Source organism: Lontra canadensis, unplaced genomic scaffold, assembly GCF_010015895.1.
Source record: "Lontra canadensis isolate GAN:19392208 unplaced genomic scaffold, GSC_riverotter_1.0 scaffold59, whole genome shotgun sequence".
NCBI classification, from domain to species: domain Eukaryota; kingdom Metazoa; phylum Chordata; class Mammalia; order Carnivora; family Mustelidae; genus Lontra; species Lontra canadensis.
In genome coordinates, this window is record NW_022631053.1 from 8,898,633 (window position 1) to 8,970,721 (window position 72,089).

At 39.2% G+C, this 72,089-nt stretch overlaps 1 protein-coding gene across 1 annotated transcript; it reads left to right on the forward strand.

The window, feature by feature from the left end:
• The first annotated feature begins 5,879 nt into the window (after nucleotides 1-5,879).
• On the forward strand, nucleotides 5,880-37,916 carry DBX2 (developing brain homeobox 2). Its single transcript, XM_032876976.1, has 4 exons — nucleotides 5,880-6,474; nucleotides 19,583-19,678; nucleotides 31,379-31,566; nucleotides 37,151-37,916. The coding sequence occupies exons 1-4, from the start codon at nucleotides 6,054-6,056 to the stop codon at nucleotides 37,478-37,480; spliced, it is 1,035 nt and encodes a 344-aa protein (XP_032732867.1). The 5' UTR covers nucleotides 5,880-6,053; the 3' UTR covers nucleotides 37,481-37,916.
• Nucleotides 37,917-72,089: the final 34,173 nt, after the last annotated feature.

Sequence of the window (72,089 nt, forward strand, 5' to 3'; positions counted from 1 at the left end):
CTGGGAAATATCTGTTTCTCCCTAAGTAACCCTGCACCAGCCAGATTTCCAGTGGTTACTGAAAAGGCTACAATGAGACTCTTGACTTTTCTTTCAGTTGAGAATAAAACTAATTCCTCATAACCACAACTTCTTTTCAAAGATATCTGATTGTTGGAGTGGGTGCTTAGAGGCTGCCCGTGAGGTCAACAATACAGAGTGCATCTTACCTGGGCTATGAGAAACTTCTCTCCTCGCCAAGCACAGAGACTCTCCTGGCCAAAGAGAGATTTCAGCTGATCACGGAGGAATTAGGGAAGCTTGTTTAGATTCCACTACAGAATTCTAATTCTTAGTGGAATTACTATAAGTATGTGTGTTTAAAATTAAAAAAAAAAAAAAGATTTACTTGTTTGTTGTATTTGCTTAATACTTACTGGGTTGGAGGAGAGGCACTAAAGGGATACATATATAATAACAGAGTCAGCAAATAAACATAAAAGATCTAAAGTGAACTGAGGCTGGAGATGAGAGAACTTCAGACTAAGAGAATTACTTCAATTAAACTCTAAAATGAGGGGCGCCTGGGTGGCTCAGTGGGTTAAGGCTCTGCCTTTGGCTCAGGTCATGGTCTCAGGGTCCTGGGATTGAGCCCGACATCAGGCTCTCTGCTCAGCGAGGAGCCTGCTTCCCTCTCTCTCTTCCCATCTACCTCTCTGCCTACTTGTGATCTCTCTCTCTCTGTGTCAAATAAATAAATAAAATCTTAAAAAAAAACAAAAAACAACAACTCTAAAATGAGCTCAACTTCTTGGCATTCAAAACATATTGGGAAACACAGTGGGTTATATAGTTCCCACAGTCTGGATAAAACCAAGCACACTGGTTCTTAGGAGAGAAAAGACTTCCTCAGACTTTAAATTCACAGATATCTTCTAGATAGATCTCATATTCTCCTACTTCTCCCCATGGTTACTGCCGCAAACCCAGTACAAAGTCCCAGGATTTCTTCTCTGAATTACCTGACACTAGTCAACACAGTCTCCAGATCCTAAATCCTAACACAGTCTCCATACCATAGGAGTGATCCTTTAAAATACAGATATGAAATCACATCTCATTGTTTTTTTAAAATTGAGATATAACTGACATATAATACTGGAGTTTTAGATGCACAACATAATGATTTTATATGTATAGCAAAATGATTACCACAGTAAGTTTAAGTTAACACCCATCACCATATATAGTAACAATTCCTTTTATTCTGGTGCACATCTCATTGCTTTAAGGACAAAGTACAAAATCCTGAGTACTGGGATGCCTGGGTGGCTCAGTGGGTTAAAGCCTTTGCCTTCAGCTCAGGTCATGGTCTTAGGGTCCTGGGATCGAGCCCCACATTGGGCTCTCTGCTCAGCAGGGAGCCTGCTTCTTCCTCTCTCTCTCTCTGCTTGCCTCTCTGCCTGCTTGTGATCTGTCAAATAAATATAATCTTAAAAAAAAAAATCCTGAGTATTGTATACAAGGCACAATCTGGGCCAAGCCTACTTCTCCAGATTAGTGACAAATAGGTCTAAGCATATGCTTTCCTTGGCAGTCTCTGACCACCCCACCCCCTACCCCCAGCTCTTTAATAACTAACTCACTCTCTATTATTTTATACATGGTTAACCCATAGGTGTCAAACCATCTGATCCTGAAGGCATTTGATTTTGCAGTGATGTTCTTTTTTTTGGAACAGATCTCACCATAGACCAATGTGGTTCTTTAAGGGATGAAAATGGCCTGAGCTTATGGGGCTTTCTCAATGATTAGGTTCTTTTTCACAAATACAAGCTTCAAATAGCTAATTAAGCAAATTAAGAGATTTAGAACCATTTCCATAAGCCCATGGCTAGGTGTGAAGGCAAATGTCAGATTGAATTCCACGACACATTCAAACATTTATGTGCAAACATATACAGAAACAGTCCTATAATATGTTTGTAAGCTCAATGATGTCCATCTCTCAGGCCTTTCAAGGTCACATCCTGTCAGAAAGATTCACTTGAGGAAATGTGACAGTTTTCTGGTCCCAGGATGCTGTTAAGATTATAGGTGGATTGAGGCAACCAGTTCCTTAAGTCAGTGACTGAACACAGGACTGGGTAAGAATTAAGCCTTGGGCTCCATTCTGGAGGGTAAAGGTTTTCAAGTAAAGGTGAGAATGCTTTCCTTCGAATCTTAAATACCACTTATTTATCAGGTGAAAAATAACTTAAAATGTCTATTGTGCTATCTAAAACACCCTCTAATATTAACTGAAGATAAAGATAACTGTTGAGAAAGTCTCCTGCATGTGGTCTTTCATGCTCACTTGGCTGCATGAGAACAGGCCTTGGACCCAGAACACTCCCTTACCAAAAGGGAAAGAGCTCTCACCGCCTGTGCTGGGCTTATCACTGCTCTTTGCTCTATCAAACACACTTTTACCTCCAGCCCCTTTCCTCTCACTCTATAAACAGTTTCATTTCTCTTTCTTTTCTTTTCTTCCTTCCCTTCTTTCTTTTTCTTTCTTTTTTTGGCCCTGTAACTCCCTTTACCTTCCCCCTGTGTTTCTTCAACTTTTACTCCCCTACTCTCTTACCTTCCATACATTTTCAATCATACACGAACTGGTATCTACTACCTTCCCTTCCTGACGAAAAGGTTCCTGCCCAAGTCACTAAGGATCAAATTAAATTTTTTAAAAATCTGAGGCATTTGCTGAGTCAGTATATTAATTAAGGTATGTGAGAATATTCTGTTGGAAACCAACTCCTCAATCTTAATGGCCTTACACAGTAAATACTTGTTTTTGTTTATGTCATGATCTACTTATGTAAATATTCATTTTTGTGTGCCTTCCATGTGGTGATTTGGGAACACAGGCTGCTTTCATCTTGTGGTTCTGCCATGCCCTGAGGACTTCTTCATCCTCTGGACCTCTGGATCTGGCAGCTGACTAGCAAAGGACTGTGTGGATTGTTACAGGACAGAACTGGAGGGGAAACAGATCACTTCTCCTCTTATTGCACTGGCCACACATAGCCTGCAGGGCAGGCTGGGAAATGCACTGTAGCTGCTTGGCCATTTGGAAAACAAACTGCTGAGCATAGAGCAGTTCTTTACTAAAGTCCTCCATTCCTCCTTTTTGAAACTTCCTTGCCTTTGACTTCCATGGCTCCATTCTCTCTTCTGTTTTCATCTTCAAATCCTGACTGCTTGTTTTCAGTCTTCTTCAAGGCTCCTCTTTCTTCTCTCCATCCCCCTAATATTGATATTCCCCAGCATTTGTTTCTTGGCTCATTTCTCTTCTCAACCCACCATTCTCCCTGGATGTTTTCACAAACAACCAGAACATCCATCTCCATCTTTCTGGTCATACTTCTATGTAAAACCTGCTCCTCATCTTATAAGTCCCCGCCCTGATTAAGTGGGCATCTACCCACTTATCAGACCAGAAAACCTGAAGTGATCCTACATTCTCTTACTCATCTTCTATAATAGAGGTTTCACCACCACCACCACACTATTGACATTTCAGGCTAGGTAATTCTTTGTTGGGGGAGCCTTCCTATTCATGGTAGGATGTTGAGCAACATCCTTGGCTTCTAGGTAGATAGTGGCTAACTACCCTATCCTCTTGTCGATTTGGGGCAACCAACAGTATCTCCAGACACTGCCAAATGTCTCTTGAGTAGGGAGGGACTCACCCCCAGTTGAGAACTGCATATTCCAGTCCTATAGATTCAATCCACTGTAATATTTATCTCCTCCATTCCATTTCCTTGCCATTAATTTTGTTAAATTCCACATCACTTTGTGTCTGGATTTCTCCAGTTGTCTCTTATCTGGCTGTAACAAGTTGGTTGACTTAACAGTTATTCTTGACTCAAGTTTTCATCGCCACCATCCACTACAGAACAACAAATAACTTGTGTCTTAGCCTCCCTTGCTTGGCCAGATGACATCATTTTGCATGCAAGTAGATTTGTGAAGAGACTGACAGGTGAACTTAAAGGTTCTAAGGCTTTGGAGTCACCCAGCTTAGATCGTATCTTAGCCTCATCACTCTGGGAGTTGTGTGGTTTCAGGAAAGTAACTTAAGTTTTCTGTGCCCCATCAGTGACACTGGGCCAACAGTGCAACCTTATAATATTATTATTAATATTATTATGAAGTTAAACAAGTTAATATGCACCAATTGTTTAGTTTATACCATCCCTGACCACTGTTCACTTTTTAAGATTCAGTTTAGGGGAATCTTACTCTGGAGGTTTTCTCACACTTTTCCTTCCAAATTACAGTCCTTTTTTTCAGACATTACTTGTTTTTCTCCCTCACTAAGCTTTGAACTTCTACAAAGCAAGGGCCAGACCTTTCTTTTCACCTTCTATACATTCTCAGGACCACCACAAATGCTCAATAAATATGAAATTCTCAGTAAGGATTTGTTGACTAAAACTGCAAGTGAATGAATGTTAATAACATACACCACCCTCTCAAATAACGTCCCTTCCATTTAGCAGCAGTAGAGTGAGTGGATTTCTAGAAAGCTTTTGACATACCTAGTGTAAATGAAACACAAATCAAGGAGGTGAATTTTTAAAGGAAATTTATCTCACTAGCCTGGCAACCCTGGCCAGCTTTTAAGTAAACTGAAGCTATTAGGATAAAAAGGAAAACCATATGCGCAACCCCAAACCTTTCAGACATCCTTTAAAATTTTTATTTTAAATAAATTCATCTAAATCTGCACAGGAGAGTAGCAATGGGAATTGTTAATTGACAGAGAAGTCACAGTTTTAAAATTCCATTGCTACAGTTTCTAAAACGAGGAGCTTTAAATTGCCTTGTGGTTAAAGGAACTTTTAACTACACACAGACTTTTGCCTGTCCAGTCTCTAGCAGGCTGTTAATAAATTGGAAACTGCCCAGATTTCTACGGGGGAGGGAGGGGAGAGCAGCTGTACTCCTAAATAATTCTCATCCTAGTCTGTGTAGAGGAAGATCCAAACAGTTTGGTTAGGAAAACTTGGTGGTGGCTTTCCTTCCTGGGTTTTGGATCCAACCATTTAGCCAACTCCAACTAAGATCCCTTTCTCTAGGTCAAAATTTATTAGAACATTTCTTCTGGAGTGATTCCTAAGTCAAATCTTATTAAAAAGTTACTAGAAACTACGAAATTTCTTTAAAGTCTTCAAGAAAAACTCATTTCCTTTGCCTTAAAGGGGGGGTGGAGGGCACATCTCATATGCAACCCACTTTTTAAACCTTCTCATCTGTAAGACCCCGGTGTCTCAGTAACACTTGGGACTTTCTCTGATGACTACAGCCCTTCAAGACACTAGTGACAACTATTCGTTTCCCTTGGACGCCCCTTCGTTCCTGAAGAAGTGACATCAACACTGGAGAGCCAGGAGTCTACCAACAGGTGGTACACGGAGCGCTCTCTAGAAGGGAGTGTCGCCCGCCCTCGGGGCACTTCCCCGCGGCCGCGCGCTCTCGCGCCCCGGGAGCTGCGTGGGCTCTAGAGCTCTAGAGCCAAGGCCCCGGCCGTGGGGACCCGGCGAGCGCGCCCGGGTCACGTCGCCTCCACGCCCACCTCCTCCCGCTCTGCGTCCCCTCCCTTTGCCAAAGCTCAGACTTTCCAGGCCGCCCTTATTGTTGGCCGCGTCTGTCACTTTGTGGGCCGGGTGACATGAATGGATGGGCTAGACACACCTTCCAGCCTTCCAGAGAAAAAAAAGAAAAGTCCGGATCTGCATAGGGAGCGGGAGGGACTCCTCCGGCGCCCCCAGAGCCTACGCCGCGGGCCAGAGACACGCACAGCTCCCCCCTCCCACACTCACTCCTCCCATCCTTTAAAAAAAAAAAAAAAAAAGCCCAACCCAAATAAATAATATCGTTCCAAGCCTGCCGGCGTCCTCGGTGCCCTCTCCTTCTTCCCGGGCTCAGCGCGCTCCAGTTCTGCGGGAGGCTGCGACCGGAGGCGGCGGCGCGGGCCCCGTGCGGGGCGCGGAGCGAGAAGCGGGCGCGCCCGCGGCCGCACTATGCTCCCCAGCGCCGTGGCGGCCCACGCCGGCGCGTACTGGGACGTGGTAGCGTCCTCCGCGCTCCTCAACTTCCCCACAGCGCCGGGCTTTGGCAACCTGGGCAAGAGTTTCCTGATCGAGAACTTGCTGCGGGCTGGGGGCGCCCCGCCGCACGGGCTGCAGCCACCCACGCACCACGGCCCCGCGTCAGCTCTAGTCGCCGCCGCCGCCGCCACAGCCGCCCGCGCGCAGGTCCGGCCCCTGCCGGCCAGCCCGGTTCCCCTCAAGCTGTGCCCTGCGGCTGAACAAGTCAGCGCCTCCGGCGCGCCGTACGGCACGCGTTGGGCTTTTCAAGTGCTCAGCCCCTCGGCGGACGGCCCCAGGCTGCCGGGCCGGGCCCCTGCGGACCGAGACTGTACCTTCCAGCCTTCAGCCCCAGGTGAGCTAGCTCTTCCCTCCCCAGCCGCGCCCGGCGCCTCCTGCACGGAAGGACCGGAATTCGGGCGCCCCGCGGTGCGCCCTGCGCCAAGGGAGTTCCGGCCCCAGCGCGCAGGAATCCGCTCTGGCCTGGGATCTTCTAGAGCGTCTCGAGCTTTAGCGGAGATGCCACTTCGGGGGTGAAGAAGGTACCACCACTGACTGCGACACCTCCCCCTCCCCCATCCCATGCCACCCCCTTCCTCTAGGTCTCCTTTCAACAAGTGGTAGGGCTACCTTAATTTTCAGGCCTTTCCGGAGAAACCCTGAATGCACCTCATTGGGTTAGCGGGAAAGGGCAGCCACAGTCCCCAAGATCTCTCGGCTCGCTGGACCAGTTTCACGGGGTTTCCCAAGTTGAGCTTTTCTGCCCTCGGTCTCCTGCCCTGGAGGCCGCGCGACAGTAGCTCCCCGGGAATTTTTTGGCAAGGAGAAGTTCTCGAGGCCCGCTTTGGGGGCTTTTCCTTCTCAAACTGTTGGCGATGTCCAGGAACGCTCGCAAAGATCTTTGGAAGGAGAGTTGCGCAAACTTTTGACTTTCTCCATTCTTAATATTTTGGATTACTAAGGCGCAAGGAAATCGAGGCTGACTTTTTCTTTGTGGTGAGCCGAAACAACTGAATTGGCACCTGGATAGGAAATTCACCAATAAATAGGAATTTTCTTACCCAGAGAAAGGCAGTTTTGGTTTGTTTTCATTTTCGGATAAAATCCAAGTGGTATGATTGGGAAGAGGATGCGGACGGCTTAGTCAGATATTAGCTAAAGCGAATGGAGTGGCAGTGAGAAAAGGAAAAGTCTCTTAGAAACTCAGAAGCTGAGATCCAATTGGATTAATTTTTTTTTTTTCGCTGCGTCCTTAGACGATCTTAACTCATTCTTTTAATCCCGATGGGTTTGTCCAGAATGACTAATAGACGCTTTTTTCAGCAGATTCCATTGTCCCAGCAAACTGCCGGATCAAATTTATTGCTAATGGCTTTATAGAATTTAACATGTTTAGAACCTGTCCTGGTCTTTCAGTTTGAAATGGTTACTAACAGAATGGAACAAATATAATTATATGAGCATCGGTCTTATTCATATAGTGCAAAACCTAAACTTTAGGAAGACTTTTTTCATCTTGGGAAATGAACAATATACAGTTAAAGGCAGGGTTTTTGTTCCTTGGAAATTTGGGCCACTCTGTTATTTCTGAAGTATTTGGAAAATTAGAAACGTATATACCCGGCTCACCTAAGCAAGAGTTAGTAAATAATGTTGTGTCATGAAAAATAACATTTTCAAAAAGATTGGTGATTTGCATAACTTTTAGTGGTTTGGCATTGAGTTCATTGAAGTTATTTTTAAAGATTTTTAAATTGGTCCTGATCATGATTGTCTACTCAACTGCTGAAATTTACTTAATTTTCACCTTTGTGCATTTTACAGATTAAATTTAAATAAACCAAATGCAAATCAAGCACAGATATTTCAATAACTGGAAAATTTTGTGTATCTGTTTCATTAGAAATATTGCAATTATTGGGTAAAGGTACTCCTAACTACATTTTAAAAAATTTTCAAGGATATAATCATTCTTGCACACTTATTAAAGAGTCAAAATGCAAAAATCCTTTTTAGGATAAGAGAACAAGGACTTATATTTCTTTTTTAGGTGTTCTAATAGAGTTTAAGCATATATTTTCCCAATATTTTACTTAGTTCTCATTGAAGATATGATATTCTCCTGGGTTTCATTTGAACAAATAACTGTTTATTTAAAAAAAAAAAAAGGAGTGCATTTAATTTTTGAATCTAGAGAAGTATCTTAAGAAAATTAAAGCTTTCTCTATTTGTTTCTACAAATATGCTGCTTAAAACCAGCATTTACATTCATTTATCTTTGTAATTTGACACAGAATGTAGTTTTCTGAACATTGCCCTAGTTTTATTTAAGTGACAGATTTTTGTCCTACCGAATGTTGTGGGAATTCTTTTCTACTGTAGAATTATGAAGTTATAATGAGTACTGACAAGGTTACTATCACCTGAAAATTAGCTGACTGATGACATAATGATTGATGTTCTGTAGAGAATATAGAGGAGAGAGAACTACCATTTTTGGAAAGATAACAGGATTTCTTTATATTTTTTTCTGAAATGTCAGCAAATGACCGCTTCTGATCCCTCAGAAACTTACTTTGGAGTGGACCAAAAAATGTGATCTTTAATCATTTCAGCATATTGACTACTCGCTTTTTTTTTTTTTTCAACCTTAATTCGTTGGGCGTATCAACCCAAATGTCGAATGAAAAAAGCCCAGAGTTCTTTTTATTGGTGTGTTGGTGAGCTACAGAACCATTTAACTAAAGGACTTCTGCCCCTGCGTGCAATTTCTGCTTCATTATCTTTGTTACCCATTTTAAATTATACCACATATTTCATTCATGCAGCAAATGCTTATCAACTATCTCCCATGTGTCTGGTTCGGTCCTAGGCCACTGGGACAGCCAGTGCACAAAACAGATGACTGTCTCTGCCCTTGTGGAGCTTATATTCCACGTTCATACTGCTCTGTGGCTTACCAAGTATTTTCATAATTGTTAGCTGCTTTAATCTTCCTAGTAGGCCAGTTTTTTTCCTACAGTGACTTACTTCACTTACCAATTTTGTTTTTGTCGGAAGTAACAGTGAAAACTTCTGTGGACTTGTGAAAAAGAAAAGAATTCCCCCATATCTTCGTATTCCTTATGTTAGTCTTTCATTGAATATCAGAAACTAGTGATAACCAATTACATGTTTTGCAATAATAAATCAATTGTGATTTTATGTCTGAGCCCAGAAGGAAAGAAATTGGCCTTCCCCGTTCATCTTGCTGAGGGTCTGCAAGGTGGAGACAGACAGTAACAGGGATTTACAGGTAATAAATGAGAGGATGGCTCTCAGTGCTTCATTCCGGAAAAGTGACAAGTATCTGAGTATTCCGAGTAGGAAAAAGACACTCTGTAGCTATATGTCATCAAGTGGTTTATATAGAGTAGTTTAAAAACCTTAAAAATCAAAGGGCATTCCTCAAGGCTCTAGACCGGCACATTTAGTGCAATAGAAGGTAGTAAATAGTTTACCTCCAGGGTTGAATCTTTGGATCTGTTACAGTTTATTAGGGGAAACCAGGAGGTTTTGCAAGTAAAATAGAATCATCAGACAGCCTTCCTCAAAAGTTCATGTATGTCATTATTTGGTGACTATTGTGCTAGATTAAAATATTAATGTTTTTGTATATAAAAGAGAACTTTGAAATGTCAAAAGCTGAAAAACTTAAATTTCTCTTGGTTATGTCATCAGTTTTATTCAAAAATAAGTGGAAGGGCACCTGGGTGACGCAGTCGGTTAAGCCTCTGCCTTCGGCTCCGGTCATGATCTCAGGGTCCTGGGATGGAGCCCCGCATCGGGCTTTCTGCTCAGCGGGGAGCCTGCTTCCCTCTCTCTCTCTCTGCCTGCCTCTCTGCCTACTTGTGATCTCTCTCTCTCTGTCAGATAAATAAATGGAATCTTTGAGGAAAAAAAAAAATAAGTGGAGATAGCCTTGCTTTTTAATGACATTTGTTATTTTAAACATTAAAAAAAATTGACATAAAGATAATTTCCTGAATGTTATTTATTATTAAATCTACTTCTTAAAAGGATTAGAAAGCAAATGTTTCTTCTGGGTAGGTGAGTCTTTTCTTTTTTTTTTTTTTTAATTTTGTCAAGGAAGTTTTACTATATACTATAGGAAAGGTACCAGATCCATGGCATTTTACTGACCCCTTGTTAGGATTCCTTCTTACCATTAATACTTAATGTGCACTCTAGTTTTCTTGTCCACCTCCCAATTCCTGTTACTATTTACCTGTTAATCCATAATGCTGTCTTAAATTAATTGCACTTAGTTTTGTCTATGCCCGCTTAAAGACTTTGTGATCTAATTTATTAAGACAGAGTTTTTCACTTATTTTTGCTACCACTGTGCTTTAGATTTGTTCTGGCAAATTAAAATCACAGCATCTTAAATGTTGTTGATGCTGACCCTGAACCAGGGTGGAGAATGGAGAATCCAGAGAAGGGTAAGGATGGACCCCTTTCCAGTGGTTCCTTGCTCAGACCATCACTCCAACCATCCTTTGGTGGAATCTGCAGATATTCTTACTTTGCCTATTCTTACTACATGTACATATTTTTTGTATCTTCTTAACATGTCTTTGGATTTATATTAACATATTAATAACTTAATACAGTTCATGAGAATCAGCTCTGAACAAACTGTTCTGTGTTCCCCAAGTTAATGAACTGCTTCAGATTCATGAAGAGATTTTTGCTGTGAAGAGAACCAACAGCACTATAGACAGTCCCTTCCCTTCTAGTAGTGATTCAGTAAGCCATCCTCTTTACAGAATAATTCCTGAGTTGGAGCTACAATGGCGTAGCAATTTATGTGCATTTAATTTGCCTCTGACTGTAGTACCTATCCCAATCCCAACCCCTAACGTATGCTTCTCTACCTTCTCTACTCCACTTTAACAACAAGGAATCTCAATCTGTTAACAGGTATTGAAGCTATTGAGGTTTAATAATAAAACAGGAGTAAATGAGCAGGCAAGTAAGAACATTTTAGAACTTTCCCCTAAACTCCTATTGACTTAAGAGATCTGAGGGTTATTTTAAGAGGCACGATGGTTTGAATGCCCAGAAAATTGTGTACACATTTATGCGTAAGTAAACATAGGATTCAGAGAGTTCAGAGTTATGTTCAGGAAGCCAAAGGATGCCATATGTTGTGGGCCATTTAAAAGGATTGTCAACAGTGATTTTATCCACATTTATTTGCCATAAATGGGCTTCAGATATTGGAACCGAAGCTGTGAATTAAACTCCATTGTATCACTTTTTGAGTGTGCCTCCTTCCTTCTGTTCTTGTGCCCACCAGAAAAAAGTCTCCTTTGCTTTAAGAAATCACTTTATGCTTAGGTTTGCTGCTGAATGATAGAAATGAGAGCAGCATGAAAGTAAGGGAAGCAACGCAAATAATAGATGTATTCATAAAATACTTCTAGATGTTTTGCTATGCAAGTTTTTACAGAAGTGAAATGTTCTTATCTTTAACATATTTAAACAAATATGTCTTTAGGTGTGTGGGGGCTGGTAAATATTTCATTTACACCTCACTCAGCCTGTTTTCACCACGGTATTTCTGTTGTTGATATGCTTTATACTTTAAAATACTGTCTTATCATATCTTTACTTTTCTTAAAGATTTTATTTATTAGGCAGAAAGAGAGAGAGCACAGGTACAGACAGGGGGAGAAGGAGAGGGAGAAGCAAGCTCCCCACTGAGCAGGGAGCCCAAAGCAGATTTCTACCCCACGACCCTGGGATCATGACCTGAGCCAAAGGCAGAAGCTTAACCGACTAAGCCACTAGGTGCCCCTTATTATATCTTTCAAGGGGACTTGATTTGTAGCTCTTAATACAATGTTTTTCTGCTTAGTCTTGGATTAATAGAGGTTTTTAATTTTTTTCCTAATTACAGTTTTTTTTTTTAATAGTGAAAGTACACAGTTTTTAAGCCAGTTAAGAAGTATAAGTTTTCATTTGAATATACCTGGAGTCTGTCAGGAATAAAAAGGCAAATTGGAAAAAGAAACAGTATGATTTTTATCTAGGAATGCTTGTTAGAATCCTTATTTAAGACTTCATTAGATCATGCTTTTCTATTTTACACTCTCTTAGTAAGAAATTGGATTTTTGCCTTAATGTATAATATGCTTACCAGACCCTTGTATATTTTATTCCAAAACATTTTATTTTACTTTCAGTAATGTTTCCACTTTTAATGAAATCTCTCCCTTTTATTCTTTTTAGCCTCCAGTCAGTACTTGATTTGGCAATGCTGAGTGATTCATCACTTTATAGAAAGTCACCATAACTAATCCTATTTTTAATAGCATTATTCATTTTGTCAACCAGCTATTAGTTGGGAATATTTCAGGGGCACATTTTTGTGAGTTATGTGAACAGTAAACTGAAGGCACTAAAATTCGCTCTGAAGTCAAAGATCAAAAAGCCTCTGAAGCTTTTAGACTTTTCTTTCAGAACAAAAGCATCTGGGGAAAGGAAAGAAAAAAAACTTCACATTTTTCTATATTACCTAATACTTAATTGACTGCTTGTTTATCAATATTCCAATGATGAATTGGGTTTTTCACTCTTCTTTCATGTTTAGTCACCTTGCCATAACAACCTTAATTTTATTAATTCAAAGTGGCTGTCAGAAATAAAATATGTGATATATGATACATTTTTACCAGTCCTTTTGGGAAGACTCAAAATTTCTTGTTCTTTAGAATGTTAAATTTCTGACAACTTTTAAAATTAAAATTTGTGGAGGAGCCTGGTTGGCTCAGTTGGTTAAGTGTCTCGCTCTTAATTTTGGTTCAGGTCATGGTCCCAGGAATGTGAGATAGAGCCTGCTTAGGATTCTGTCTTTTCCCCTCTGTTTGTCCCACCCCACTCTCACATGCACAGGTATACTCTCTCTACTCTGGAAAAAAAAAAAAATTAAAATATGAGAAGGTATTAGGTTATTCTTTGAAGAGATTTTTGTACATTAAAAGAGAATAAAAACCATGATTGGTGCCATATTTCTTAAAGAGACTATCCTAGGGCTGGATTGAGTTTAGGTATATTGAACCAATTCTCTAGTTACATTGGATCTGAAACCAAAAGACAGTACTTTTTAAAGCAGGAGAAGAATCAGTCCTGTTTGTTTACGTACTTTCTGTAGGTGCTTTTGCATCACACATTGAATAGTTGGAACAGAGACCTATGGCTGCAAAGCCTAAAGTATTTTTTAAAGTAAAATTTGCCAACAGTTCCTCCAAAGCAAAAATGGCAAGTTGAGTAAATTTAACAATACAGTTTTATGAGCTGATCTTAGCAGCATTTCCATAATTTTAAAGCCTAGATTCATGTCTAAGGTCTTTATATTATTGCTTATATAATCATAATTCACAGAAGCTCCTTGAGCCTCTGTTTCCCATTTCAAAATAAGAACAGAGATCAGAGTCAGCATCTGACTTTCAAACACATACTGCAAAAGCCCACGGACAACATACAGGGAAAGACGTGAAAGACTACTTCCCACCATTCCTCCACAGGCAAAATGTTGGGAAAAAAGGGGTATTGCTGTGTAAAAAGCCATCTCAAAGCTTAGAAGCTAAAAGGAACAATTTGTTATTTTCTCTCACAGTCCCATGGGTTGACTGGGCTCTGCTGGGTAGTTCTCACTTGGAATCTCATTACAGCTAGATGGCAGCCAGAGCTGTGGTCTTCTAAAGGCCCAGCTGGGCTGGATGTCCAAAATGGCCTCACACACGGCTGAAGCTGTCCCAGCGGTCCACACTTGGACTTTCCAAGTGTCTTGAGCTTCTGACAGCATAATGCTTGGGTTATGAAAGGGAGGGTTTTAAGAGCAAACACTCTAAAAACCCCAAGAGTGGCTGCAAGAATTCTTGTGGCCTAGGTGTTAAAGTTCTAGAATGACATCTCTTCCATAGCCTTCTGTGAAACAAGACAGCAAGATCATCCCAAATACAAAGCAAGGGGAAATCGAGATCTTACCTCTCAGGGGAAGGACTGCCAAATAATTTGTAGCCATTTAAAATCTGCTACAGGGTGAAATCAGGGTAACAATCAGATAAAACTCTGGCCAGGGCTGTCTCCTGTTGGAGTAGATCAGTGCAAGGATTAGTCACACAGAGTGATACAGCTTGGGGCTCAAGGAGCCTTCATTAAGGCTTCTAGAATTTGAGAGCTACCCATTCTATTCTGTTATGCTATTCTCTCCTGGGATGTTGACTTTATAATAAAAAGAGCAATGGTTTTCCTCAAATTTGTTAGCGCTGCTATGGAGACGCCTTGAAGGGAGAGGTAGCAGAGGTAATGATCATATTTGATGATTGCAATGAACTGAGCCCCCACAGCTTGAGGGGAAGCCAGACCTGCTCACCTGCTGGTGCAGTGAGGCCGGAAAAGATGCTGGTGGCAGTGTCCAAAGGGTTGCCATCACCTATTATTCCTGCAGTGGGACCCTTCCACGTAGCCTTACCGTGCTCCACCACATCGCACCCAGTACTGCCAGGTGAATTTTCCCAAAATAGAGCTCTGTCATATTGCCAAGCTACTCTGGGAAACCTTCTTTATCCCCATCTGATGGTCAAATCAAATAGAAATACTCTGTTCTCCAACACCTTCATTCCATCAGCAACATTTCGGTTCTCCAACTACATTCCTTACAGTTCAGTCTTTGGGCCAAGTGCCAGCAGTGGGGCTGGTCTTAACTTGCCCCACGTGCTCCTCCTCAACACCCCCTCCCACTGCCTTTTGTTCTTGCCACCTTTCCTTGTTGGAATGCCTTCTTTCTCTTCCTTTGCAGTTCTAGATACCTTCCAAATTAAGGTGTGGATTAAGATGTTCCTGATTAAAGCCTTCTCGGACAAAGCCTTCTTAACAATAATCTTTTCTATTTACTTCTCTATTTCAGTGGAAGTCTTGACCATGCTGCTTCTTTTCATTCGTTGTCACAGTTGATCTCAAATTGCATAATAATGGCAGGAGTAAAGGCTAACATGTATAGAGTGCCTGCTGTGTCAGACATTGTTTTGTTCTTTTCAGTGTTTCCATCCTGGCGATGCATTGTAATGACCTGTGCAGCCTTTGAAACAATGCTGTCCTAACGAGCCCACCCTTAGCCAGTGTGATTTAACCCCATTGGTGTGTGACCTGGGCATCTGTATCTTTGAAAAGCACTCCAGTTAATTCTAGTGTGTATTCAGTGTTGAGAACCAATGGTTAGGAAACGCACCATATGAATTTTTTCAAGTCTCTCTTTCTCAGGGAATGCCTCAGATTTTACATAACAAAATTGACTTTGGAGAACAGAAAAATTTGCATTTCATTTCTTTGACCTGCAGATATAAATCTGTAAGTAAAGAAACACTAAATAGAAATTCTTGTAGAGAAGGAAACTGTGTCTTTTTCATCTTTGTAATCCCAGTACATAATACACTGTGTGGCACTCGATAGAGATGCAATAAATATTATTTGCACAGAATTAAAAGGATAGAATCAAAAAAGTGGACACTACACTTGATTTATCTTCTCATAGCTGTACCAGAACATTAGACCTTTGTTTTTCTGTGTCAGAAATACTCATTGAGGAAAAAAATGTGGACTTCTGTTGTTTTCTGATGAGCAGGAAGATAAAGGATGAATTTACTTAACTTGCTTTCCCTTGTGACTGAAAGCAAATTTGCATGTGGATCACATAAATGAATTCCTTTCAGGTTGTGTGATAAAATAAATCACACCTCATTAGGTAAGTGATATTTCTTAGGTCTTACTACTCCGGGCATCTGGTTGCCATTCTTTGGAGTCTTGTTTTTGGGTCCACTCTATTCCAGCTGTGTATTGTTTTCAGGTCACAAGTTTAGATTTCTTTATTTCTGGTGCCCATGTACCAGGCACTTAAAGGTTATTTAAAACCATTTTTTTAAAAAAAATATTTAATTCCCTGTTATTTCCTAGAGGTATGTTTTGACCCTTTGGTTGCCTTATTATTAAGACATCTTGGAACCTTTTCTCATTTCTCCTCATCTTTAAAAGATGCTGCCAACTGGCATAGCACTGCAGTGGACTCAAAATTTATTTGAAAGTTTTATTAGTGGTCTTTAGTATTCTTTCTTTGAAACATCAACTCAAGTCAGTTTGTACCACAGTTTTGCATGGACAATAAAAAGAATGTGGTTTCACCCCTTTTTAAATACCCATTGTTCTTCTCCATCAGTAAAAGAAAAGTGAAAATAATAACAGAGAAGCAATTTAAAAATTATTGCTTGCTTTCTAGACAACAGAATTTTGAAGATAATTTCTCTGTAGTTAGGCTTGTAATTGTTCTTGGCTATGAGATGCTTGTATCACAGAACCATCTCGTTAAGTTTGGAAAGAAATCAGGACAGTTCACCGTTAAGTTGGCTCTAAGTTTCCACCTTAATTAAATATGCAAAAGAGTTAATAGATATTTTGATTCTGTGGCTTCAGTTAAGGCAGAACATCTGATTAAGAAGTGAAAAGTTCATGAGGTTTTCTGTAAGTGATTTTAGTCATTTGGATTCAGACAGTTCAGTTCCAAGAATTTTAAGTGATTTGTTTGTGACTTGTAGCAGATTCCTACAGAAACTGGAAGCTAGTTTTGTCAGTGGGATACAAAACTCTGAGGATCCTGAAACGTTGTGCTGACAGAACCTAACATGATGCTGTAGCACCTGACAGTGTGTGTTCCATTCCCCCCTCAACCCCTACACGAAAGGCCATTTGTTTTTCTTTTATGGAAAGCTTGGGAGATGAGTCCCTTTTCTGGGTTCCAGCTCTTAGGAATAATTGGCAGTCTCTGTGCATGAAATCCTTATCTTTCCTGGCTAATAACTAAACATGCTAACATATTTATGTTTCTCTTGTCCTTTTTAAAAAATTTGCTGAAAATAGTCCTCATCACATTCCAGACGCATGCCTGAATGGTAGAGGTTCTGAGGCTGAATGGTAATGAATGAATGGGATAGCGTGTGTTAAATTCATAGCTAGTCCAGTGCCCGGTGTATAGTAGACACTCCTTAGATATTATTGTCATAAATATTATTCAGTAAACCCGTGATGAATTGTTCCCAATATGATCAGTGATAAAGTGACTGCATTTAGATTGCACTGATGGGCTTTGAAATGAATATCATCCGGGATGAAATTGCCTTGTTTTCTGCCTTTTTTAGAGCATTTTCAGAGTAGTTCTTAATGGCTTACAAAAGTTTTAACAGGTCTGTTAACTTGTTGCTTTGTTTTTATCACAAATAAGTTTCTTTGTTCATTGCTTTAAAAAGCATGAGGTTTATAAAAATTTTAAAGTGTAATATATATTTTTAAATGCATTTCTTTATTTTATTATTATTGTTTTTTTGCATTTCATTGTTTTAAATGTTATTTCCTCGCACCATTCGACACCCCTGCAATCACATGGTTAGCTGGATTAACATTTGACTTATGTCAATTTGTAGGCACATGTTAAAAAAAAAATGGAGCACTTAATTGGAATTTCACAGCAATTTTCACATAAGCCAGTTTAAACAAGGTGTATTTATGTATGGGAATCAGGAGTGAACTAATCTGTGTAAATATATGTATGTCAAAGAGTTGATTTAAAATGGTGAAGAAATTCTACACAATGGAACCTGAAGTCTGGTCGTGTAGCGTGTAGTTCCGTAGTCACAAGAGTTTATTACGGTAGATAACGTCATTTTGATTACAGCTTTCCTCCATTAAGATAAGGTAATATATGGTAATAAACTATTCAGTGCAAACATTTTATGGTTAAACTTAACACTAAGATCATATATCTCAAAACTTCATTTATCACAAATGAATTTAATTGATCAATGTCTCAAATGAACCATTCATTTTTTAAAACTCTTTTAGCTTTCTATTTTTAGGGCCATAGGGTGAGTCTGAGAAACATTTTGGCTAGAATGATAAAATTTGTACATTTTGCATGATTATTGTAATAGTATCACTAGTGTACTTATTTTCTACACTTTCTATTAAGTACAAATATTTCTTTCATGTGTGTTTTTCCAGCTATTGTTATAAATGTTTCATTGTATGCATGTAAATACAACATTGCATTTTGTGCCAAACAGCGCAATTGCTATTACTTAATTATCTGTGGAATGTTTCTTTTGGAGGTGAAATAAGTTAACAAATGCTTGAGAATAAACATAATGTGACAAAGTTTATACATAAAAATATATTTTTATTTTTCAATGTACTTATAGTCCAAGAATAATGGAAAATGTAACTCTGCCTAAATAATGCCATTTTCTTGTAATATAAGATGTTAAAATTAAGAAGAAATGTTTTATCATTTCTTCAATGGTTTTATAGTCAATATTAGAATGACTTATGATAACAGTGAAATTAAAAAAATGTTTTATAGGCTGCCTGGGTGGCTCATTCAGTGGAGTGTGCAATTCTCGATCTCAGGGTCATGAGTTCAAACCCCACATTGGAGATAGAGCCTATTAAAAAAAAAAATCAGAAAAAAGTTTTATAGTACTTTTGAACACCAAAATGGATTTCCTTTTCATACTTTGCTTAATTGCTGTATTTTCAAAATGCCATTTTTTATAAGATTTTATTTTTACATAATCTCTCTACTCAGTGTGGGGCTCAAACTTACAACTCCAAGATCAGGAGCCATACGCGCCACTGACTGAGCCTGCTGTGTATGTTTGGAAATGTTATTAAGATAAACATTTTATTATTTGAAAACTTGGATATTAAAAAACTGAAAACATTAATATTGGCAACTTTCCATTATATTATGATTTATGGTTAATTTGCAATTTGAAGGCATTAAGAACCTAAATTCTTACTGGGCAATACACTTATTTTGACATACCTTCAAAAATATTGGCAAAAATAAACACATGCTTATCAATTGGTTAAAATACAAGTCTGAAATTACTGTGTTCTTGAAAAACCTATGTCTTCATATCAAAATAATATTCACTAAATATGACTAAGAAAAAAGTTGCCATTGAATATGTAGCTAGAGTGATAAAAATATTTATTTTCAAGTGGACAGTAGAGATAAAGGACATTCTATCACCACAGATCATTCTCTTGGATAGTGTTGCTCTGGGGTATTTTAAATAAAAGACTACGTGCTACATATAATTATGACAACACGGAAAATTAACTATTAAGTTTGGTTTTGATCCATTGATTCTTTCCAACACATCTTCCAAATCTTGATTAAACTCTTTGGCAATCTCTTTGGGTGATAAAAGCTACTTTAGAATGACTTTACTTTCAGTAAAAGTTATAACTAGCTAAGTAAAGGCTCAGAAAATGAAATGTTTTATTCAGTGGCTTTGGGGAAACTGGAATTTTGGATATTGTCTAAAAGAAATGACTCATCCATGAGATCAATGCTTTCTCCACAGCGTCTTCCAAACCTTTTTTCCTGAGCGCCCCTCCATTCTACTCGGCATGCTGCGGTGGGTCCTGTCGGCGCCCTGCATCCCCCACTGCTTTTGCAAGTAAGTTTTTATGCTTCATCAGCAATGCCTCAGTTATTCTGTAAGCCAAAGCAGCAGGATTTAATGTGCTCTGGAAAACTAATTGGTAATGCAATGGCAAGGAGCTAAATCCTCACTAAAAAATCACAGCGATCCTATTCAGGAGGTTTCCAGAGATTTATCAGACCTCAGCACACTGAGCAATTGTGAGCAGTTTCTAATGGCATTGAAACCCAGGGCTGACACACCAAGGAAAGTGACTTGTTTTCCATTCGATATAAAAGATCTCAGAGGGACCAGTTTGGCTCTTTCTGAAACATGTAGCAATACTCATTTAGAGAAGAAAAAAGAAAGGAAGGAAGGCTAAGAAATTGTGCTGTGTGAAATTTCCATTCAGCTTAAAATGTGACACAGAAAGTCACTGGGTGTCCGTAGAAAATAGTTAAAATTGTCCAGGTTGTAAAAGGAGACAAATACCTCCTCTTTATGATCTTGAAAAAAAGTAGCCAGAGTTGTAGGAAATATTTTCAAGAGAACTCTTCCTTGAACATTACAAAATTTAAACATTGTCCAGGGGTGAAGTGAGAATGACAACTTTGAAAAACTTTCAGAGCACGCATGCACACACACACTCACATAGCCAAAGAAAACAATGTCGAACGAAAAAAAAAATAAAGTTCACCTTGATCTTGAGATTTCTAGGTAAAATAAGAATTTGTAACCAGAGAATCTGAGCTTATGAAAAAGGAGTCCAGTAAAGGGGCACATTTATTTCAGGTGCCCAAGAGGAAACATTTATTCAGGCTAACCCCTCCGTCAGATGAAAAGTGAAATCGGAGTTGAGTCAGGCTGAAGTAGAGAGTTCTATCACGGTTGAATTCAGGTCCCTGCTGCCTCTTGGTTAATGTGTTTTATGAATGTTTCAGGAGAGCAGTTGCTCAACAGAATGATTCCTGACAAGTGAGGCAGCAAATGCTGGCCGTTTAATGAGCTGCAGGCCTCTGAGCATCTCTTTAGGGGGCCGATACTTTCCCACAGAGCATTTTACATGGCAGGGACCCAGCCACAATGGGTGACAGACCCGTGACCAATCGTCACTTTCACTTGACTCATCCACACGCGACCTCACCACGATTTTTCACTGTGCAGATGAACTTTAGGAGCCATTTCACATGGAAAAGGCTCGGGCAAGGGTCAGTTGCCCTTTTGTATGGTCATAAAGCAAGGCTCTGTGTGTCCATCTTTTCTCCTGTCTCACATTCCGAGTGAATTTCTGGACACCATTTAAAGCACTTGACTGAAAAATAAAGCAGTGAATGAAACTGACTTTTATAGACTCATTCTAGCTCATCTTCCCATATAACCCTGTCCACCTGAAAAGGGATTTAGTGGATGAGCTGAGTGTATACAGGACTTGCTGAATACATAGGGTCCATTATCAACTCTGGGGATTGTTTATTAACCAGGACTGATACACCACTATTTTGGAAGTGACCTATTAATTGTCCATTTAACTAGAATGTATTGATTCAAATAGAAAAATGGAAACCATGACTAAACCATTTACTCGCTCCTTCAAGGTGGTCTCCTATGAGGGCAGCTGAAAAGTGTTGTGCAAATTAAGGACACATTTGTCACCGTAGATTAGAGTTTCAGGAAAAGTCTGTTGGAGTGGAGACTTAAGTCCTAGAGAGCTGACACTGTGGTGTCGTGGCATGTCTGGAATTAAATCTTTGGTGTTGCAGCCCCATGGTAGAGATTGAAAGAGATCCCATACCTAGTTTTGGTTACTCTACCTTGACAGAATACTGGACTTCCGTTTTAAAGAACCTCTAGCAGTGTAGGTTAGGTAAGTGGAAATGGACAAAAAAGTCCCGTGTAACAGGTGGACATTCATGTGTGTATACATGTATAGGTTTATTCATTTTATAGCAGTGTTTTTGTAAGAGTGTCCAAGCCCTAAATGTATGCTATTGCCTGGGCCAGTTTGATCCATAGAGCACATAAAAGTAATTCTAAAGGCATTTCCTGGAGAACTTCACCTTGTCAGTTGCTTGAAAAATTACTTTAAGAAAGACTTGTTTTCCTCCATCTCCCTCTAGGTTCTTCCCACTTTGTGCCTTTGGCATAAACGTTGTAAATCGCGGTGTCTCTCCTTAGAGGCTTATAAAGTCCCATGTTTATCTTTTTTAATTCAGTAAAACATACAAGGGGTAAATCAGCACAGCTCAGATCAAGCATAGAGAATCCTGTATTTGGTCTGTCTCCATTTCTGAAGTTGGCATTTTAAAACACGTTAGAGATGCCACAAGTGTTTTTAATAAACTTTGGAATCTCATTAGTTCTAAATCTGAAATGAATTTTTTATTTTTTATTTATAATGTTCATCGTATTAGCAGCAAATGATAATGAAATGGTGGATTTATGCTGTCAATAAAGAGTTTTACATAAATAATCATGATACCAAGGAGCGTTAATAAGGCTTACATCTGCATAGTACTCTTTATTATTGAAGGCATTTACTAGATTTTCTTTTCTTCCTCTTTGGTTAATAATAAGAACAATTTTTACGCCCAAGCATTAACATTCTTTTTTCCATTGCATAGGAGAAGGAAAATGAACTGTCCAAGTAATCTAGTATTAAATTTCAGCCAAAGTGTGCTTACATGTGTGGACAGCCAAAATCAAGGTTTATACTAAACATTTTAATGAGCAATGAAGTCTGAAAAGCATAGGATCAGATCAACAGGTTGATAGCTAGCAAGTAAAATATCATTTTGACTCTTTTAACATAATTCACTTGTATAAAATTGATTTCATTTTTCTTGTTAACCTTTTAGATTTATGATTAACTTGTTGTTGCAATGTGGAAACAATCATTCCTCTAGTGCCCTTCTCACATATAATAAATGGTTTAATAGGCTCTTTAAGCACAGCCCTGACAGTGGGAAAAAATTAAAAGGCAGTGGTAAAAGTTCTCCCCTCCCCCAAAGCAGTGGAAGGAAAATCTTTGATATTACATCCATAAGGTTCTTTTCAAAATCACACATTTCTCAGCCAAGATGAAATAGAAAGTCGTGGAAATTATGCAGAGAATGACCTTTAAAAAAAAAAAAAAGACCTGAAAAGGTACAGGAGTCTTAATTATGTAGAATGGCTAATTGAATTAATCAGATAATTATTTCATTTTGTCTTTGAGTACCCAACTTGAATGTGATCCTTCAAAAATGTTATGCATTAAAAGACAAAGTTTAAATTTGGAGCAACATTGTGAAAATATGAGCCGGGAAATATTCTTCTGGGACAAACTGCTCTGCCTTTTCCTTGGGAGATTTTGAACTTATATTCTACACTGTAAGATCATGTTACTCTTTTCTCTTCCTTGCTAAAACTTAGAGGAACATAATACACTCTCCCAATTTGCATTTAGGATTTTTGTTGAAGGCAGCAGGGAAGGGCTGTTACTTTTATTGTTGATAGGTTGGTCTGGTGAGTGTCACTATCAAAGATAGGCAATGCTCTGGTGAGTATTCTTGGCACTGGCACTGTTCTATTTCACTGTTCTCAACTAGAGTGCTGGGCGCCCAGAGAGCTGACAAGACCTATGGCAGTCCTTCTGTAAGGATTTATCGTTAGCACTCTAAGATCTTCAGAGGGATGCAACATTTTGTGCTAATAGAGAAAGAAGCAAGATTATTTTGTTGAAAATATAATCAGGTTTGTGCAGTAAGTTGAATACAGGTTTTGACTTTTCAATAGTGAAGGGAGGGGTGTTCCAGAGATAAATGACACTCAGTCAACCAGGAAGAATGTTTAGAGGAGTCAGAGACTCAAAGACAATAGATTTTCCAAGTTGATGGCTCTATTCAACAGTTTCTGCAGAGGCAGTGAACGTATTTGAGTAACTTTCCAGGAACGGAGTTCCCTTTCTCCCCAGATGTGTTCTTAAGTAGTAGAAGATGGAGGATGGAAAGCAGAGCTACTTAGTGATATAAGGTGCCTGTTCCTGATCTTGTCTATAGCCCTTGCCTAAACATAATGTGACATCTAATGGGGCAGCTGATAAAGTCCTGATTTGAGATTCCCCCCAAAAAGTGCAGGAGTGCACAACAGAGTGACGGAATTGGCCGAACAGAACAAAGAAGGAAAGGGTTGTACTCTTAGCTCACTATGTGTCTGCAGAAGGATATGGGGATGTTGGATTATGCTTTTAGAACTACAGTACCCAGAGCAAGGGTGATAAGAGTCCTACTAGCCTCTGTAATGGTCAGACAACCTACACCTGCTCAGTTCTGGAGCCCCACTTTAAAAGGCACAGTGAGCCCATTTGCCTGTAAAGGTCAGGTCAGGAATAGTCCTCAACTAAAATGGTGAAAGGTCTCTATGCCTGGTCATGAAAAGTGAGTGAGTTTGTTTGGCCTGGAGAAGAGAAATAATAGGGAGAACCTGAGCGTTATCTTCAAATTAGATATACTGCATTCAGTATAGATTTAAAGGAGAGAACCAGAGTCAACGAGTGGAGTTTAATGGAAATTGAATTTGGGCTTAATATTAGGGAAAGATTTTTAGCAAATTAATATGGTTATAATGTATGATAATGAAATATTATAGCATTCCCAAATACTATATTATATAGAGAATGGAAGGTAGACTTCTAGTTTAAATGGGGCAAGCCAGGGAAGTTCTATATCTTCTCTCTCCACACCTCAAATCCGCAGGAATGATATAAAATACACACACATACACACACACACTACATCCTCACACGTGAAAATATGAAGGGGTCCATTAGTTTATCTTATGTTCTATTCCTCTGTTTCTCCCCACCTCTCTCCACCCAACAGTGTCATTTACACACAGCACGACTCCAGCTGGAGCACCCTTCGCAGCCCCATTTCATGCAGGGGATCCCTGGAGGATGGTGCATGGGGCCATCTCAGCACCCAGGGAATCATGCCTTTGAAACTTTTCTATCCTCTGTCTCTCTGCCACTTTAATGGGATTCTTCCCACCTCCCGACCTCTTTGCCTACTTACAACTCTGACAGTCTTTGATTTAATTATAAAGAGGATTGGTGGACTTCACTCTTCCTTTTTATGTGACCTCAAAGGCACAACTTAACTTTTCGGAACCTTAGTTTTTTCCTAGGGAAAGTGGAGGAGATAGTACCTTGCTCTGGGGGTTGTTGTAAGGAAGACATGCCATGCTGCAGGGAGTGGCCACAAACCGTAACACCTGCTGAGCCCCATAAATAAAAACATCTATCTATCTATCTATATATATATCTAAATATATATGAATATGTGATATGAATATATGTATATATATATGTGTATGGAGGCCATGGGACAGAATCATCATCATCATCACCATCATGCTCCCAAAATGGTAGAGTCTATAGCACCTTGAATTGGTGGTCCTGGCCTTTAAAGCCTCTTTTCTACATGTCTTAAATTCTATATCTGTTTATTTTTATTTTTATATTACTCACTTGTTTATTTTTTGTCACCTGGAAGTTTCTATACAAGTCAGACATGTGTCATGAGTTTAGGCATAGTTAGGGTGTTTGTTGCTGATAATGTTGTAATAGTTTCTGAGAGAATTTTGAGTCACCAACAAGTTTTTGAAGTCCTTATGTTTGTTTTGTACGTGTAGATGTGAGCACATAATAGATTTAGAAGGTATGGAAATGGTGTAGGTTCCTCAGTACACTTTATTTTTTTTTTAGATTTATTTATTTATTTGTTTATTTATTTAAGGGAGGGAGGGAGGGAGAGAAAGTACACAAGCAGGTAGAGGAGCAAGAGGAGAGGGAGAGAATTCTCAAGCAGACTCCCTGCCAACCTGGAGCCCAGCGTGGGTCTCAATCCCAGAACCCTGTGATCATGACCTGAGCCTAAAATCAGGTTGGAGGACACTTTATGGACTGAACCATCCAGGTGCCCCCTCAGTGTGGTTTATGGTTAGATCCAGAGACAGCCCATAAAAGACCGTGGGGGAGAGATGGAGAGGAGCATCCATAGTAGAAGTAGCATCTTCCCAACTTTTCACAGGAACATATGGCTCGTCACCTTGGGAAAACCAGCATGATGTGCATATTGAGAGCAGTGCTAAGAGGAATAATAACTAGAAAAGAATATGGTAGTCTTTATCTTTGCCATATTCTTTTGCTTGTCATTGGTCATATCCGTGCTCATTTTCAGGCACTGAAACCTGAGGGTCCCAGACCCAGGAATTAACCCTTTGGCCATCATAACCATTTTAGTCTCTCTTTCAGAGATTGAGGTCTACTTTGGGTCCCCGATTTTCAAAATGTTAGTATTTATCACGTTAGTGAGAGTAATTTGTTTGTAGATTGTCCTCAATGGGAAACTTCTTTCTCTTTACTTAAAAATAGCTCCATAGGAAAACTTATGAGTTTCTTTAAAAGTTTTAGGGATATTTAGGGGACCTGAATATATATCTATGGTGGCTCAGTCAGTTAAGTGTCTACCTTCGTTTCAGGTCATGATCCCAGGGTCTTGGGATTGAGACCCACTTCAGGCTCCCTGCTCAGTGGAGGGCTTGCTTCTCCCTCTCCCTCTGCCTGCTGCTCTCCTTGCTTGTGTGCTCTCTCTCTCTCTCTGTAAAACAAATAAATAAAATATTTTAAAAAAAAGTTTTAGGGTTCCTTAAATGTGTTACCTCATTGTTTTATTTAAACTTGTAGGTCTTAGTGAAGAAGGGACTAGGATGGGTAGATCATGGTCCCTACCTATAAAATCACTACCTAGAAAAAAAATGTATGTAGAGTTTTAAAAATGAGGCCTGTAGACTCACAAATCTGCTGTGCATTTCTATAAGATATAAAAAGTTTTATTAACTAGGAAAATACTGGCCTTTCAACAATGCTGAGCTGGTCAGGTCCTCCTCAAAAGGCTTTTCTATTGGGCAAGTCATGACCTGAGCTCGTTTCAGCCACCCCCTGGCCCTAATGTACCTTTCCAGCTTATCTTCTGTGTTCTTGGCACTCATACCCTACAATCTGGAAATACCAAGGTTCCAGGTCCACCGTGTTTCACCCATGTCCTCACTCTGCTCATGGGTGCACAAATTTGAATCCCTCTTCTCTGCCTGCCTTTGACTAGATTGCCTGTAAGAGGAATTGCTATTTTCTTCTGTCTTTTCTTCTCTCAGAACTTACTCTGCTGTCCTCCAAGTCTAAGTGGCTTCCTTTCTGGTTCTTCAATACTTTCTCTGCCATGGTCTGCAGTTACTTATCTCACTGTGTTATGGCTGGCTGTTTAATTTCTTGGACCTTTCCTTATCAAATGTGAGCGCCTGAAGGATGGATTGGCTTCATCTTCACTTCTTTCTCAGCAACATCTCAATCACCCCACCAGATTATTCCCGAAAAGGTTGCTATAGTGTTCGCTTGTTTTCCTTAGAAAATAGAACCAGACTTAGAATGCAGAATAGAGATGAATTATTTGTCCATAACTCTATAGTAGCTTACTTTATGTTTATTTTTGCCTTTTCAGTCTCTTTTCTCGGCATTTTTACTTAGTTATAAACATAGTATGTGTCTTATTTATTATACACGGTATAGCGTATTTTCTTTGCTGCTGCCTGGTCTTCATAGTTCTCATCTTTAATGGTTCTTTAAAATTTCACCAAGGGGATATGGCATCATGTCCTTACACATTTCTTTACCTTTTGGTATTTAGGTTTCTTTCCCCAATATTTAACACATACGGCTATAATAATGATAGATTATATACATTTGTAAATGAAAAATGCCAGAATCAAAATATCAAGTAATAGGGCTTGCTGGAATTTGAGGACACAATTATCAGGAACAGGAGATGCCTTGTAGTCCATACTCACACACTGGTCCAGGACAGTGCAGAAGCCTGTAGTCACAGACAGGACCTCTGAATGTGTTTATAAATGTTTCTCCCCTTCCGTTTTGACATGTGACATCTGAGGGGAAAAACAGTGTGGCACAGAGGGAGGAGCCAGAAATTTAGATTTAGAAGGTCCTGCTACAAGCTGAGCTCTGTGCTCTTGGTGTGGCTTTGGACATGAACAGCCCTGAATACTTCTTCATCTGTACGGAGCATGTCCGTGACATGGTTCTTACAAGAATCAAATGAAATCCAGTAAGCAGAACTAGATAGATTCATGGGATCCTTCCTGTGGGCCAGGCACTGTGAAATTTTCTTGTGTTATGTCATCACATCCTTAGAGCAGTCCTGTAAGATAAGCTGGAAAAGGCTAATTAAACTGGCTTTAAGTCATACAGGTAAACGCCATAATCCAAACCGAGTTCTTCCCTATTACACATTTGAAACTCCTTTGTCCTAGCCTTCCTGGAGAGGGATCACCCCAACAGATGAATCTTGGAACTCATGTAAAAGCCCAATACCATAGTCTCTACACCAAGGAAAGTTCAGAGAAGCAGCACATTTAGAAAAAGGACGTATTGAACTATTTAGAATATTTTTATTAGTAACCAGTGTTTCATAAAGCTATTTAAATCTTTGATAAAGAGGTCGTGAATCTGGTTGTCAAAACGTGATTTCAAGGTATGGCTTTGGCATGTGACAGGCAAAAAAAAAAAAAAATGATGCTGTGGATGGAGAATTAACCAAGATCTCATGCAATGAATGGAAAGAGCATCAACAAAAATAGACGTCTGTAAAGAATTTGGTTTGATTACATCCAATGGCATTTCCGAGGAGATGCAAGTATTACAGAGCTGGAAGGAAAGAGAGAGAGGCCAGTTCTTCTCACGATGTGAGGATGAAATAGAATGAGGTGTAAACCAGGGCCAAGAGACTCGCTGGGAGATAATCTGCAGTCTTTTAGACAAGTAGGAAAGGGAGCTGTCATTTTACAAAAGTAGATGTGACAAGATTTATTCATTTGTTGTATTATTCCCCCTAAAATACAAGTCAGATTGGATTAGAATATATTGTGTAGTGTTAGGAGCATTTGTTTTGAAATTGGTTGTCCTGGGTTTGGAGCCCTAGTCATGTGCCCCTTGGACAAAGTTTCTTAAGCTACCTGATCTTCATTTTATTCATCTATGAAGTGGGGAGAATAACAATATAACAGTTGGGGCACAGGCGGGACAGGATTATATGAATTAATGCATGTCATTGGCTTAACACAGAATAAATATAATGGTACAGAGTATTCCATGTGAGTTTATTATTATCACGTCACACCCTGATGAAACTACTACTATTTGAAACTGTTACTGATCTTCACTACTATTGGATAAAGTCCCAAACTCTTGTAGTACTCTCTGATCTGGCTCCATTCCACTCTAGAATCTCTATGTCAAAGGTCCAGATGTCTTCAAGAACCTGGCGGGTAAAAAAAAGCAAGCTAGGTGAGCTGTGGCAAATGAGGGCCATCAAAATGGGGGACCTGCTATTCACTCCAGTAGCTCTTTGCTTTTTGGGAAGATGAGCCTAGTGTGGCTACCTTTGAAGAGATGTCAGAAACCTGGACTTCACATGAAATCTAATTATTAAAGATGAACAGCTGTATCAGAATTCTAAGACCATACAAAACCCATCTACGGGCTGGATCTTGTTGCCAGCTTGCCCCCTCTGCTTCATGCCCTTCCCAGCCTTGTAGACTGCTTAGTTTTCCTGCAATTATGGAGGGCACGTATTGCATGGAGCACTGGGTGTGGTACATAAACAATGAATTCTGGAACACTGAAAAGAAATTAAAAAAATTTTATTCCTTTGTGCCTTAGTGATTAAAAAAAAATGTTGAGTATTGCTGGCACACAAGTTTACAGTAGTTTCAGGTGTGTAACATAGTGATTCAGCAGCTCTGTACTTTATGCTGTGTTCATCCCAAGTGTAGCCACCCTCTGTCCTGATACGTCAGTCTTGCGGTATCATTGACTACATTTCTCATGCTGTCCTTCATTCCCATCATTTATTCATACCATAACTGGAAGCCTGCATCTTGTACTCCCTTCCACTCATTTTGTGTCCCATCTTTCACCTCCCTCACCTTTGGCAACCATCAGTTTGTTCTCTGTTTTTATAGTTGTCCCCTAGTGCTTCTGTACGTGCTGGTCACTCTGTCTAGCTTGGCCTTGGTTCTTTCTCTCGTGAACTGGATTGGTCTTTTAGACTTGGCTCAGCCTGTTTTCTCAGCATTAATTACTTCTTCCTTTGTGATGCCAGAGCATTTAATAAATCATTCTAGTGTAATACCTAAGACATTAATTTGCTTTTTTATTTAGAAATAATTATTAAGCACCAAAATGCCTACCAGCTACAACTGTAAACTGTTGCCCCTGTTCCCCTGGTGCCTGTATTCCGCTGTGATCTTCATGTCAGTCCTCCCATGAGAATGTGAGTTCCTTAAGGGCAGGGACCATGTGCTGTTGGTCTGGTTTCCTCAAATAAGTTCCGTTAGCCTGATACCAGGTATGAGTGTCCTCTTGTTGCCACAACAAATTTCCACAAAACTGCTGTTTTAATACAAGCTTATTATCTTACAGGGGGGTCAGAAGCCTGAAATGGGTCTCACTGGACTAAAATCAAGGTGTAAAAACAGCTGCGTTCTTTCTGGAGGTGCTAGGGAAAACTTTGTTTCTTGCCTTTTCCAGTTTCTAGTGGTTGCCTGCATTTCTTGGCTTGTCACCCCCTTCCTCCATCCTTAAAGCAAGAAGGGTAACATCAGAGAAAGTAAATCTTTCTCTGTGACTTCATTTTCCCACTCTCTTTTCCACTCATAAGGACCCTTGTGATTACATTGCCCACCTGGGTACTCCGGGATACTCTTCTCATCTCCGGGGCAGCTTGTTAGCAGCTGTTGCTGTTTGCAAACTTAATTCCTCCTTGTCACGTCATGTAATATATTTCTAGGTTCTGGGGAACACATTCACATAGGCATCTTTGGGAAGGCCATTATCATTCCTACCACAATTGGGAAGCTGAATGAATGAATGAATGAATGATGATAAATGAAACTCTTAGAGGGCTGGAACTGGTTGTGCTAGCCACAGAAGGTAGAAAAAGTAGTAGATATCTCTGACTTGAAGGACTTGATGAACAACTGGATTGAGGAGTGGTGGTGGTTGGGAATCTTCTAAACCTCCCTTCTCAGACTGAATATCTCAGACTCCTACAAGCTTTCTCTGAAATCCCAGATGATGACCAGATCCTTGTTTTGCATGCCCAATGCAGCCTCCTTTGGAATACATCCTCACACTTGTGACGTTAGTTCAATAAATGCGTTCCACTAAATCTTACAGGTAATGTGTACAATGAAACACATTTGTCTTGTTTCTCAATTTGTATCATTGAGCAGAGCACCTGGCATATGGTAAGTGTTTAAAACTTTGTTGAGAGAAAAAAAATGAATAAGCAAATGAACAATTAGACAAAAATGGAGTGTCTAAACCACCTATTTGTTCTGCATTTGAACTTTGTGACGTGGGACCATGGGCTTTCTAACATGGCACACAAATTGTGAGGGCGAGCATCTGTACTTTTCTCTCATTGTTGAACAAAGAGTATTTCTTGGATTCTCAGTGGAATCCATGACCAAGACCATGGAAGAAGCCCTGCTCTAAGTATGCAGAGTTCAGAGATGAGAGGATTTGGCCATGGTACAGAGAAAAAGGATACTAGCCTGGGAAAGGCAGACTGACTTCTCCTCACTAGAGTTAACTGGGCTTTTGTACCTGTCTCCCCATTCTAGGAGAAGAGCGTGTGCTGCCTCTCCTGACACAGGACTCTAACTCCAAAGCTCGGAGGGGTATTTTAAGAAGAGCTGTTTTTTCTGAGGATCAGAGAAAGGCTCTGGAGAAAATGTTTCAGAAGCAGAAATATATCAGCAAAACAGACCGAAAGAAACTCGCCCTCAGCTTGGGACTAAAGGAATCACAGGTACCAATGAGCAGGAAAATGTCCACTGCTCTTGATTTCTGAAGTATGAAATCCATACATTTGGCAAATGTCTGTTGTACTAGGTATGGTGCTGGACCCTCAAGTATTACTGAAATGATTTTCACAGTTGTTGAGTGGGTGGAAATACATGTCAGAATTCCTATTTGAAAATAGACCCATTTGCTGAGAGGTCTAGGTTTTTGCATGATTAATTCTTCCCAAATGAAGAGAACTACTAAGGATGTGGCATTTACATCATTAATTGTTTGCTCTGGTTTCAGAGAAGTAGACTACATAATCTACAAAAGCAGGAACCAATTTTTCTGTCTTTTTCTTCATTCCCAGTCCAAAATCCAGTCATAAATGTGTGACTCATAAATACCTCCAGATAGATTTCATTGCCCTGCAATCTGGGCTTATGTCAAGTACAATAAAATAGTTTCATATTTGCAACACCTACAAACCTTTCTTACACATTAAGGTACTAGTATTTTACAACTAATCGTTTTATAGTAAGCACGATAATCATCCTCATTTTCTAGATGAGAAAGTGTAGAGAAGTAAATACAGGTCTACTGTAATGTAGTGAAGCTGCTCTGGAGCTGGGCTCTCACCCCCAGCAACCTGGTTCTGGAGTTTGTGTTCTACTTAACCTGGAGCTATCATGTATCGTTGTGCAGACTGTGCACAAGGGCTAAGAGGCATGGCAGCAACTGAAACGTAGCAGGTGCTCAGCCTGCCAAAATGGCTCTCTCCTGGTGTAAGACTATATCCACCTGGATTTTTTGAGTTAGCATAAAGGCTCTGAAGGGCTAGCAGAGGCTCTGCGTAACTGCCATGCTCTACTGTTCTTCGCTCAATATCAATGACCTGGTTTCTAACTCTGGATTTTATTAAACCAGTTATTTTTGGATGAAACTCTCCTTAACCTTGCTTCCTTTCCCTAGGGAAGTGATCTGTCCCCACCCCCCAGCTTTTTCTAGTTGTAGGAAGCAGTACGTAGAGTAGTAGAGGGTAATTGGCCTACATCAGCCAGCCTGTGCTTTCCTCACTGTGTGTTACTAAGGAGTCCCTAACCTTAACTGACTGCTCTATGCCTCAGTATCTCACATAAAAAACAGGGACAAATATCAGGTTCTATCTAAGTTGCAGAGCAATTTTGCATTTATGATAGATAAATCAGTAGCTATATCTTTTTTTTTAAGGTTTTTTTTTTTAAGATTTTATTTATTTATTTGTCGGAGAGAGAGGATCGAGAGTGAGCACAGGCAGATAGAGTGGCAGGCAGAGGCAGAGGGAGAAGAAGCAGGCTCCCTGCCAAGCAAGGAACCCGATGTGGGACTCGATCCCAGGATACCAGGATCATAACCTGAGCCGAAGGCAGCTGCTTAACCAACTGAGCCACCCAGGTGTCCCAGTAGCTATTTCTTGATGGTCTGTTGTGTGCAAGACACTGTGCTAATAAGTAGGCAGTAAGAGGGAGTGTTGATTAAGTACTAATTAAGATACACTCTGTGCACCCAGGAATTTGTATGAGCAACTGGGGAAATGAAGCAGAAGCTCAAGACCATGGCATAGGAGACATCGCCTGGTAGGTTAGATATGCTGCCAAATAAAGGAGCTAGATCAGGGGTCCTCAAAGTTATGTGTCTCTCCGGAGATTTATGTTAATCTCCACGACTGGTCCTTATACTCCTGGGGAGTCTAGTGAAGGAAGTGTCTCATCCTTAGGGGAATCATTGGGCCTGACTAGGAGGCACAGAAGCTCAGTAGGACTGGCCTTCATCTCACTGGTATGGATTAAAAACAAACAAACAACAAACAAACAAACAAAAAAACCCTCCTGAGTTAGAGCTGAGAAAATGTGAGTCTTTGGGAGTTTGCAGGAGGCCCTTCGTTGAGTCAGAACTTGAAGTAGGTGTTAAAAAACATAGGTCACCATACAATACATCATTAGTTTTTGATGTAGTGTTCCAAGATTTATTGTTTACATATAATACCCAGTGTATGGTGACTAACACAACACAATAAAAATTAAAAACAAAACAAAAAAAAACCCACCACCACCACCAACAAAAACAAAAGTAAAAATTTTAGGATACTAACAGAAAAAAAAGAAAGAGAAAAGGTGGCTAGGTTTGATCTGATAGTGCTGAGGTGGTGTGAACGTCTTTGAACTTCCTAAAAATAGATTATTGGAATGAGAATGCAGGCAGTGTACTGGAGAACATTTATGAGTGGATGACCATAATCTGTCCATTCCAAGAAAACAAACTATTTTCCTATTTTGTATCTTATCTTCCTGTTCGTATTCACAGGTGCTAATTTTACATAGTTGATTGTATTGTTTTTAAAATTCAAGTGCCTTGAGGAATGAATACTTTCCATGTTATTAAACTTGGTAAACAACTCGGAAGTAATTTCACATTTTCTTATTTGCATAGACATCTCATTATATAATTAACGCATGGTATTTATTATGGTAAATTCAAACAAAGGAGAAATTGGCAAAATTAAAAATGAAAATTCATCTCCTCCCCTTGCAACCCAACTCCTTAGTTATTACTGTCATTTATAAATGGCTCTTGTTTGAATTTATTTGATGTACCATGTATTATCTTTAAAGTAAATGTATATGTGTGTTGTATATGCACAAACACAAAGTAACACAAGCACTTGAACCGTGCCTACCATGTGTCCTTACATTTGATGTCATTTATCCTCACAATGACCCTGCGAGATAGCCACTTTGATTATTCCTACTTTATAATAGGGACCTAGAATTGAGACCCAGAGTTGTGTATATATGTTTTTAAATAAAAACGGGATCCTATTTTACATATATCTTGACTTTGTGAGAGAGACTACAAATCACCTATATAACCAACACACAGATCAAGCAGTAGAACCTTCTTGCCGGGGCCAGTAGCCCCCTACATAGTACTCCCACCCAGTGACTGCCCTCCTTCCAAGACCACCTACTCTTCTGACTTCTAACCACATAGATCAGTTTTGCCTATTTGTGTCATTTGTATAAATAGAATCGTTCAGTACTAGTTCTTTGGTATATGTGGCTTCTTTTCCTTAACATAATGTCTGTGAGATTCATTCATGTGACTGGATACAGCAGTTGCTCTTTTGTGCTCATTACTGTGTAATATACCCCAGTTTCTCCACTCTGATGGTGGGTGTTTGGATTGCTCCCAACTTTTGGCTATTATTCATATTATTTGTAGCAATTATTTTAGCCGTTATCAAAATGTTTGGAATATTGTGGTTAGTAACATTCTCCTGTTTCAACCATTGCAAACTCTTCAAGTTTGAAGGTTTTTTTTTTTTTTTAATTGTGGTAAAATAGACGTAACATAAAATTTACCATTTAAACCTTTTTAAAGGGTAAAATTTAGTAGCGGTAAGTACATTCACATTGTTGAGCAATCATGGCTACCATCCATCTCCAGAACTTCTTTCATCTTGTAAAACTGAAACTCTGTATCCATGGACAGTGACTCCCCATTCCTCCTCCCTCCAGGCCCTAACAACCACCACCTTGTGTCTCTATGATTTGACTGTTCTAGGTACCTCAAATTAGTGGAATCATTTGTATTTGTCCTTTTGTAATTGGTTTATTTCACCTAGCATAATATCTTCAAGGTTCATCCATGTGGTGACATGCATCAGAATCACCTTCCTTTTTAATGCTGAATAATATTCCATTTTACATATATACCATATTTTGTTTATGCATTCAGCCATCAGTGGACACTTTGGTTGCTTCTACCTTTTGGCTCTTGTGAATAATGCTATGAACATGGATACACAAATATCTCTTCAAGTCTCTGCTTTTAATTCTTTTAGGTAGTTTGTGGCTATGTTTTGTATGTTTGTGGTATCTTTATCCAGAAATTTCTCATTTTTGTGTTATCAGCTCTATTTTTTCTTTTGTGGTCTAGTGTTTTATGTCAATGCTTAAAAAAAAAAAATTCATCTCTCCAAGACTGTAATGACAATCTCATATGGCTTTTTCTGGAACTTTTATAGTTTTGTTTTTGTGTTTAGCTGTTTAATCCATTTGGAATTTGTTTTTGTATTTGTTCACAGGTAGAACTTTTAATTTATGGTTTTCCCCAAATATGTACATTTGTTTCAATACTATTGATTGTGAAGAAACTTTCTTCATGATTGTTTTTTTCATTGAGCTATCACTCAGAAAAAATTCTAGATCTACAGAAAAGCTAAGGAAAGAAGAAAATAATGAATGTGATGAGAAGGACAAGAATCACCAATGGGCACAAATAAAATATCTTAGTGAAAACCCACTAGAAATACTTGGCAGGCTTTCTAGGAGTAAATGCCCACTGCAAATAATAAATGAGTTCATGAACAGAACCAAATGCTCTGGTATGTACACATTAGTACTGTTTTCTTATGAAAAGCCTTAACCACAGGATTGTAACTGAGATGGCAGTCTTTTGGACTCACTCGCCTGGGGTCAGGTTCTTTGCAGCCGTTTTGAAATTGCCCATCAAGTTGAAAGAATGAAGAAATTGTTTTGCCAATCTGGAAAGATTATCTCAGATAGAGATTTTTCCTTCATTGGGAGAAATATTTCATTGGTAACACTTTGTAATTATTTTTTAGGGTAAAAACTTCCTGGTCTTTTGTTTTAAAAATAGAAATCCACTAAATTGTTCACATAAAGATGCAGTGTAATGCTTAGGAAAACCATGTGATTGGCTTTTAAAATACCAAGAAACCAATTGTGGAGTTTTCTGATCAGGCCTGGTTGACTACACAGTAGATACAGGGGAGAGTTAGTAGTAAAGACAGACTCCAATGTGGTGGGGCGGAAGTATGGCTCAAATAGAAACCCCCATCATAAGCCCTTTCAGGTTAATTATGACTGATTGTTATTTATTGAGCCTAATTCTTCAAGTTTGATAAATCCTAGGAGTAATCAGACTTGGAAACTGTATGAAGCTTGGAATTTATCAAAGCGTTATAAACTGTTTAGCTTCCCAGAAGTTCCTAATGAAATCTGAATGTTATAAGAGCCTGGGCACTGGTGTGGGACAGTCATGGATTCTATTTTAAGTGCTTCCATTTTACTAGCTTTGTGACCTTGAACTGATTTATCACTCTGAACCTCAATTTTCATACATGTGAGATGAGGACTTGTTGCAGTCATCGCAAGGATCAAATTATGTAATCCACACAGCATGCATGGCCTGACACACCTGGCATAAAGTAAACACTATTATTAACCGATAGCCTTTCCTTTGTATAAATAACTTAGCATGGATTAAATGATGTTTTAAATTGTCGAGGGTGAAATCGGTTTTGAAAGATGTCAGACTTGCAGGATGTAACCCATTCATTGCAGTCGTTTTGTTTCATCAGTCTGGGGAAATTATACGAAAGTAATTGTTCAGATATTTTTGAAGGAGCCCAGCGAAAAGCCTTAAGGACTTTGCTAGGCTGGCTCTCACAATAAGGTTGTCTCATAGAAAGCATTACAGTTTGCAATTCTGAAGTGAAGTAACATGGAGTAAGTGATCATTCTGTCCAATTATTTTGTCAATAGGTGAAAATTTGGTTTCAGAACAGAAGAATGAAGTGGCGGAATTCCAAAGAGAAGGAAGTGCTTTCCAACAGGTGTGTCCAAGAAGTAGGCCTTCCAGAGGATCCCCTTTCACGGTCTGCTCTGGGGTTCCCTTCTCCATGTCCTTCACTCTGGGAAGTCTCCCAGCAGCACTTGAGTCCAAGATGGAGGGAGAATTCGCCAGAATCTTCAGAAAGACTCATCCAGGAGAGTTCACGGGCAGCGCCCCCGGAAGCAAAGTCACTGCAGGGTGCCTTATATTTGTGTTCTGAAGAGGCTGGAGACAAGAGTGTCCTTGCTGGGGCGGTCTGAATCTAAGCCTTCCTCTATGTTAATTTAAAAGGACGCTTAACTAATAGCATTTGGACTCTAAAGCCAGCTAGCTTGTGCCTCATCGGTGCCTAAAATGTACTACCTTTGGAGTGATGCATGAACTAATGCTTTAGGAAACCCTCTCCACTGTTCTCTTGTTGGGCTCCCACACTCAGGCTTAATGTGTAAGTGGAATAGAATCTCCCAGAAAGTACAAAGGAACTGAAAAGAATGAGAGTTACAGTTAGCTCAGTCCCTGCTCTGAATATGTGTGTATATATGTGTTTGTCTTTACGTGTGTATATATATATAAATATTCATTGAAATACATTAGTAGGACTAGTTCCTCTTTAAATATTGTACCAAGCAAATTCATGTCCTTTTATATGAAGAAAAAACAATTATTGACTGGATGTTAATAATTTTTTTAAAATAATGTAATGTTTGGATTTTGGTCCAACATGTTTTTTTTTTTTTTAAATTCCCTATTTTCTGGTTTCTTTCAGTGTCCAGCTATAAGTGAAACTTTAACAACTCAGCTCAGCTACCCTAATCGAATGAGCCACTATTAGATATATACACTGAAAGTATATACTTAAAAGTAATCCAGCAGGAAAACTAGAAGAATTTCTGAATGAGACTATTAGAACCCTAAATTTTCCAAGTCTCTGGACTTCATCAGGACATCATTGAGGGAGGTACCCATTTAACTAACGATTATCTTTTGATCTCTTCTCTGTGAGGATGGGCCTTAATCAAGGTTTGCAAAATGAAATGCCTTTAAGGGCCTATCAGTAAAGAAAGGGCATGGTCCACCTAAAAATATTTGAGTTTAATAATTTACGAAATACTGTGTTGGGCAAATGAAACCTCTGTGCCAAGCAGTTTGTGACCTCTGGCCAAGACTTAAAGAAATGTCACAGTTCCTAAAATGTTCCCAACTGGACTTCAAAACACAATACTGAGGGAAATGGTAGTGGATTTCTGTTTGCACTTCTGGTTATAGACTCAATTTTCCACTTAGGTGGTATACACTATATATATTAGGTTATTTTTATGTATTAACAAGCACCACACAGATGTTTTGTGTGTTTTGTTGTTCCTGAAATAGTCATATTATAAAATTGCATTTCTGGTAACGATTTGCTTAGTTAATCTAGAAATTTTTATTCAAGGTCCAAGAAAAAATTACGTTTCACTTTGAAGGAAATGAGGCAGAAAGAGGAATTGATGTGGTTTTGAACTAGGTTATTATTAATCTGTGGACAAGAAACGTTATTAGAAGTTCATGTTGTGGAATTTTGTTAGTGAGAAAGCTGCGTAAAGGGTGTGGCTTCTAATTTGCTTACATTCCTAGTTATAGACTTTGAAGCTTTAGGGTTTAGAGAAGGTAATATCTAAAAAGACAACGGTTTTAGTCGGCATCAGGAAATGATTTTGTCTGAGCGTGATTAGAATTGGAGTATACTAGCTTGTGCCTTTATCATGAGATGCTTTACTTAAAAGTCCTCTCAGAAGAAGCTTGTCCTAGTGTCTCTGTGGGAAAGAGGAGCAGGGATCTGTGGACAACAATTTAAAATTTAAAACCTATCTTAAAATGATTTGTAATATTTTTGTTGTTGTTGTTGTTGTTTTCCCCTTGGTAGAATGTTAACCTCACCTACATTTATTGGATGCACCAGAGAATGTGCTAAGCCTTTAGGGTGAATTAATTCATGGTGTTCCTCATGACAGTAGCCCTAGGAGGTAGCCGTTATTATTGTCAGGATTGCTTTTTCCCAGGTGAGGGTGTAAGGCTATGGGTAGGGTGATGGCCCAAGGTCATGAGGTTAATAAATGGGATTTGGACCTGGCCATCAAGTTTCAAATCTTGAAATCCTACCAGCCATCTTGGGGTGTGTGTGTGCATACCACTGTAGAATGTATTCACCAGCTATGGGATGCGTTGTAAGACATAACGTTTCGGGGATTGCAGTGAGATTTATTAAAGAATTTCAGAAGTGTATTGTACTTTATGCTCTTACTTGGGGAATGGTTTTCTTTCTAGTGTTCTCTTCTCTATTAACTTTGAAGTTTGGGGAACGTAAAGAATTGCAAAAGCCTTTAACTATGAAGCCTCTATAGAAAATAGTCCCATAGGAGTGTTTCAGTGAAATGAAACTTTTTTTTTATCACTCACTGCTAAAAATTTAAAGTGCTTATCTATGGTTAATGTTTCTTGAGAATAACTTGAAGTTAAATGAGAGCAACCTGCTTCACGGCACCTGATAAGCCAGGTTTTATGTGGGCTAACTGGTGCTCAAATGATCTTCCCCCAGACTTTCACGCCAAGCTCTGAGACTCAGCAGGGGCTTTTTTATTCTGTAAGGTTGGCCTGATATTCAAATATGCAAATAAATATTTTAATTGGTTTCTACTCTGGAATGCCTTAAGGCTCGGGAAAGTACAGTTTAGATGACTATGTTAGGGATACTTAGGACACACGCAGAGACGCATACACTTGGTGCTCATACGTAAGCCTGCTGTGCCTTCACTTTGCCTTCACTCACCTGAATTACTTGAGAGAACTGCTGAGCGTGGTATTCTCATGGACAGTTCTCTCTTAATTTGTAGTCTGCCAACTCTCCACCCACCCCACCTCCCTCCACCTCAAAGACGTACACATGTATTTTCCCCTGTTCTCTCAATGCAGATTCCTTTTCTCCATGTGGTCACATATTCGTGTATTTGTTGTCTGCTCTCCAGGAAAATTCTGCTCTGGTAAGCACCCAAACCAGAGAAGCCTGGAGGTGAAGGTATTTTAAAAATTTTAGAAGACATTTTCCCATGGATTTTAGACAGGTGAGAAGGAAAAAAATGGTTAGCACCATCCTCTAGCTTGTACAAAGGTAAATATTTTATAAAGCTAAATATAAAGAGTTGGAAGTATATAGTGGGTTAGGAATGGTCGCTGGGTCTGGAGACAGTGAAGGCCACGGTCATTGAAGTTGAAAAGGCGATTCTGTTTTCTTAGTGATGAAGTGGGTTGAATGGGGACCCAACTGCTTGCTCCAATGATTCTCAAACTTCATAAATCCATACATATGAACATTCCATACCTTCCAACCAGTTTTGGGTATGTGCTCAGATTTCTGCAATATACCTCATACATTCTCTTCACCAGCCACACCTCCCACTCTACCCCTTGAGAATCATTACACATGTTTTTCTCTTTTCAAATATAAATTCATAATTAAATATGCTCGTTCAGGCCACCCATGTCCTTTCTGGCCCCTCTCATTCTGCATTCTGATTCTTTTTTTTTTTTTTAAAGCTACATACTTCTCAGCATGTTCCATGACCTAACTGCTAATGACCAGTGATTTCTTCAAGCTCTGCTGACCTCTTATACAGCAAAGCTCATTCCACTGTGTTCATAAGCTTGTTAGACACTGCCTCTGCAGTCATACAAAAATATTTTTTCTTTTTGGATTTCAACACTTACTGGGTACTTGGTGTGAGGCACAGTCCTAGGCTCTGTATAAACAAATGTGAGGAAGAACGTGGTCCTTGCCCTCAAGAAACTTACAATCAGTCTTTTTGCCAAACAACTTTTGATATATTCCATGTGTCAGTAACTGGATCCGGTAAATTTGGAGCAAAAAATAAACTTCTAAGGTCCTCTAAAACTACTATCTCTCCATGTGCAATTGGTGGGGCAGGGCGAGGGGGAGTGGGGCAAAGTTTATTAAGTGCCCCACTATTCAGAAAAATACAAGCTACCTGGCATTATTGGTTTTCTATCTCTCCTCCATTCAGGCCACATTGGTCCCAAAAGGAGTCAGAACCTAAGGGAAGAATTCATTATTTTTTTATTGATAGTGCATCCTATCCTCTACTTTTGTATTTCTACCTTCTCAGTCTCAGATCAGTCTGAGGTGGTGGGTGGGAACAGGGAAGGAAAAGCAAATAACACAAGTGATGGAGAAACTAGGATGATAACTATTCTCGAATATATAAGGAAAATTTTGCATAATTAATTTATATCGTTTATAAACCGTCTCTAAGTAACTACTTTAAGAATGTTGTACAAGCCCCACAAAGATGGTTCTTACCTTCAGCCATTAGTTGAGTTCCATTACAATGTTATTTTTGGTTGTAAGAGTTACACATGCTCATTGTGAAGAAATATCCTTGAAAATTCAGCTAACAAAAATCCCTGTGTAATTACACCATTTGGAGATAGCCAATTTAGCTCTTTTATGAAAAAATTTTACTTTGAATGTATGTGCATGTAAAGGTGTGTATGACTAAACAAATTTGGTCATGTTATGTATACAGTCTATTCTGCTTTTTTTTTAACTCAACTTTTTACAGAGAACATTTCCCCATGCCATTTAATAAATGCTGAAACTATTTATGATGGCTATATAATTTTCCATTGCCACCTCCTTGACTTCTTGAGGTGGACCAAGGGATGGGGCTGGGGGATATCAGGTCATGGAAAGAATGATCATGGAACTCCTGTACCAAATGGAGAACCTCTTCTAAAAGCCACCTTGAACTTTGTCAAAACATATCCATCCAGTCAAGGTCCACGGTAGTGTACACACTTGTATTTCAATACCTTGCCAGCAGCAAAGATACTAATGTAGGGAGATATTCTACCTCTCTTTAATTGTGGTTATAGTCACTCTGATATCTCATTTTATCAATGTTTTATTGCCCACAATGTGGGTAGAAGTCAAGCAAACTATTTGGTATCTGGCATCTGTCACCGTTTTGAAGGCTGAGATGATAAGGCTGCTTTGTCTAGTTAGTCCAGAATTCCACAGTTCCCACAACTCTGTGGACATTCTCTCAAAGTTGCTTAACCAAAACTATGAGGAGAAACTTTCGGGATCAGAACACTGTGAGTTTAAAAGGCAGCCCTCAGTGTTATTTAAACCCAGAGCATTCAGAATCATCAACTGTTTGACACTAACCAGAAGTCAAAAAATTGGATATATCAATCTGAATAAAATAAAGTGTTATAATTAATTCATAATGTATAGTTAACCCTATTATGATGAATTTCCATTGTAGTTTCCTAGAGCAGCCATAATAGATTACTACAAACCGTATGGCTTAAGACGACAGAAATCTCTTCTCTCACAGTTGTGGAGGCCAAAGATCCAAAAATCAAGATGTTGGCAGGCCCATCGTCCTTCAGAAGATTTTAAGGAGCTGCCCTTTCCGCTTCTAGTGGCTCTAGGGAGTTCTTTGGGTTGGGCTGTGTGACTTTAACCTCTACCTATGACTCATATGGTCTCCTCTCCTATGTACCTGTGTCACAAATTTTTCTCTGCCTTTCTCTAATAATGACCGCTGTCATTGGTTCTGAGCTGACTCTAAGTCCAGGATAATCCCATCTCAAGATCCTTAACTGCATCTGTGAAGGTCCTTTTTCAAAGAAGGTCACATTCACAGGTTCCAGGAATTAGGATATAGACATATCTTTCTGGAAGCCTCTATTCAATGCACATGTCTATACCCTACAATATCACAGCAAAAGATGCAGGAAAACAAAAACAGAAGACTCAGACTCCCTTGGCATTCCCTATAACGAAATTTGACTTATATTGCTTTGACTTAAGGTTTTGTACCAATTAAGCAATGTACTACTTACAGGAGTATTTGGGGCAGGGACATTTTTCCAAAAATTGCCTCCATTTTGGATTTCTTTCTGCATTACAATTTAAGAAAATGCAGCCCTAATTTTTTAAAGCCCTCACATGGATTCCAGATGTTGACAATTTAAGCCAAGAAGGTGTTTCCTTCCTTATTGTACAAATGTGGTGTACATCAAAAAATTGGCATTGTTTAATTTATGACTCACACGTGAACCATTGTTTTTTTGTGATATCGTTATTTTAAGTGATTCATAAACTAAACAATGCCAATATTTTGGACACATACCATATTTGTATAATGAGGAAACACCTTCTTCTATTAAATGGTCAACATCTGGGATCCATGTGGGAATTTCTTTGAAATTTTAAATAAAGACAAATTAGCATGGCATACATTTTCTCAGAGATGCAGCTAATTGTAATCAAAAGACAGAATGACTTGGTACTATATTGTGATTAAGAAAACAGGAATGTTGTTGACAGAAACATCCAATAATGTTTTTACAGCACTATTTTGATGATGGGGTAAATGGAGTTGTAGAGTGAAACACAATATGGGCAGTGTTGAGTCAGGGATCAAAAATCAACCCTAGTGTACTCTCTTGGTAGGAGTGTAAGTTATCAAAAACTTTCTAGAGGGCAATTTGGTAACACAAACAAGCTGTTAAATGAGCATACCCTTTGACTACACAATGCCACTTACTGGAATTTATCTTTAGGAAATAGAAAGTGCAAACAATTTCATATAGAAAAGTACTCATCAAAATATATTTGACTTTATTTTTTAGAGCAGTTTAAGTTTCACAGAAAAATTGAATAGAAGGCAGAGATTTCCCATATATCCCCCATCTTCACATATGTGTAGCCTACCCTGTCAACATTTCTCACCAGAGTGGTACTTTTGTACAACTGAAGGACTTACACTGACACAGCATTATCACCTGAAGTCCATAGCTTACATTAGAATTCACTCCTGGTGTTGCATACTCGAGGGGTTTTGTATGATGACATGTATCTACCACTATAGTATCATATAAAGCAGTTTCACTGTCTGAAAAGCCCTGTCATAATCTATTTTTATATTTTAATAAGGAATTGGTTAAATCAATTTTAGCAAATTTATATAATGAAATCCTATGCAGCCATTGAAATTGATATTATAGAAAAAAATGATGATCTATAAAAATGACTGGGATTCATTGTTAAAAGCAAAAGCAGCCTAATAGTGTGTGTGTGTGTGTGTGTGTGTGTGTGTGTATAAGAGAGTGTACAAGTTTATAGACAAGACTATACAAACATATATGAACTGTAGCTGTCTGTGGGTAGTGGGGTTAAAGGTGATGTTCGATTTTTTTTCCTTGTTCTTTTTCCAAATAATCAAGTCTAAATCATATTACTTTTAAAATCAGAAAATGCGCATCTTGATTTGGCTGTCTCACAGACATCTCAAATTCAAATGAGCTTTTCTTTTCACCTCTCATCTTTACCAGCATTTTCTTCTTTCAATAAATGGTAAAGTAGGACAAGGAATTCAGCAATGTGGGAGTCAGCTTGCCTCTTTGCTCCCCACTCCCAGAATGGACTGCCTCTTTGCTCCCCACTCCCAGAATGGACTGCCAAGGCTGCTGTATGCATTCTTCTAAACCTGTCTTCAGTCTGTGCCCCTCTGTCCAGCCCCACGGACCATGAGCATCCCAGATCTCTTGGCATTCCTTCTAGCTTCCTTCCAACTCCTACTCCAGGCTCTAGGTGAGTGATTCTTTTAACATTCAAATCTAATCATGCCATCCTTCCCATTAAAATCTTTCTGTGGTTCTTTCCCAAGCTAAGACCAAGACCATCCTCCCTCACCTAGTTTACAGTGTCCTTTGAGATGTTTCCTGTTCCTCTCTAGGGTCCCATCTCTCTTCACTTACCTTCTTGTTCTCTACATTCCAGACGTATTGGATTTTCTCCTATTTCCTTAAATTTCATACATGCTTGTAACTCTCCTAAGCCATTGCACAAGTTAATCCCAGACTGCTGTCCTTCTCTGTTCCCAACTGACTGATATTTCTCCTTACCTACTCTCACCCACACTTCAGGTCTCCCCTGGATTCCTAGGGGCGTCTCTACTGTGTGTTCCTTCTTCCAAACCCTCACCACCCTTTAATTACCTGTTCATCTTTTGTCTTCCTGACCTCATGAATCTAGATAGACTTTAAGCTCTGTAAGGTCAGAAAACCTGTCTGTATTCCCCCCGCTCCATCATTAATAGATAGCAGGGAGCCTGGAATTCAGTAATTCCATAATGAATGTATTTGTTTGATTTGAAATTAAATGATATGTGAGTTTCCTTCCAGTTTTCCCATATATTTTGTCTTTTCTAGAGCTCTCTTGTTAAATGAAGTAATGGATGAGTGAGGACAGCTAGGGAAGTGTGGTGGTGGTACGCAGAGCCAGCCTGTGTCAGCCTGGGCTAGACATGGCCATTTCCAAAGTTTGGCAGGAGCAGCATGAAATGCAATAGTTTTCTCTAGTCCAGTCTTTTTCTTCTTATGTGGTATAACATTGAGCAGAAACTGCAGTTGTGGAGGAAAATGTAAGCAGTTGGTAACATGATAATGCAAAATAGCTTTTTGATAAAGGCTAAGTAGAAACATTTTTATTACTTAAGTTCTGCTGTCATAACAGAATACCATAGACTCGGTAGCTTAAACAGCAGAAATTTATTTTCTCATAGTTCTGGAGCCCGGAAGTCCAATATCAAGGTACCAGCAAGTTTGGTTCTGATGAGACCTTACTTCCTGGCTTGCGGATTATCTTCTCACTGTGTGTTCACATGGTCTTTTCTCTGTGCGTGTGCAGAGAGAGAGAGAAAAGACTCTGGTATCTCTTCTTATAAGGTCACCATTCTATTATATTAGGGCCCCACCCTGATGACCCCATTTAGCCTTAATGACCTCTTTAAAGGCTCTATGTCCAAATACAGCACATAGAGGGGATTGACCTTCAACATACGAATTTTGGAACGACACAATCTGGCTTATAACAGTATTATTTATATTGCATTCTATTCTATATTGATACAATTGAAACTGTATTTTAACATTATAAACATTTAAGAGATACTTTTGTATTAAGTTCCTGTAGCTGCAGTAATAACAGACGCTGCAAACTAGGTGGCTTTAAAATAACAGAAATGTGTTCTCTCGCAGTTCCAGAAGTAGGAAGTCCAAGATCAGTATTATGGGGCTGAAATCCAGGTGTCGGCAAGGCTGGCTTCTTCTGGAGGTTCTAGGGGAGAATCCATTCCTTCCCTCTTCTAGCTTTTGTGGGCTGCTGACATTCTTTGGCCTGTGGCTGTATTGCTTCAGTCTGTGTCCATACTCATTTGACCTCCTCTTCCATCTGTCTACTCTATACCTGTGTGTATCAGGTCTCCCTCTGCCTCCCTTTTGTCAGATTGCATGGGATTACATGTAGGGCTCACTCAGACAATCTAGAGTAGTTTCTCTCTCTCAAGCCCCCGAATCACATCTGCAAAAACCCTTTTTCCAGATAAGGTAAAATTTACAGATGCCAGGACTTAGGACCCGCTATCTTGGGGTGGGGGTGTGGGATATGGTGTTTTACAGCCTACCGCAACCCTTATTTTAAGATAACCTAGTCTTTTACAGTTAAGCCTTGACTTTAAAGTACAATTTCTCTTGGTCAAAAGTTTGTTTTTATATCATGGTCCTGTAAACATATAGTAAGCTTCTTCATAATGAAGAACTTCAGGTCATTAAGGTCAGAAATAAAATCAGAAGCCCTGATGCCATCATTTTAAATGGGATACTATTCTCTTTTCTCCATATATCATAAAACCTCTAAACTACTTTCAGGAAAATAATACAAATTGGTCCTCTCACTGATCACTTGTGCTAAAAGAGATTGCATGTTGGGGGCACCTGGGTGGCTCAGTCAGTTAGACATCTGCCTTTGGCTCAGGTCATGATCTCAGGGTCCTGGGGTTGAATTCTGCTTCAGGCTTCCTGTTAAGCAGGGAATCTGTTTCTGCCTCTCCCTCTGTTCCTCCCTGCCTCACTCTTACTCTCCCCTTTTCACACATAAATACATAAAATCTTTTTTTTTTTCAAGAAATTACATATTCAATTTAAAGATTTTATATTTTTATCATCTTTATTTAAGTTCAGTTCACATTTTATTGTGTGATCTATCATTTTCTCTGGGTGTTTTTAATCACTGAATTTTTGAAGTTTTATTCCTTTTCACCTTATATCAGGTTCTTCCCTTTTGTGAGATATCTACCGTAACTCTCCTCATGCTATATATTCATGCCATATTGTTTTCACCTTTATAAGCTTTGTCTTGATTTATCTCTGAGAATTTATATCTTGGGTTTACTTTAGCAATGGAATTTGTTAGGCTCATCTTGCGAGTTCCACAACCATTTATTAACTTCATGTTTTATTCAAGACTGATTGCATCTTCCTCTGCGAGTGAGCTAAAGTTCCTATATTTTCAGACTCTCTGAACACACTGCTTGTATCTAGACATCTAAACCAGAAGCCTGCAAGTAATCTTGGATATCTTTGTCTGTTTATCTGACTCTCTTGTCCCCCTGTCTAATCACAAAATACAGTTAGCTCTAAACATTTCTCTTATATCCCTACATCTTAGGCATGTGTTCACTTCTCTTTATAACACATGCTTTATTCCATTCCAGGATATCCTCCCTTCCTTGGAATGACCTCCTAAGGGGTCTTCCTATTGCCAGTGGAGGAAGAGACTAATTAGCCATAGTCTATTCTTTAAACTTTATCTTGAGCTCTCTAAAACAGGATTTCTTAACCGTGGCACTATAGGGATTTAGGACCAAATAATTGGTTGTTGTGCAGGGCTGTCTTGTGCCTTGTGGAATGCTTATCAGCAACCTAGCCTCTACCCATTTACAGCAAATCCTCCTTCATCTCTGTCATGGCACTAAAGAATATCTCCAGACCTGCCAGATTTCCCAGGGTGGGAGGAAGGGGATTGTCCCCAGGTAAGAACCACAGTCCTGAAACAAGGATTTGATGATGTTACTCTCCTCTTACTATTCTATTGATTCCTTATTTAATCCATTGAACAATTATGCGTTGTGTGAGGCTCTGTACCGGAGTATGGGAATATGAGGTGAGGAAGTTAGTTGTGGCCAGTGCTCACACACTTAAGTTCAAATTTAATAAATTGTCTAAGTCAATAAGAAAGTATAAATTATAAAGAAAGAAAGAAGGGGGGGCGCCTGGGTAGCTCAGTGGGTTAAAGCCTCTGCCTTCGGCTCAGGTCATGATCCCAGGGTCCTGGGATTGAGCCCCTCATCGGGCTCTCTGCTCAGCGGGGAGCCTGCTTCCCTCTCTCTCTCTCTGCCTGCCTCTCTGCCTGCTTGTGATCTCTGTCTGTCAAATAAATAAATAAAATCTTTAAAAAAAAAAAAAGAAAGAAGGGAAGAAAAAGGCTGCTCATTAGACTAGATGAGAAATAGACAAATGACAGTGGACAAAGCTGATGGTTTTTTAAACAGAAAGAAATGGACATATTTGAGACAAGTTTTGAAGCTAGAATCAGTGGGGTTTTCTGATGGATCAAATGTGAGAGATAAGGAAAATGAAGGATCACAAAGATTCTGAGGCTTGTGGGTTGAGCAATAAAATGAGCAATGAAGCCATTTCTAAGATGGTGAGGGTATGGGGAATAGGTTTGGATTGGACATTCAAGTTTGGACTCATTAAGCTAGTGAGTCATTGAACTGGGCATTGGTTAAAGCTGGTTGTGGGTATTTAGGGTTAAGAGGAGACATCATTCCTGGGGATATCAATTTTGGAGTCATCAAAATCTAGGTGGTACTTAAAACTATTGCATGGGACCATAAAAAATTGCGGAGAGAAAGAGTGGAAGATGACCCTGGAATCCTGCTCAGAGATAAGACAAGGAGAGAAGAGTTCTTTGAATTTCACAACAGAGAGGATGATAGTGATGTTAGAAAGAGAAAGCCAGCCTGGGGGGATCGAAGAGAATGAAAAGTAAGACAGCAGACAGGATTGAGGATACAAAAGTTTGAAGCAGTTTTGCTGTTTAGGGGAGTGGAGAGAGAACGTGGAAGCTGGAGGGTTTTACACAATGTAGTGAGGTCTTTTATCTTTTACGTTGGAGTTACTAGGGAATATTAGGATAATGATGAAATGATTAAATGGAGAGTGAATGATGATGATGTAAGACAGGGAGAGAGGAGCCAATTTTGATGACAGCAAGAACCATTGAATAAAGAGCTGGGTTTAAGAGAGGTCTTCCTTTAGGAGGAGTGAGAATTTTCTGTACTGGACCCCTAGATAAGAGCAGTGCGGAGGCAACTCTGCTTGTAGCTGGAGGGAGAAAAGAGTCCTCTCCTTTACAGCTTCTTACTGAAGCATGAGGCAGTCCTCCACTGAGAGTGAAGGGAAGGCTAAGGAAGGGTGATGAGAGTTTAGAGGAAAAGGGAGAGTAAATAAAAGAGGAGGTAAGGAATTAAATCTATCAGAGAAACAAGAAGATTTCTGTTTTGTTGTTTTTTTTTTTTGAGTAACTATTTGTGTTGTAGAGTATGAATATCAAGTGAAACAAATAAGTTTACATATATGGTTCTTCTCTACCAATTTTCAAATGTTAATGTGTAAATGAGGAAAGCAGATTAATAGAGTTTTGCCAGAAGAGTAGTGTGAAAGCATAAAGACCCTGGAAAGAGCACAATCTTGAGAAAGAGCATGACTATGATGGTGGACCATGGAATCCAGGCTAGATGAAGGAAGGAAAGAAGCAGCAAGGACTGATTATCAGGGAGAAAGTCATGGGATCAATGTATCCGGGGTCTTGGTGAAGGTGAAGATTTTTAGATCACATAAACAAGTGATCTGGTGGTTGGAAAGTGAAATATCTGAAATCGAGATTTTAGAAGTAACGTAGTTTCTAGTGCCAACGAGGTCTAGGATAAAACCATGGGGATGGGTAGCTGATAGGATGGAAAGAAAGGTCATAGGTGAGGAAGAGATGAAGGAACTGGAAATCCCATTGCTTTCAGGGTAAAGTTTACATTCTTTCATAGGCCACACATGGGTCTTTGTGAAGTGGTTTCTACTTAATTTTCAATCTGACTTCATCATTCATCACCATATCCTCACTCTAGGCTTTTTTTTTAGTGCATCTTTCTCTTTATTCTCTCACTACTGCCTTGGAGTCTTTGCTCATGTTCTTTACTCTGTCTAGAACACTCTATCCTCATTGCTTCCCAACCTCAGCTGTACATATCTTTACAATATCCTAGGTATTATGTCTTCCATTAATACATGTCTGAGCATAGAATTCTGAGTGAGGCATTTCTCTTTTTGCTTTCAGAGAGACTCTATACCTCCTTTTTATTTTATTTTTTTTAAGGTTTTTTATTTATTTGACAGAGAGATACAGAGTACAAGTGGACAGAGAGGCGAGCAGAAGAAGAGAGAGAAGCAGGCTCCCCACTGAGCAGGGAGCCCGATGCAGGGCTCGATCCCTGGGATCATGACCTGAGTTGAAGGCAGATGCTCAACTGACTGAGCTACCCAGGCGCCCCTGTACCTTTTTGTTATAATTGCAAGTGTGTTTCCACACTAGTCTATGTATGGGAGTGATTTTTAATATATGTTTAGATTCATTTAGGGAATAGTACTTGCTCAAATTTTGTAATTATTCCACTTGTTTTGACAAGGATATTGGTTACAAAATTCTATGCATTCATTCATTTGTTCATTTTGTTCACTTGTTCATTCTTTCACTTACCAAATACCTACTCTGCATGTACAATGTGCCAGGAGGTGCCTGGAATATATCAGTGAATCAAGCAGAGAGGAGTCCTTGCACTTAAGAGCTTATATTCTAGTAGAGGAAGACAGGTAATAAATAATGAATGTAGTATGTAGGTAAATTAGAAGTACGTAAAAATCTGATAAAGGTGGGGGAAATAATACAGGAAGGCCAGGGGTGTGTTTTGCAGTTGTAAAGGCATCAGGGATGGCTTCACCAAAGGTGACATTTGAGCAAAGACCTGGAGAAGCTGAGGACATAAGTCATGTAGGTATCTAGGGAAAGAACATTTCAGGCAGCAAGACTGGAGACTGCAAAGGATCTAAGTGGGAAGACAGACTATAGAGATGCTGGTCAATGGGATGTGGTATGGTCAAAGTGTGTCTGGAGGGGAGAAGACAACCAAGGATAGTGAAAGATGAGGTCAGATAATAAGGCCTTTGGCTGTTACTCTGAGTGAGGGAGATCAGGGAAGTGACATGATGTGATTTATATTTTTAGGGGTCACTGTGACTACTCGGTTGAGAAGAGACTACAAGGAGAAGGATGAAAGCAGGAAATCCAGGAGGTTAGTGTAACAGTTGGAGAAGATAATGGTGGCTTGGATCATGGTAATAACATGGGAGTAGAGAGAAGTGGTTGAATTCTGGATTTATTTTAAAGATAGAGCCAGTGGATTTCTTGGCAGAATAAAGGTGGTATGAGGCAAAAGGGATAAGGATGACTCCACGGTTTTTGCCTGGGCTTATGGAGGGATGCAGTCATCATTCACTGAGATAGGGAAGTCTCTGAGTGAGCTAGGTTTTTTGTTTGTTTGGTTTTTTGTTTGTTTGTTTGTTTGTTTTTTGAGGGGAGGTGGATCATAAGTTCTATTTTAGACATGTTAAGTTTGTGTTGTCAGTGAGCTCTTTAGGTGGAGATGTTCAGTAGGTAATTAGATATACAAACTTAGATTTCAGGACAGAAACCTAGACTAGAGATAAACATTTGGGAGTCATTTGTATATAGACAGCATTTAAATTTTTAAAAATCTTTAGTTTTTATATGTTTTTATTTGAGTATATTTGACATACATCAGTTTCAGGTGTACAACATAGTGATTCAGCTTTTCTGTGCATCATACTGTGCTTGGCACAAGTGCAGCTACCATTTATAGACAGCATTTAAACACAAAGACTGGATGAGGGTGCCAAGGGAGTGAGTATGGGAAGCAAGGAGAGAGCCCTGAGGCTCTCCTATGATAAGAGGTTTGAGAGGAAATGAGGAACCAGTGAAGGAGACTGAGAAGCACTAAGCTTTGAGGTGGGAGGAATGCCAACAGGGTGAGTGTCCTAAAAGCTAATGAAAGAAAGAGTGATCAACAGGATGGATGCTGATAATAGTACAGTAAGATGGAAATTCAGGAGAGACCTTTGGATTTAGCAACAGAGACATCAGCAAGAACAGTTTCATGGAAACATGAATGAGAAAGCCAAGCTAGAGCAGGTAGTATTGAGAATATCATGGGAAAGGTGTTGGGAGGCAGTAGGTAGTTATCATCAGAGGGGAGCAGAGGAAGAGGTAGTATTCACAGGACAGATGGGGTCATGCTGATGGGAATGCTAATAGAAATGATCCCATAGAACGAGAGAGAGAAAGGGCTTGAGGAAGAAGGCCAGAGCTGCTGGGCTCCAGGGTACAAGAGCAGGAACTAGGTCTACAGAGAAGCACAGGGAAGCTCTTCTCCCGCTGTAGTAAGTGTGGGAAGGCAAAGTATGGATGGGTGCAGTGGGTAGATATGGCAGAGGGAGTCTGGGAAAGATTTTTACTGTTTAGAATTCCTCAGTGAAGTAGCAAGGAAATCAGCCAAGAGAGGATAAAAATGAGATAGCGAAGGTTTATATAGAGAAACTGGTGTGAAATATTTAATTGAAGGATGGATTGAATGGACAAGGTTTGAAATACATATGTGTATTAGATCAAGCTTGTTAGTAGTATTGCCAAATCTTTATATACTTAGTAATTAAGGGTTTGTTTGATCCAAATACTGAGAATGTTATGATAAAATATTAGATTTGTCAAGATGCTTGTACAGTTCTATCATATTTTGCTTCAAGTAGTTTGAAGTTATTTAATTAAGTATATATAACATTTGATTTGTATTCCCAGTGAATCAGACCTTTTGGTCATGTAGCAAACCTCTTTAACTTCAGTGATGCTGTTATATTTGCTACATCAGCTTTATTTTGGAGGGTATTTCACATTTGTACTCTTAATCTTTTTATGTCTTTATGTTTTAGGTTATCTCTTGAAACACTATGTAGCTCAGTTTTGTTTTGTTTAATCCAGTCTGTGTTGGGTCAGCAAGAAAAGGGTGTGTGTGTGTGTGTGTGTGTGTGTGTGTGTGTATGTGTTTAGGGCACTAGAGATACTGTATTCTACTTCAGAATTAGATTTGGAAAAGAACACCAAAGACAGTGGGGAGGGACAGGGGTCTTAAAGAGAAAAGGAAAGTAAATTATAAAATCCATGGATCTGTTGGCAAAAGGAGAACAAAGCTTGAGAACTATCCTACACCCCACAAGGGTTCCAATGGAGATTGGATAAGAATACTTGGTATGCTACATGCCTTGAGGGATACTGGTGACCTGCAGGGCCAAACCCACATGGAGAAAAGAAAGAATCTATTGCCAATGAGTCCAGTTAATGGTATGGAGTGTCGTGGCCGGCACGACAAATCGACCAGGAACGTGAGGGTAAGAGGATGAAGAAAAGAACTCGAACAGCAGAGAGATGGGGGCAGGAAGAGCACTGAGGAGGATGTCCAACAGTGCTAAGTTTATTCAAAGCATTAGGGCCATATGTATATAGTGATATTACAATAGGAGAAGAAATACATCTGTGTCTAGTTAAACAATCACGAGTTTTTCGTGACGCCAAATGGCTGATGCCAGTACACTTGTTCTGTATTGATACAGCAAACCTGAAAGTAATTTATGGGCTCTACTAGGGCAGCAAGGACCAGCCATGAACTTTTGACCCCAACCGAATTGTTCTCATCTGTTTAGCAAGCGTGTGGGAAGTCACGTAGGCGAGTGCACAACACATAGCACAGACCCTTTCTCAGCGCGACTCAACTTTTCCCGTCCTAAACCTTTTGTTAGGTTATTCGGACTTTAAAGGAGGCACAAGTCAGGGCCTGGTTTGGTCCTCGTCTCAAGCCTTATTGTGGCCTCCCACAATGGAGTAACTCCAGAACTGCCTCATACTATGGATCCTTTAATTAAGAATAAGTTCTCATAGGAGCAACCAGCTGGCTCAGTTGATGGAGCATGCGACTCTTGATTTTGGGGTTGTGAGTTTGGGCCCCACCTTGGGTGTGGGGATTGCTTAAAAATAAAATGTAAAAAAAATATATATAAACTCTCATAATGATGTGGGTTTCACAAATCAGTTATTCAGTCGTTAAGTCAAATATGTATTTACTACGTGAGTCAGGCACTGGGTTGTATGGTAGGGAATCAAAACAGGATAAACAAACTAAGAGGCTTATGACTCCCCTTCTTTAAAATTAGGCCATAGACTTTCTAAAGCCATTTGGCAATTGGGAAATCTTAGTCAAAGATTTTGAAATAATAGATCTTTAGAAGATTGTACTTAACAGGCAGAAGGATGGTGAAAGTGTCCCATCACTTCGTCAGCCAGAAGAGTGGGACAATGTCACAGCAATGGGTTTCATTTTGAGGGGAATTCCAAAGGCCAGACCAGCATGCTTATCTATGGGGCCTAATGGGCCCTAATCTATGGGGAGGTAAGTAGGACTTCTGTTCTACAGACTAAAGCAGTGGCTCTTAACCTGTCTGGAAATCTGATGAAAGCAGTGGACCCTCTCTTAATATCATTTGTTCTCCAGGGACATTGGTGATGTCTGGAGGCATTTTTGATAGTGATGATGGGGGCCGTGCTAGTGGCATTTTGTGGGTAGAGGCCAGGGGTAATGCTAGATATCCTACAATGCATAAGACAGCTCCCACAACAAAAATAATTATCTGGCCCCAGATGTCTGAATTCCAAGATCAAGAAGTTCTGCTCTAGATAAAGACACGTCTGCATATACACATAAAATTTTGAACACCATTTCAGAGGTATGAGAGTCTTCCTAAACCCTACCCTGAGTCAACTGATCTCCGGTCAAAACTCTGCTGGAAGTTTCTATGTGGTCTCATATCAAGAAGAAAGGTAGATTTCTCTGATCTTTATTTCAAATAATTGACTTAAATTTTAGAATAGAATAAAAAATGTGTTTGGGGCAGGTGGGTGGCTCAGTGGGTTAAGCCTCTGCTTTCCACTCAGGTCATGATCTCAGGGTTCTGGGAGAGAGTCCTGCATCAGGCTCTCTGCTCGGCAGGGAGCCTGCTTCCTCCTCTCTCTCTCTCTCTCTGCCGGCCTCTCTGCCTACTTGTGATCTCTCTCTGTCAAATAAATAAAATCTTTAAAAAAAATGTGTTTAATGGTGTATAACCTTTGAAACATAGCACACATTTTTGTAAAAACTTTTCACTTTATTTTCAAATCAATGTATATTTTAAGCCAAACTTGATCCAGATGTTTCTGATTCATATACTAATACATCAAGATGTTGTTTCGTATGGCTCTTTAATGTTAGCAAAGTTAGGGTGAACCTTCTTTCTTGTAGATCTCCAAAGGGTCATTTAATTCTTAAAGGTAGGAGGTCATATTTTTCCATTAGGAAATCCTCTTATGTGGGTTCAAATCATGTTCAAATACACAGTCTGTTAGGATTTGGAGAAAACAAGTCATCTCTTCCTTATTTTATCATGCTTCTCTAAATATACAAGTGCTTGAGAATGATTTAAGTCATGGCTAAATAGATCTTTGTTCTCTTATACTAACCCCAGTAAAGTTTAGGTTTTAAGCCTCTTTGTAAGTTGGCTCATTAAAACGGTTAAAAATCCGAGAAAATGGTGTAAAGTTCTTTGGTGAATAAGTGTGTTAATAACTTTCATTAAAAAAAAAATCTCACTATTTGGAATTTATAAAACTTTCTGCTACAGTCTTGGGATTCATTAAAAAGCTGATTATATCAACCCTGCACATATATTAAAAGGCACATTTCATTGATCATTCAGTAATATGCTCTGATTTTAGAAATGTTTTATTAAATACTATTTACTATTCATTATCTAAGATTGAAAAGCAGGCCAGTTTAAGAAAAAAGCATTCCAGGGGCACTCGGGAGGCTCAGTTGGTTAAGTGTCCATCTCTTGATTTTGACTCACGTCATTATCTCAGGGTCCTGGGGTTGAGATTTGTGCCAGGCTCTGGGCTCAGCGTGGAGTCTCCTTGAGGATTCTCACCCTCTCCCCCACCTCATGCTCTCTTTCTCTCTCAAATAAATAAATAAATCTTAAAAAAAAACAAAACAAACAAACAAACCTCCAAATCCCTGAGCAATCTTTACATCTTTAATGCCATTGAACAACATAAATGCCACCCCCAATGCTTTTAACTTTGTATGTGTGTTTGATTGAACATGAAGTCATATTATGTGTAGCACTTTTTTTTCCTGCTGATAAAATACTAGGAGTGATAGTTATGATTGCAGTTGAAAATGTTTGCCAACACTGAAAATGTTTGCCAACTATATTTGACAATTGAAAATGGAGTACTGAGGCAATTGTTTGGGTTGCCATAAATTCTGTCACTCGTTCAACAAATATTTATTCTAGGCTCTGAACTAGGAATTTGGGGTGACATAAAACTAAACTGAATGGGAATCATCTCCTCAAGGAGTTAACTATTGGAGGTGGGAGACAAGGTAGGTCATTCATTTATTCATTCAACAAATGCCTATTGAGCACCTACTATGTTATAGGAACAGTTCTAAGCCTTGGGGAGCCCTTAACAAAAACAAAACAAAACAAAACAAAACAAAAAAAACAGCCAGAATCCCTGCCTTTATCAAGTTTCCACTGGGTGAGGAAAGTATTGGGAAGAACTGACAAGAGAATAATATGCTGTTCTTGTGGAATAATGTGAGCAATAATGAATAGGTCCTCTAACTGTTGAGGATCTATTATGTGCCGGATACTATAATTGGCTCATATAGTTCTTCAACTTCCACCGAAGTAGGCATTATATTTTATTTTTACAAAAGAGTAAACTGAGGCTTAAAGAGATTTGGTCATTCATTGAAGATCCTAAGTTATGTACTGACTGAATTTTAATGGAATTATGTCTGGTTATCTTCAGACTAAGATGTCTATGCCTTATTGTGTAAGTAGTGAGGGGTTAACAAAGGTTATTTAGCATCACTTTAGAAAGTTCGATTTGGCAGTGTAGTATAAAAAGCAAGGAGGGTTGCAAGACTGTTGTAACCTCACTGCTCCCAAATGTTTTTCATGATAACTGTCTCCAAGAAAGTTGTCTGATTTCCTATGGCACAAGTATCATTTGCCTTCTATGTGTTGGCACTTGAGTATATTTTACTTTCATAGTCTATGGAAAAAAAAAAAAAACCTATCTACTGTCTTGGAGATAACGTCTTTGGGAATATTGCCATCTTTTTGAAAACTGTAAAAAAGATCTGTGCTTTATCTGCCCAGCAACTCTTAATCACACCTGTTTACAAATCCTATCCATTCTTGAAGAGAAACCATTCCGTATGGTTTGAGCATGGATGACTTCGTCATCCAGATGCAGAAGAGGACACATGCCCCAGGCCTGACTAATTAGAACACTCGGACCCCTGGCCATAGTACTTAGTTTGGAAAAGTTGTCCCTGGTATTTTTCTGCCAGAACAATCAGGGAAGTTTTCCGCTTGTGACGGGTCACAAAGATAGGACATGTGCGTCTTATGGGCTGCAGATATTCATTGAGCCTAGAAAAGCTGTCCAAGATAGAAAGCGTGAGAGCCATATACGAGCACCTGGATCCCGCCTTGCTGGATGCTAGATACCTATGAACTTTCATTTATATAACCCAATGGCATCTCTATTTTGTTTGATGACTTAGTTTGAGATTGGATTTTATCACCAGGACTTGCAAGAGTCCTGACTAATAGAATGACATAACATTGATTTCTCTTCTATCATTCACTATCAAACACTAAGCTGGCAAGCCCCAAATTTACTGAATCCAAACAATTAAGAATAAATAGACAAAAATGCAAAATACTTATAGCTTGGATTTGTGTCTTAATCACTTACTATTAACTATTAAATATTAACCATATTTCAAGGGAATAGATCACATCTTGAAATTCCCAAGTGACGCAGGACATGGTAGTAGAATTTTGCTTTTAAATAGAATGATGGCATTTGGGTTTTTTGAGGGTACTGTAATACCAAGGGAAATCAAGCAGTTCAGATGTATTAGAAGCTGGATAGAAACAGTGCTGGCTATGGCCCTGCCTGGAATGGGATCAAACTCCCAACCCAGCACACTGCAAAGTATAAGACATAGATTTTAAAAAATTGAAGACACAAATACACAGATATTCCATGTTTATGGGTCTCTATAACATCATAATAGTAAGTAACACAAATTCTATCACTGAAGATGTTTAATGGTTTTAATGTTTTAAGTACCAAAGTTAGAAGGTAAAGTAAAAAGATGGCGGGATGAGTAATGTGTACAAAAATATATGAAAAGCCACCAGAATAAAAGGCTAATATTTTGAAGGTAGAAAAATTGCCTTTAATATTCTCAGAGGAAGGGTATAGGCCTGAATACTCTGACTATGATTTCATGTTGAAAAAAGATAAATTGCTTCATTTATCCACTTGACATCTCTGTTTTAGTATTTTGAGTATATGTACATAATTATTTTTTTCTTTTACAGTTTTTCTCTTTTTTTGTATCTTTGTATGTAAAAGTTCCAACATTTCAAAGTTGGTTGTTTGGAATTTTTCCATTCACTCCCTTAAGAAATGTTGGTTGTAGGTCAAGAAAACCTCATAGATGCCCACCCCTAGAACCATTCAATTCTTTTTGTGGAAGAATGTCATGCATTGTTGAGATAATTTAATATTTCTTGTGCTAACAGGCAGAAGCGTCCTTGTACTGAGTCAAAAGAGTAAATGAACGTGGCCCTTCTGACTTTCTTGCTTCTTTAAGGTTATGATAAGAGGACCCAGACCACATTCTTGGGATGTTCTTTCTTCCATGGGGCTGAAGAGTTGGTGTCTGCTTAGGGAGCGGCCCATCTCTAGCTTTTATTCTCTGGTTAACCCCTGACACCTCTGACTCCTTGTTTCCCATGAGCAGCTCAGATGGGCTAGATGGGGTAGGTGGGCTAAGACTTCACTTCTTAAAGATGTTTTCTTGTACCTCAATATTAAACTAATGGTCTCATCTATGCACCCTCAGAATGTATGCATACTTTTATCGCAAACATGCCATAGTTTACTGAAATCATTTTCCCCGTGATTCTCTTATCCATGAAACTATAAGCTTTTTGAGCATAGGAGTTAGGTGTTATTTATCTTTATATTCCCAGCATACAGCATATAATCTGGCACATTAAAAATCCTTACTCAGTGATTATTGGTCTGAATGATCATCAAAATGGATGATTTTATAAATTATGCTATTGTATAATTTTCATCTTACCTGTTTTATTTAACCTTCACACCAAATATGAAATCTAGATCCTGTTATTATTTCCAGTTTACAGATAGAGGAAGACTCATAAAATTAGCAATAGACTAAGCAAGGAAAATCTCTAATCATAGGATCAGTATTTTTTTTAAAATATTCAAAAATAAGGGATGCCTATGTGGCTCAGTCCGTTAAGCGTCTGCTTTCACCTCGGATCATGTTCCCGGGGTCCTGGATCGAGTCGCATGGGCTCCTTGCTCAGCCGGGAGTCTGCTTCTCCCTCTGCCTGCCCTGCCTGTTCTGCCTGTAGCTCTCCATGCTTTTGCTCTCTTTCTAACAAATAAATAAACAAATAAATCTTTAAAAAATATGCAAAAATACTTTATAAACTATAAAGGGCATGTAAATATATGGTGTTTATGCAATTATCACTATACATTTTCTTTCTGCTTCCCTTTGCTTGGATACATTGTCACTCTCCTTTCTTTGGTCAAGTATAAAGAGCTCTCTCTTACCACTGCAGTGCCCATTATGAATTGGGCAGGGAATTCCTACTGACCGAGGGGCAGTGGATTTTCAACTCAGTGAGGTGAAAGTTTAGAGATTAAATAACTACATTTTTAAAATGATGTTTTAGATGAGAGCAGTGAACTGAACCCAATATGGGCTGGCTGGCTTATCTCTAACCCTCTTCTTTTTTTAGAATTAATTAATAATTTTTTTATTATGTTATGTTAGTCACCATACAGTACATCATTAGTTTTTGATGTAGTCTAACCCTCTTCTGAGGAAAGCTGCTTTTCTGACAATAGTGGCTCTGGCCAATGCTCTACAGAGAATGCCTTACTTCATTTCAGGTAGCCCTGATACTTTGACTTCGAAGCCCAAGGATCAAAGTCTGACCTGTAGTCCAACAGGGGCTACTGACTGGTCAGTGGGCGCTTAATCAGATTTTCATTCTTAGGAAATCTGAATGGAATTTTGAAGCACTGTGTCCCAGCATATCCATTGTTATCCATTATTTCTAACCCTTCTTTCCTGGTGTCTCTAAAGCACCTTACTCAACACCAGAGCCAACACAAAGATGTAAGAAACGACTCACCAAGTTTGAAACCAGAATTCCCATGCTTACACAAAGAATCATTTTTCACTGCTCTGAAAAAAAATAATAACAAAGTCTTGAGAAATGGAGAAGAGAGGGTGCAGGAGGATGACTGGAAGGAGAGGGGAACATGTAGGAAAGTGGATTTTTCCAACTGAGGAGAAGGAGGGCCACAAGGAATAAATAAGAAAGTAGAAGAGATTCCAGGCAAGCTGTCCTTGTGTGCAGGCCCCTCACTCGCCTGTGGCTTGAAGTCAAATTGAAGTTCAAGAATCTTGGACATTTGTCAGGCCTCCAGAATTCAGGAGCTTGTACTTCCTGTGGGTGGGTGGGGGCACCCTGTGATAAACCTGACCAAGCAATTTGAAAAATCTCTAAATGCTGGGGCAAAGGCAGACACACTGTCATTGTTATGAAAGCCTTACACATTTATTTTTTATTATTTATTTATTTATTTGAAAGAGAGAGAAAGATCACAAGCAGGGGTCAGGGTAGAGGGAGGAGCGGACTCCCTGCTGAGCCCAATGCAGGACTCAATCCCAGGGCCTGATAGCCAAAGGCAGGCACTTAACTGACTGAGCCACTCAGGTGCCCCGAAAGCCTTATAAATTGACAATATTTCAGGGACTGTAGAAGAAGAGGGGTGGAGGGTAACTGAGTCCACATGATATGAGAGCCCTTGACTATCAATCAGCAGATGACCCTGCCAAGAGGACCATAAGAAACCAGGCACTGGTTGGTATCCTGGATCCATAAGTCTTGGTCTGGCACAACCAGGACCATTTTCTCTAACTCCTACTTCCTTCTCTATACACTATTATAATAAATACCCATCAGCCAAGTATCCAGAGCTTATCTCTCTATTCTTTGAAACTTCAAGAGCCTAGCAGTCATCTTCAATAAAATACAGGAGGTGTACTATTCAGGATAAACCTGGTTAAGTTTTCATGTCTAATAAACAGCCAAACCTTAGAGGCCTAAAGTTACTATAAGGTTTATTTCCTGTGGCATACCCATGATAGGTAATTCGAGGAGTCCACTCTGTAGTGTCCTCTTTTCAGAACTCAGTCTGATGAAGCTGCTCTAGCCGGAGGTTGCTGGTCCCTGTACAAAGTGAAGGAGAGCCATGCAGTCCTCATTATTAAGCACTGACTCTTGAAATATCTGCCTGGCACTTATGCTCCATATTTCATTGGCCAAAGCAAGTCACATGGTCAATGTGACTTCAAGTAGGCCCAGAAGGGCATCCTATCAGGTTCCCAGATTTTTGTGGACAGCACCAATGATGACCGGAGAAGGAAGAGGACAATTAGATGAAACTGAATTTCTGTGATTTTGAAGAATAGGGTATTACCATCTTGAATAGTCATTCAAAAAAAAATATATTGACTATTTGTCCTATGGCTTAATGATCTTTTTGTCATAAAGAAATATGTTTCTTGAAACAGTGCATGTATTACAACAGAATTTTATAAGGAATTTCATGATTAAGATTTCTTGACTAATGTACCATTCATAAGGGACCAAGGAATATTTGCTGTGATAAATGGGAAAATCTGTGACCCTTTGGTCATGGTCTATTTTCCTAGTGCAGTGAGCTGTGTGTGATAGATTTTAAATTAATGCTTGATGATGTTTAGGTTTTGAAACCCCAGCATAGTGGTGACGACTATGAGATATGGTCAAAAAGTAACACAAGGGTTGCCTGGGTGCCTCAGTCGGTAAAGCATCTGCCTTCGGTTTGGGTCATGGTCGCAAGGTCCTTGGATCAAGTCCCACATCCCTTTCCTGGATCAGTGGGGAGCCTGCCTCTCCCTCTCCCCACTGCTTGTGCGTTCTCTCTTGCTATCTCTCTCTTAAATAAATAAACATAATCTTTAAGGAAAAAAAAATAACAGCACAAATTGAGAAGGCACACGATTAAATAATCTTTTTTTTTTGTCCCCAAAACAATCTAGCATTTGTTTAGCATTTTATAAATTACACTTTGAAGGACTGTCAAATCACTGTAGATGTAAGCAGCTACTTCACGGAAATGTCATTTACTTAAACATCTTGGAAAGTGTTTCTATCATGTGATGATCTAGAGACAGTATTATAAGATCAAATACAGCAGCAACAGAGAAAATCTAGCTTTCAAACATATTTTGAAGTCACACAATGGAGTAGAAATTCAATAAGGATTTTGAGAATTCAAGTGTGAGGGGGAAAAGCAGGTCTTGTGTTCTTTCCACTGTTCATAGCATTTAAGGAATCAAGGTCTGAAATTGTGTTTTCCCATCTCCAAACTGAGTTCATCATCATTAAAAGAAATCACGAGTTAACTCTTGAATGTGTCTTGTATCTTTAACAGGACCTTCACTAATTCCAGTCCTCTTAACTGGGTGTGCCAGATGTTGTCTGGATATGTGAGCCACCCTGGCATCATAACGTTTCATAGTAAAAAATTCTTGGCACCACCTCAGTCCTTTCTCGTGCAGAAGAGCTGTAGGGAGAAAATAACAGAAATGAATTTCTGAAGACTGTAATTCTTGAAGATTTTCTGCTTAATGATTTTTATACATATTACCCCTTCTCACTGCACTGTTGTAGAGATTACTAAAAAATATTTTTTTTTAAACTTTAGTCCTTGTAAAATGCTACAGGAATATTATGGTTAAGCCTTTCAAAGCTCTCCCATTATTACAGGAAACTGTTAGAGTGCTTTGAACATTCACTGTGTAGTTTCCTAATTATTTCAGTGTGAAATTTTAGCCAAGGCGTGCTTCTGCTTTGAAAGTTCGCACAAATGTTAAAGGACACAATTTACTTTAATATTTAGGAATGCTGGTGATGGTATTGGATATTTCCGTACTGTTTTTAAGAGCTTTCCAGTTGGTGAAAATTTCTCAAATAGATATTTCTGTTAGTGTTAGTCTGTATCTTAAAAGTTACTCATACAGATCTGTAAATGCTCCCCACTCTTCTAGGATGAGGACATGTTTTCTCTACCTTTTTGCTTTGAAATATTTCAAAGTTAAAACAATGAACACCTGCTGAACGTCACCCAGGTGCACCTGTTGTTAACATTCTTTCTTTGAAAATTTTCTCATTCACATCATATACACATATGTGATTGTTTTACAGCATCTTTTAAAAATAAGTTGCAATGGGGTACCTGGTTAGCTCAGTCAGTTAAGTGTCTGACTCTTGGTTTCCACTCAGGTCATGATCTCAGGGTCATGAGATTGAGCCCCACATTGGGCTCTGCACTCTGCTCAGAGTCTGCTTAAGTTTCTCTCTCTCCCTCTCCCTCTACTTCTCTCCCCAACTTGTGCTTGCTCTCTTTCTCTCTCTCTCAAATAAACAAATCTTAAAAAAATTAAAAAATAAAAATAAGTTGTAAGCACCATGCTAATGCATTTCAGCATTATCTCTTAAGAACCAAGTCGTTTCCCCACATACTGCAACATCATTGTTATATCCACAGTTTTAATATTGATACAATAATATTATCTAATATATAATCAGTACTCAAATTTCTTCAACTATACTGATAATGTTCCTTACAGCCCCCTTAAAAAAAAAATCCAGGACTCAATCAAGGATCACATACAATATTTAGTTGTCTTTGTCTCTTGAAGTTTTTAAATTTAGTTTCCAGACCTTTGTTTGATCTTTCATACTATTGACGTTTTGAATAGTCAAGATCACCTGTCTTTGGGAATGTCCCTTGTTCTGGAAAGACGATGATTTTTTCACCCCAAATAATGCCAATTGATTAGGTGCCTTTTCTGGAATAACAACACAAACATTTGTATTAAGCCTATATATTACCTGTGTATATCTGATGTTGCACATCTTCTATAACAGATTTGGATTAGGATTTGATTAGGGTTATTTTCTGGAGACTTTTGAGAACCTAGCTTAGAGGATGAAGGTAGGCAATCACTGGGCATATATATGCTCAGTATGTCCTCTTTGGCTCCGTTCAAACTTCTTAATCCAATAGCCTGCTGTCATAGGAATTTTCTGATAATTACCCTCATTCTTGAGGCTTTTCACTGCCTAAGGATAGTATGTATAGAGCATGCCATGGAAATGCTCTGAGCCACACTGCTCTAGGTTTATATCCTAGCCCTGCCTTGTACAACTGCAGCAAGTATTAACCTTATAACCTTGGTATTAACCCTGGGCAGGTTTCTTAATCTCTTTAGAATTGTTTCTTCATCTGAAAATATCACAGAGTTACTGTGATAGTTAAATGAAATAGTGTCTATTAAGAGGCATTGTAAACAATTACTGAATCATTATAAGTACTAATTCACTAATAATATGATAAATCGTAAGTAATTATAAATCATTATACTGGCTTCTTATCAACTCTGATCTGAAATCCCTACTCTTTTTTTTTTTTTTTTTTTTTTTTTTAAAGATTTTATTTACTTATTTGTCAGAGACAGAGGGAGAGAGAGTGGGAGCACAGGCAGACAGAGGCAGAGGGAGAAGCAGGCTCCCTGCCGAGCAAGGAGCCCGATGTGGGACTCGATCCCAGGACGCTGGGATCATGACCTGAGCCGAAGGCAGCCACTTAACCAACTGAGCCACCCAGGCGTCCCTGAAATCCCTACTCTTAGGCCGACCTTGGGAGATCCCCATGGAGCCATATGGCTTCTGCCATCACAGTCTATCTTTGTCTTCCACTCTTAATGTCTCTCAGTCTTTCTTTCTTCACTGCACCTGGCACATAGCCAGAACTCAGTGCATGTTGAATCAATGAGTGGATGTTACTAATTTCCATCCTCCTTTCTTTGTTCTTGTTATCTAATATGGCCTCTCTCCTTTTTGTCTCATAATAAATCATCAATAGGTTCTGACCGAATGTCTGGTAGTGTGTTATAGATACTACACCATATGCTTTAGGGAATCACAAGATTCATCAGATTGAAAATTTCCCCTTTGTGTTCTGAACAAGTTTACAATCCAGTTGAGATGATAGGATATACTCTCAAATCATAATAATGCAATGGAGAATGTGACAGGCCATGAGAGAGACCCAGAGAAAGGTCTGAAAAAGGAACCAGGGGGGAAATGATATCTTGTGGTGGTGGTCGCCGTGGAGATTTTATGCCTCACAGGGCGGATGGGACAGGTTCCGATATTGGGCAGAGGTGGTAGGGAAGGAGGCCGGGAGTGAAGCATGGATGCACCAGGCAGAGAGTCATGATAGCGAATAGAAGTGCAGAGGTGGAGAGAACAAGTGCTTTAATTTAGCTGGAGCAGAGTTCATGAAAGGGAACGGTGGAGCATGCAGATGGAGGGGTCCATTGAAGATTGCCTTGCTTGGCTCTGCCCTGTGGCTTTAGCACTCAACTACCCAGAAAGGGAGGGAAGGAGGGAGGAAAGGAGGGCATGAAAGGAAGAAGGGAGGACTAACTCATTTTTAAATTGGACTAAGTGAATATCTTTGGTCTTTCTTTCAAACCAGATCTATGTAATGGGGTTTGCATGCATTCTCCTAATCCATATACTGTTTTTACATTGTAGTTCTTTAAAGCACTCTATGTGCTTAATGGGGCAAATATAAGCAATATTTCACAAACCATTGGATTAAATTAGTATTATTATTTTTGTTTTGCACTCTTCATGGAATGGTTAGTTGTAAATACAGTTATAAAGGCAATATACATGGGTGTACATGTCTATTTATTTTCTGGCTCTTTTAGAAAATATGACTTCCCTCCCTGGTATCAGTTCCTATCGTAAGGTAGATAAATTTGCCTAAAGCATGAAACATTAATCCATCATAAATTCAGTGGTTGCTGTTTTCAAAGAGCTCAACTCTACTGTGGGAAATAATAAATTTAAGAATACAAGGTGAATACATAGCTTCAAGGCATAATATGGATAAAAATCTTGAAGAAATATGCAAAAGAGAGATCACTTTGGGTCAAGTCTAACAATTGCAGAGGTAGGCTAATTCCCAACCACATCAGATCTTCTCCATGTCCAGTCATGTCACAGAGGTGCTGTAGGCTAACAATTATTGACTACCTCCATTGTTCCAGGAATTTTATATCTATTTTCAATCTTTAAGCAACTCTTTAGTAAAACCACTGATGTCCCCATCTTTCAGATGAGGAAACAAAGGTCACTGAGAGCTACTTGCCCAAAGTCACAGGACTAGAAAGTTACTCAGCAGGGATTTGAAGTCAGTTCTTCCTGACTCTGGGCCTGTCTACATGTTTCTGAGTGTTGCCTTACTTATCCTTTAGAGGACCGACAGTTCCCAGGGCTCCCCACCTTGAGGCTCCTGGTATCCCAAGCACTCCAGGTTGCAGAGATTTCAACTAATCGCTTCTCTCGCATACTCTGATTTCCGTGCTTTGTTCCTTTTGTGGCGGAATTGTCGACCTGAGCCCAGAAGGTTTTGATTTTTGGCTTCAGATGCTTTAGCATCTGTTCGGTGATCTGGTGAGACAATCCAGATAGCAACTTGTTTTCATGGAGGAGGAGACTCTTTTTGGAAATATTTGAGCTGGGCGTCCACTTTCGAGGATGAAGATGCATCCGAGAAAGAGGTCCACGTCTCCTGTGAGAAAAGAATTCCTAAGGGAGAGTGGCAATCATCAGGTCCTCTATCTCAGATGAGAGAAGCGTTCTGAAAATAGCCCAGCTACGGCTCTTTGAATCACTGTTGCTATGAAATATTATGTTTATTGCTCATTGACTCAGCCACTGAAGAGCTCTAACAACTTTTCCTTCTGGCCCCCATGTGAACACAGCTGGGCCTATAGAAACCGAGCTCAGAGAACCTTACCGCTGGCCTCGGCCCTTACTGACTAATAAACTGCTTTGAAACCCATCAAACAGAACAGGACAAATGACTTCATTGAATGCCTCACATTATTTTTTTTTTTTAAGATTTTATTTATTTATTTGTCAGAGAGAGAGAGCACGCACAAGCAGGCAGAGTGGCAGGCAGAGGCAGAGAGGGAGGCAGGCTCCCCGCTGAGCAGTGAGCCTGATATGGGACTGCATCCCAGGACTCTAGGATTATGACCTGAACCAGAGGCAGCAGCTTAACCCACTGAGCCACTCATGCATCCCAGCCTCACACTATTTTTAATTTAAAAAATGGCATTTTGTTCTCTCACAGATGAGGAAGGTTTTTTGTTTTTTTTTAAGATTTTATTTATTTGACAGAGAGCGATCACAAGTGGGCAGAGAGGCAGGCAGAGAGAGAGAGAGAGGAGGAAGCAGGCTCCCTGTAAAGCAGAGAACCCCATGCAGGACTCGATCCCAGGACCCTGAGATCATGACCTGAGCGGAAGGCAGAGGCTTAACCCACCGAGCCACCCAGGCGCTCCAGGTGAGGAAGTTTTTGCAGAGAATTCTCAGGAAACATTTTTTTTTTTAAATATTTTCAGAACAACCGATTTTCTTTTAATTTCAACTAAAAATAAGAGTGTACATTTGTGATAAAATCAGTTAACGTAAAGCAGAAGGAAGGAAATAAAAATTATGAAGCAGACATAACTGATGTTAACTTTTTGGTGATTTTTTTACCATCTTGTCTTTTCTGTTCCCATCATTTACTGTCTAGTCTTTTTGCCATCAATTTTTATTATATGTGGTTAATATATTGTATGTGTATGTACACAAATGTGCTTTAAACCGTTTTTATAGAGTTGTATATGCACACACATATGTATATAGTTTTTATACATAGTTATTATAGAGACAAATCAAAGTAAAAAATTAAACAGCTTTCTCCATTGAAAACGAGGGAAGAGAATACTCCCTTTACTTGGAACATTGACTTTAGGAAACTTGTAAGTACTTCCTCCTTTCTTTGAAATGTATATAAAAGCTCTTAAAAACTAGATGGGCCTTTTGTCAGCTTTAGAACCCAGGAACTTCTTTCTCTGGACAGAAACCATCTCTTTGAGGTAATGCCCTTCTCTTCCAGTCCCTGGGGGGAAGGTCTGGTGGGTGCCCAGGTCTGGTGGGTGCTTTGCTCCACATTGCAAAACTACCTCCCGTCATAAAACTATGAGAAGTTTGTTTCTCTTCTGGGTAAAGCCTGTTGTTTAAACCAGATGGCCACCCCAATGACCAGGTAGGTTGAGGAGTATGATGTGTGACAAAAGGTGCTGTAAAGTACTCTTACTTGAAGACTAGTTACTGTTTCTCTTGTGAACGTGTATGTTAGGGCTTGAGTCAGCTTGGCTATACAAGGAGATGGGATTCCTTTCTCTGCAGTTTTTTTAGGGCATTGTCTATGGTGCACATCACAGTCTGCTTTAATGCTTACTCAATATTAAAAGTTGGGTTTTTTTACTACCTTTGTGAGATTTTGGGGTTGGGAGAAGATTTTGTTTTTACAGTTTCCCTATGTTATATATGTTTGTGTGTATCTTAGATGAAAAAATAATACGAAGAGGAGCTTGGTGAGATATTATCTTTCTTAACTTCTCATTAATATATCCTATTTTTAAAATACTCAGATTACCCAATCTGGGTTTTATGTTTAATATTTAATATTTTATCTTATTTGGAAGTGATCTAGCCATTTAAATTGCTTATTATTTAATTATTTAATTTCACTTAGCAAATTCCAAAGTTTTAAGTTACCAGAAAGAGCACATAAAATAAAATGGAAAAAATATTAAAAAAGTTTTTTAAAGAATACATTAAATAATCATTCATATTCCCTAACATCAAAAGTGATAATTATGTAATATGTACATTTCAAACTTTGCAAAAGGGCTACATTTTACCTTAGGATATAACTGACAATAATGTTTTTGAGAAGTGAAAGATAATCCAAAACAATTTGAACATCAATTAATTTTTTCATTAGAAATAAAATTAGGAGATTTATTTTACCAAATTAAAAAAGTTTGTCATAACCCCTTTTTTGTCATATTGTATGACTAAAAAGAGCATTAAAAAGATTTATGGGAAGAACAAATATATAAAAGGTTATCTATGAAATAATAAAGCAGAAACAATGTCTAACTAAATGTAGATGACATTAGCACTTAGGTAGCTATTTTTTTTTTCTTGACATGGATTATTGTAGGCCATAACTCGATGTTATTTAACTTTGGTGGCATTGTTACATTTTTCTAATTATTCCTTTAATTGAGTGAAAAGTGACCAATGTCAGTGACTTTTCCTTTTATTAACTAAGACAGATGATTTCTATTTTGACTTCAGTGCTAATAACATTTTACTGTTTTGTTTTTTTTTTTCCTCTCAAGTCTTGCTGTTGAATTTAACTGACTTCGTTCCATGATGATTTTGCTTAGGAGTTTAGAGTATCCCAGGAAACACCAAAGTTCAGAGAATGTGACTTAAGAGTACCTGTACTGGTCACTCTAATGGGCCAGGAGGTGGATGAGTAAGAGACGGCCTTGCATCATGCTTGAATCTCAAGCCCAATTTCCAGTGTGGTCCCTTCCTCTTTCTTCAGTATTTTCATTATTTATTATTTTGGTGAGGGAAGACTCTTTCATGCACTGCTACCAGAAGTAGCATTAAAAGTCAGAAGTCTGGGGGAGCCTGGGTGGCTCAGTTAGTTGAATGTCTGACTCTTGATTCCACTAAGGTCATACTCTCGGGGTTATGAGATGGAGCCTGCTTGAGATTCCCTCTCTCCCTCTGCCCTTCACTCCCTCTCTCTTTCTCTCTTCCTTTCTCTAAAAAAAGTCAGAAGTCTGGTAATTTTTATTTTAACTACGAAGATGAGAAATCTGCATTTTTGTAAATTTGGATCAGGCAAAGAAGGGGGAAATAGGAAATAGTTACTCATTTTCCCACCATGTAGATAAACACTAACATTTTGTCTTTAAAAAAAAAATCTTTTTTTTTATTGCCAATAAATAACACTAAAGTCTGCATTAAAGTTATTTAGAACTATTTATGCTTAGATCTTATGAAACTTGGCACTTAAAAATTTGTAATCATATACTTTAACTAAAGTTGTTGGTATAATTAATATAATTCAGTTATTTTGGGCAAGAGGTATTAGTTCATTGCTTGACCTAAAAGTAAATCAATTTTACAGGTGTTGGTATTTCAATCCATGTGGTAATTTAAAAGCAAACATTCAATATCAGCCATGGAATTTAGTTATCGTTACTTCCTTGAACTTGTAATAGTAATATTGACTGAGTGCTATGGACTGAATATTTGTGTTATATCCCCTCCCGCAAATTTATATGTTGAAGTCCTCATTTCCAATGATATTTGGTATTTGGAGGTAGGGCCTTTGGGAGGTTTAAGTTTAGTAAGTAAAGTCCCCATGATGAGATTAGTTTTCTTATAAAAAGAGGCAGAGACATGGGGCACCTGAGTGGCTCAGTGGGTTAAGCCTCTGCCTTCAGCTCAAGTCATGATCTCAGGGTCCGGGGATCGAGTCCCACGTCGGGCTCTCTGCTCAGCAGGGAGCCTGCTTCCTCCTGCCCCACTTTGCCTGCTTCTCTGTCTACTTGTGATCTCTCTCTCTCTCCCTCTGTCAGATAAGTAAATAAAATCTTTAAAAAAAAAAAAAAAGAGGCAGAGAAATGAGATCTCTTTCTGTGTTCACATGCCAAGGAAAGGCCATGTGAAGAGGGGCTTCACCAGGAATTTGACCATGGATCTTGCATTTCCAGCCTCTAAAATCATAGTAATGGTCTGTTGTTTAAGCCACTATGGTAGCTTGTTATAGCAGCCTGAGCTAAGACACTGGGTTTGAGAAAAGAGGCAAGTAGAGGGAAAAGATCAGGATAGATACATAATGTGGACTTCTAGTTCCCAAACTCCTTTCTTCCTTTCGGTCTCCCTCCAATCTCTTTCCCTCCCTCCTCCTCCTCCTTCTCCTCCTCCTCCTCCTCCTTCTTCTTCTTCTCCTTCTTTTTTAAGATTTATTTTATTTATTTGAGAGAGATCATGAGAGCACACACACTAGCAGGGGAGGGGGGCAGTAGTAGTAGAGAGGTAGAGTAGTAGAGAGGTAGAGAGAGAGTCTTAAGCAGACTCCCTGCTGAGTGTGGAGCCCAATAAAGGGCTCCACCTCCCGACTCTGAGATCATGACCTGAGCGGAAATCAATCAACTGAACCACCCAGGTGCCCCCCTTCTCTTCTTTTGCCTCCTCTTGCCACCTCTGGGAACAAGTGGTGGGAATGAGTGCCATATGCTGTCTTGCCCAAAGGAGGACTGTTTCATCATTTAGTTTCTTTTCTTTTTTTCTGTCACAGGAACAGTCATTGTGAAATTCAGCACGTGGGTTTGTACAATGGCCATTTCTGAGTTGCTCAGAATCTGAGGCTGGTAGGTTGGCAACAGTGAGGTGAACCTGAACAGGCTTAGCAATGAGCTTGATGGTTCAGCAGGAGTACTGAGGAACACACATGGGCCTTGGAGTTAGAATAATCTGTATACAAAT

Bases quoted from the DNA above. Each gene is read 5' to 3' on its own strand.
- DBX2 (XM_032876976.1), top strand. From the start codon at position 6,054: ATGCTCCCCAGCGCCGTGGCGGCCCACGCCGGCGCGTACTGGGACGTG. The intron at 6,475-19,582 runs GTGAGCTAGCTC...CTTTCTCCACAG, and splicing joins CTTCCAGCCTTCAGCCCCAG to CGTCTTCCAAACCTTTTTTC. The intron at 19,679-31,378 runs GTAAGTTTTTAT...TCCCCATTCTAG, and splicing joins ATCCCCCACTGCTTTTGCAA to GAGAAGAGCGTGTGCTGCCT.